This window comes from Ovis canadensis, chromosome 10 (genome assembly GCF_042477335.2).
Source record: "Ovis canadensis isolate MfBH-ARS-UI-01 breed Bighorn chromosome 10, ARS-UI_OviCan_v2, whole genome shotgun sequence".
Classification (NCBI taxonomy): domain Eukaryota; kingdom Metazoa; phylum Chordata; class Mammalia; order Artiodactyla; family Bovidae; genus Ovis; species Ovis canadensis.
In genome coordinates, this window is record NC_091254.1 from 1887772 (window position 1) to 1957885 (window position 70114).

The 70114-nt window shown below is 54.0% G+C and overlaps 2 long non-coding RNA genes across 4 annotated transcripts in view; both read right to left on the minus strand.

The window, feature by feature from the left end:
- The window catches only part of LOC138446830 (uncharacterized), a 14502-nt gene extending 7318 nt beyond the window's left edge, over nucleotides 1-7184 (minus strand). The window contains exons 1-3 of the long non-coding RNA XR_011259565.1: nucleotides 7024-7184; nucleotides 3582-3715; nucleotides 1416-1536 (exon numbers count right to left, since the gene is read on the minus strand). This is a non-coding gene — a long non-coding RNA (uncharacterized lncRNA). The remainder of the gene's footprint in view (nucleotides 1-1415; nucleotides 1537-3581; nucleotides 3716-7023) is intronic.
- Nucleotides 7185-19186: 12002 nt separating this feature from the next.
- On the minus strand, nucleotides 19187-33613 carry LOC138446831 (uncharacterized). Of its 3 annotated transcripts, none has more exons than XR_011259568.1 (5): nucleotides 33443-33602; nucleotides 31831-31937; nucleotides 30076-30209; nucleotides 27919-28036; nucleotides 19187-21927 (listed from the first exon to the last, which is right to left on the minus strand). It is a non-coding gene; the product is annotated as an uncharacterized lncRNA (long non-coding RNA). The 3 variants fall into 3 exon arrangements; XR_011259566.1 differs by having other exon boundaries at nucleotides 27919-28039; XR_011259567.1 differs by lacking the exon at nucleotides 31831-31937 and having other exon boundaries at nucleotides 27919-28039; nucleotides 33443-33613.
- Between the last annotated feature and the right edge of the window lie 36501 nt (nucleotides 33614-70114).

The following is a 70114-nucleotide window of genomic DNA, read 5'->3' on the forward strand; positions in this document are numbered from 1 at the left end:
CTGGATTTTTCCACAGCTAAACAAAGCTCACCTGTGACCTGAATACTATATGGCTAGCACTTACTAAACAGCTTTGAAAACGTCCAGACAAAAAGTATCACATGATTATATACAACAGCTCTACTTGTAATAACTAAAAACTTTCAAATATCAGGATGTCTTCAGTAGATGACAGTGTAAACAAATGGGGATACATCCAAAGTGAAGGGGAGCAAATGCTACCACAAAATATACCACCTCAGCATGAGAATTAGTGGGACCCAATTAACTTTTTTTTTTAGAGGACACATGATCATCTCTGAAACCCAAGTTCAAGACAGCTCTTCTGTGAGTCACATTTACCAGAGAAATCTCATTTCAAAGGAATCCTCTCTATATGCCAGATAGAAGGATGAGACACAGTCTTTTGAAACTCTTTTTTCTTTTCTATCGATAGGGAAAGCTAAGCCGTAAATCTGCACAACAACCATACCCTTCCTTTCCTTTGGTTGTATCTGTAAAATATTTGTTTCTTTTTTAATTTGGCTGCGCCAGGTCAACCTTCATTGAGGTAAGCCAGATATTTAGCTACAACATGCAAATTCTCCTTGGTGGCATGGGAGATCTAGCTCTTGGATCAGGGAATGAACCTGGGCCTCCTTCTTTGGGAGTGTCCAGTCTCAGCCACTGGACCACCAGAAAGTGCCTGTTTTGTTTTCAGATGAAGATGGAATCTAAGGTGATATCTTGGGCCATTTCAGTCACTGACTCAGTTTCCTGAGTTTCTCCAAAGCACGCACAAGGTGCACATTATTAAACTGGTTTGCAAAACAAGAAAAGGTTGTCTGCTACAACACTGTATGCTTACAAATATCTAAATGGTAAATGGCATATTATTTATTTTTAATTACTATGGGGGGGGGGGGAAAGAATGCAGGATTCATACATGTTACCACATGAATAAATATTAAAACCATCTTCAGTGAAAAAGAAATCCACATCGAAAAGGCCACCCAGAACCCTTATTCACCATGTCTGCTTTCAATCCATCAAGTTTGTCCAAATAACTGAAAATCTCAGTAACACTCTAAATAAAGAAAAAAGGATGAAGATGGAAACAAAAGATATATTCATACACTTGAACAATTGCTAAAAGTGGAAGTGGGGCAGTGGATTACATTATAATGTAGGTACCATATGATTTCCTGATTTTGGAGATTATGTGCTGGTTCTGCAGAAGGTACCCATTTTGGATAAAACACATAGAGTATTTTAGATGATGTGGCAAATGCTAGCACTTGTTCCCATTGCTAGGCATTTTCTGTACATTTTAAATGACTGGAAAGTATACTAGGTTTCAAAACAACCATGTCAATACCACAAAAGAAATTTAGAGCAGACAGGCAGGAAACTTTCTGATACAGGCCAAGACTTACCCAGATGAAGTTCAAGGGAAGCTGCGATGCTCACTGCCCGTGAAGGAGTCCACGTGGAATGAAGAAGTAGTGTGGGAAGTCTATTAGTAACCACCATGTCTTGGGTCCTCCGGATGACCTACTGCAGGAGAAACAGATCTTACAGATAAAATGTTCCACATCACTTCACAAAAAGTTGTTAGACTACATTCAGTAAAGCTGAATCATTTTGGATTAATTTACAATCATAAAATACTACCCTTTACAGTCCAAAAATCACTTGCATTTCTATACACTAATAACAATCAGGAAAAAAATATTAAGAAAATTCCACTTAAATAAAACATCTAGCAACAAACTTAATCAAGAACATAAAAAACCAGTAGTCAGAAAACTAGAAGGCACTGATAAAGAAACCAAAGAAAATACAAACACACAGAAAATTATTCCACGCTCATGCACTGGAACAATGAGGAATTAAAAGGTCCATTCCAACCAAAGTCATCAACAAATACACGGACTGCAATCACAAAATAATATTCAATGGCATTTTTCACAGAAATAGAAATATTCCTAATATTAGGCTGCTACTGTTGAACAGGACCTTAAACGGCCAAAAAGACTCTGAGAAAGAGGAACACAGCTGGAGGCATCTTCCTATCCCTCTTCAAACTACATCACGGAGCTGTAGTGACCACCACAGTGAGGAACTGGCAGGAACACAGACACATGGACTCCAGGAGAGAATAGAGAGCCCAGAAACGAACCCACCTGTACATGGTCAGTTCCTGAAAATCAAACCAGGAACGAGCGAAGAGGAAAGGACAGTCTTCTCAAGAAACAGTGACAGGAAAATGGCCACCTACACGGAAGAACATCAGTGTTCATCCTCTACATCATCTAACGCAAATCTAACTGAAAACCCACCGCTTTGCACACGGAGCTCTTTCCCCCTGAGTCCTCTGAGATGGACCTCCAGTCAGCCCTCAGCTGGACACAGGAAACGTCTACTCCATCCTCATTTTTCGCTCTTGCAGCGCCTCCCTGCTGGTGGGCACTGAGGCAACCCTGCTCCTCTCAGCCTGGATGCAGCCCTGTTATCCAGAAGCCTGAGCCCTGATGGTCCTGAGGAGACAAAGCTCCCGCCAGCTGCTCACGGAGCAGAGTCTAAAGGCAAAGCGTCCTGCGCCCGCGGGTCAGAGGGGCCTTTGGCGCCCCCTGCGGGCCACAAGAGAAGAGCGGGCAGCCCGGTGCTCACAGACCTCAGAGGGCTCACCCAGAAGCAGCTCTGCTGTGAGCACTCAGACTGGAAGCCCAAACTGAAATGGAGCAGAATAGCTCCATGACCCTCCGCAAAACATGGCTAAGGAACAATCAGAGCCTGCATGGAATGCAGCCATAAAAAGGAACACATTTGAGTTTGTTCTAATAAAGGGGAGGGAAGTCAGTCAAAGAGAGAAAAACATGGAATCTAGAAGGATGGTACTGACGAGTCTGTTCACAGAGCAGCAATGGAGGTGCAGACATAGAGAACAGACTTACAGACGAGGGTGGGGAACAAGAGGGAGAGGGTGAGATGAATGGAGAGAGCAGCATGGATGCAGGTACACCTACATTTGTAAATAGACAACCAATGGGAATTTGCTGTATGATTCAGGGAACTCAAACTGGGGCTCAGTAGTAACCTGGAGAGGTGGGAATGCGTGCGAGGTGGGAGGGAGATTCAAGAGCAAGAGGACATAGGTACACCTATGGTTAATTCATGTGGATGTATGACAAATCAAACCAGTATTGTAAAGCAATGATCAATCAACTAAAAGAAATAACTTTAAAAAAATATGAACATAAACACAAACTTTGCAACAAGGTAACTCCATTTAAAAAACTATAGAATTTTAGAAAACTGCAAAAGTTCTACATGACCGTTGGTCTGGTGATCAGGTCTAACATACACAAAACAAGCCAACTTACCAAATTATGAATATAAATTATTTAAAACATTGCCTTTTATCATTTCATACATTTACCCTGTGGAGGACCTTACTCGAGAGAACCAAAAACAAACTGTTAAATGAACCACGGACCACCCACCCTGGCCAGGCAACAGAGAAAAGAAAACACTTGCAGGAATCATCTTACAACAGGAGGTCCTGGGAAGGAACAAGGAACGAACAAGCTACCACCAACCAGAATTCTGGAGAGGTCAGGAGATGGGAGGCTCCAGTTCAGAGGTCCTACCAACCTCCCAGGATCCACTTCGCTGGAATCCATCTCAGCTGAGTGATGCGTGTGCCCCCAAGAAGGATCCCAATTCAGAATGCCTGGCAAGAGACAAACCAGAAATGAGCCCGATGACCATAAAACCTGAGACTGTGAGCCACGTGACAGAGTGGTTCTCTCCGTTTCCCTCACCCTCCTGCCCTCCACCCTGGCAGCCCTTCCCAATAAAGCCTCTCGCTTGGACAGCACTCCTCTCCTCAGACAACTCATTGCCCAGTGTCAGACAAGAACTCACTCTCAAGCCCTGAAAGGGATCCCCCTTCCTTCATCAAAAGCAATATCCAGGAGAAAATATCTTCAAAACGCTATCTTGCAGAGAAGGAAATCAGAGAAGGCAATGGCAGCCCACTCCAGTACCATTGCCTGGAGAATCCCACGGACAGAGGAGCCTGGTAGGCTGCAACCCCGGGGTCACTAAGAGACGGACACGACTTCACTGAGTGGCTTCACTTTCACTTTTCACTTTCATGCACTGGAGAAGGACATGGCAACCCACTCCAGTGTTCTTGCCTGGAGAATCCCAGGGACAGAGGAGCCTGGTAGGCTGCTGTCTATGGGGTCGCGCAGAGTCAGGCACGACTGAAGCGACGCAGCAGCAGCAGCAGCAGCAGCAGCAGCAGCAGCAGCAGCAGCAGCAGAGAAGGAAATGGCACCACCTGCAGTACTCTGGTCTCAGAAATCCCAGGGACAGAGGAGCTTGGTGGGCTACAGTCCAAAAGCAGGGCATTTCTGATGGGAGGAAACAGTCCCAGGGAAGCTGAGCTGCTCACCAAAGGCCCCAGAGCTTTGGATAGCACACCAGAGCTGGGGCTGAGGATTCCCAGCTGCCATGCCTCTTGATCCTGGCCTCTTTCACTAGATACATGTGTGGAAAACTAGTCTAAAATATGCCCTGGTGGTTCCATAGTAAAGAATCCACCCCCCGGTGCTGGAGATGCATGTGCGATCCCTAGGATGGGAAGATCCCACATCCTATGGAGCCCGTGTGCCACAACAGCCGAGCGAGCCTGTGCTCTAGATCCTGGAAGCCACGATGCCGAGTTCACATGCTGCAGCCACTGAAGCCCGTGAGCCTGTGCCCCTCAACAAGAGGAGACACTGCAGTGAGAAGCCTGCAAACCACTAGTTATGGCCCATGCTCACCAAAACTAGAGAAAAGCCCACACACAAAGAGGCAACACAGCCAACAATCAATAAAACTGTTTTCCTAAAACAATGCATATCTGACAAAGAAACTGTATTCGAATTGTCCAAGAACACTAGAGCAAACAAGCCCATTCATAATTGGTAGCGACTGAAATAGACACCTGGCCACTGAGGGTATACTGATAGTAAACTATCATACAAAAACATACTCAAGATACTGGTGCAATGCATGCAGAGCCCCCTTTGAAAGACAATCTGACAGTTTTTTTTTCAGTAACCACGTGGGACAAGCACTGAATTCTGTGTATGACAAGCGGTGGAAGCCAGGTATCTTACCATTGGAATGCAAAGTTACAGATAAACAAAAGGAAACGTTACAATGTCCATGTCGTGGTGGATCAGGTTGGAGACATCACAAATTACCTTTAACTGAATATGTTCAAAGGTGAGCTGGAATACATGGATATATATATATATATCCATGTATTGTCAGCTGAGCATATTGAGCTCCTACATGTATGTTTTAAATATCATTCTCTAATAAAAGGGAACAGGAAACATCTCCAATGGCCCGGTGGTAAAGAATCTGCCTACCGATGCAGGGAACACGGGTTCAATTCCTGTGTAGGAGATTCCACACGCCCAGGGGCAACGAAGCCCTTGAACAGCTCTTGAAGTTTGCATGCTCCAGAGCCCAAGTTCTGCAAACAGAGAAAGCACTGCAATGAGAAGCCATGGCACAGCAACTAGAGGGTAGCCTCTGCTCACTACAACTAGACAAACGAGCAATAAAGACCCAGCACAGTCAAAAATAATGTAATGTTTAAAAAAAGGACAGTTCTTTGAAGAAATGACTGAGACTAGGGGTGAGACTGTAAATATATGAGACAGGGTCATCTTAAATTATGAGAAATTAAAGAAACTAAAGACAACTATCAAGCTGTCCAAACTGATACAAATGAATGATGACACAGTGTTATCTGTATACACCAGCAAATAACAATCTGAAAAGGAATTTAAACAAACGATTCCCTTTCAGTCATGTCAACATTAATAAAAGACTTTGCTATGGACAGAATGAGGATAACAAGACTGGCACACTGGAAATGATACATGATTGCTGAAAAATACCCTAAAGACATGGACAGATATGCCATAGCGATGAAAAGGCTTCAGTTGGCAATACCATGGAATGCATCTTCAATCTGAAATGAAGATTCAATATGAATTTCAAAAGGCTGAAAGGTGGTTGCTAAACCACAAAAGATGCCAGCATTCTTGGACTCCAGAGGAGAATTCAATCCAGGGCAAGTGACGAAGCTTGATGGCTCAGAGGTTTTCTGTTAAAAAGTTTTATTAAAATATAAAAGAGATCGAGAGAGCTGCTGACGTAGACAGTAAAAGGGGGAAGAGTACCCCCTGCTAGTCTTTAGCCAGATGTTATAGAGCCACTAGCAGTCTGCTAATGAAAGAAAGACAATGTGTCAGAGAATGGCACCAGGCCCCTCACCCACAGCATGCATTGAGATAACATTGGCAGCAGATGAGTCATCCCAGGCCATAAAATGATGGACATGAATCTTGAAGAAAGGCAGATTTCCAAGCAAATATATAGTTTCATTCACATAGATTAAGAGAACAAGGTATGAGTAAAACATACTGGTTTGTCAAGTTTTTTCTGAGCCTTTAGGGGAAACTGACCTGAAGACAGAGCCTTGGGTAAATACATAGTACATTAGCATACCTTAAGACAAACATTTCCATAAGAAAAATGCATTGCTTAGTTCAAGGTTTGAGGAAAGTTAAATTCAGGTGGAGCCAGGAGTGGTCATGGCAACACAGAAATTTCTGAGAAACCTTTTAAATTTGTATCAAGATGGAGAAAAAAAAATGCAGCACTCTTTTGTCTCCTCCGGCCTCTTAAGAGAGAGAAAAAAACGTCTGACACTTGCAGTCTATTTTCTCTGTCTGGAGACCCCTGGCCTTCCTGCCTGTTATCCTCTCCAGGCCTGTAGGAAGCAATACACTAGGCTGCTTGGGAAAACCGCGCGGGTCTGAGCTTTATGCAAAGGGGTAAAGCAGTAAAACCCTTGGCCCCAAAGGCGAGGCTTTTCTGCGACCGCCATTTTAGTCGGCTCCGAGACTGCAAACAAAGAGGGCAGAATACATGGTTCCCTGCTCCGCCCAGTCCGAGTTCCCTTACCTGTGGCCCACAGCCCTGCGCTCTGCTCGCTGGATGCCAATCGACGGGGACCCAGGAGCCCACGAAACGAGCATTCCCAGCTGCAATGGCGAGCCCTGAGAGCCCTGGCCCCCGACGCGCCGCCATGTTCATCCCGCCCCAGACCCGCTCACGTGAGCCGCGCTCCTGACCAGCCGCCCAGGCTCGCCCCGCCCCCGACGCGCTCACGGTGCGCCCCACCCCCACGCCCCCTTCCAGGACAGGCCCGCGGGACCGCGACTGCCTCCAGGTGAAACACAAGGACAAGCAAATCCACCCCACCGAGACAATCCAAGCTTTTTCTCAGCTGATCTGTCTATGATTTAGGGATAAAACTATGACTATAGAAAGCAAAGATGACCTAGGACAGCCATGATAGTCTATAGAGCCAGACCCTGGCGGGCAGAGGCTTGAAGAGGGTCCGGGAGCTCTGTCAGAACAGCAAGCCTCTGTAGCGTAGCGGTTAGGTGCGCTGGTGAGCAGGCAGACGATGGTCTGTAAGTCAGGAGTTCAAGTCTGCAGCTTAACTCTTTTGCTCTTAGGGGGCGGGGGACAGCAACAGGCGGGACTTAGACCAGAAACGTTTATTTTTATTTTAGAGGTTTATTGTTTAGCTTAGGGTTAGGGTTCGGGCAACCCCCCAACTTGTTCAGGTTCGGGTTCAGGGTTAGGGTTAGAATTTGGGGATCCCCCCTCTTCTAAGAGTTCGGGTTTGGGTTAGGGTTCATGTCAGGGTCAGGGTTCGGGTTACGGTTAGGGTTAGCATTAGTGTTGGGGTTACAGCTTAAAGTGAGCCCTAATAGGGCCCATAGTTCTTTATTAGCCTGCCCTGGTGGGCCGAGGCTTGAAGAGGGTTCGGGAGCCCTGCTGGAAGCAGCAAGCCTCTGTAGCATAGGGGTTAGGTGGGCCACTAGGCAGGTAGGCTATGGCCTGTAAATCAGGAGTTCAAGTCTCCAGTCTGACCTTTTCGCTTTTCAGGGGCAGGGGACTGCAAGAGCCAGGGCTTAGACCAGAAAATTTTTTTATTTTAGAGGTTTATTGTTAAGCTTAGGGTTAGGGTTCGGGCAACCCCCCCCCACTTGTTAGGGTTCGGGTTCAGGTTAGAATTCGGGGACCCCCCTCTTCTTAGAGTTCGGGTTTGGGTTAGGGTTCATGTCAGGGTCAGGGTTCGGGTTACGGTTAGGGTTGGCATTAACTCTAGGGTTACAGCTAAAGTGAGCGCTAATAGGGTCCATAGTTCTTTATTAGCCTGCAGTGGCGGGGTGAGGCTTGAAGAGCGCCTGGGAGCAAAACAAAACCCAGTAATCCTCTCTAGCGGAGCGGTTAGGCTGACAACCAGTTAAACATCCAACTTGGCTCTGTAGGTCAGGCATTCAAGTCCCAGTTTTGCCTCGTTTGCTTTTAGGGGGTGAGGGACAGCAAGGGGCGGGGCTTAGGCCAGAAAAGTTTATGTTTATGTTAGAGTTTTATTGTTAGGGTTAGGTTTAGGGTTCTGGCATCCCCCCAACTTGTTAGGGTTCAGGTTCAGAGTTCGGGTGCGGGGAATCCCCTCTCTACTTAGGGTTCGGGTTCAGGGTTCGTGTTTGTGGTTTGGGGTTCAGCGTTTGGGGTTAGGGGTTCGCGGTTCTAGTTTGAAGTTTGGGGTTCCGATTAGGGGTTCAAGGTTCAGCTTAGGGGTTTGGGGTTTGGGGTTCGGGTTAGGGGTTCGCGGTTTGGGTTTGGGGTTTGGGGTTCGGGTTAGGGGTTCGCGTTTCAGATTTGGGGATCAGGTTATGGGTTCTCAGTTCAGGTTCGGGGTTCGCAGTTCGGGTTTGGGGTTTGAGGTTCAGGTAAAGGGTTTGGGGTTCGCGGTTTGGGTTTGTGGTTTGAGGTTTGGGTTTGGGGTTTGGGGATCAGGTTAGGGGCTCTCGGATTGGGTTAGGGGTTCACAGTTCGGGTTTGGGTTTGAGGTTAGGGTGAAGGGTTTGGGGTTTGGGGTTCGCGGTTTGGGTTGGAGGTTTGGGATTCGGGTTAGGGGTTTTGGGTTTGGGATTCGGGTTATGGGTTTGGGTTTTGGGGTTCGCGGTTTGGGTTTGGGTTTGGGGTTCTGGTTAGGGGTTCGGGGTTCGGGTTTGGGGTTTGGAGTTCGAGGTTTGGGGTTCGCGTTTCAGGTTAGGGGTTGAGGGTTGGGGTTTGGGGTTCGCGGTTTGGGATAGGGGTTCGCGGATTTGGTTAGGGGTTAGGGATTTGGGGTTTGGAGTCTGGGATTTGGGTCAGGGGTTCGTGGTTTGGGGTTCCAGTTATGGGTTTGGGTTCAGGGTTGTGGGTTGGGGGTTTGGGGTTCGGTTTTTGGGTTTGCAGTTTGGGTTACGGATTAGGGGTTTGGGGTTTGGGTTTGGGGTTCGGGAATTGGGATTCGAGGATTGGGGTTGGGGGTTCCGATTAGAGGTTCAGTAAGTGAGATTTGTGGATCGGGGGTCAAGATTTGAGGTTTGGGGTTTGGGCTTCAGGGGTTTGGGTTCAGGGTTTGGGGATGGGGGTGTGAGGTGCAGTTTCGAGTTTTGCTGTTCAGGTTAGGAGTTAGGGGTTGGGAGTTCGGGGTTCGGCTTAGGGGTTTGGGGTGTGCGGTTTGGGGTTTGAGGTTTGGGGTTCCGGCTAGGGGTTTGGGGTTTGGGGTTCGGATCAGGGGTTTGGAGTTTGGGTTTGAGGGTTGGGTTTTGGGGTTTGGGTTTCGGGGTTTAGAATTCGGGTTAGGTGTTCGCAGTTTGGGTTAGGGGTTTGGGGTTTGGGTTGGGGGTGTGGGGTGTGGGGTACGGGTTAGGGGTTTGGGTTCAGGGTTTGGGGTTCACTTTATGGGTTTGCGTTTCCGGTAAGGCATTAGGGGTGTGCGGTCTGGGTGTGGGGTTCGTGTTAGCGGTTTGGGGTTGGGGGTTCGGGTTCCAGATTTGGGGTTCGGGGTTTGAGTTATGGATTCGGGGTTTGGGCTACATGGTTCGGGGTTTGTGGTATGGGGTTTGGGGGTCGGGGTTTGGGTTTGGGGCTCGGGTTAGGGGTTCGGGTACGAGTTAGGGGTTCACGGATCGGGTTAGGGGTTTGGGGTTCGGCCTTTGAGGTTCGGTTAAGGGGTTCGCTGTTCTGGTTAGGGGTTAGTGACAGGGGCTTCTGTTTTAGGGTAGGGGGTCGCAGTTCAGGTTATGGGTTAGGGGTTTGGTGTTTCGTTTTCGGGTTATGGTAAAGGGTTCAGGTAGGGGATTGGGTTAGGGGATTCGGGTTCAGGTTGGGAGTTCGGTGCTTGGGGTTAGAGATTTGGATTCGGGAAATGGGTTGGGGTTCATGGTATGGTGTTCGAGTTAGGGGTTTGGGGTTCGGAGTTTGGGGGTTCTTGTTCTGATTAGGGGCTTGGGGTTTGGGGTTCGGCTTCGGGGTTAGAGGTTTGCGGTTTGGGGTTGCGGTTTGGAGATTGGAGTTTGGGTTTGGGATTAAGGGGTAGGTGTTTTGGTTTGAGGTCGGGTTAGGGTTAAGGTATCAGGTTTCAGGTTCATTGTTTGGGGATTCGAGCTAGGCATTCAGTTTACAGGTTTGGGATATAGGGTTTTGAGGTCAGGGTGGAGTTCCGGGATTGGAGTCGCGATTAGGGGCTACTGAGTGCCGCAGAGGCAAGGGCTCCAGCAGTAAAAGCAGGCTGCGAGAAGCTGGGAGACGCTACGGGCGCCTTTCTGGCCTTAGCTCCACTCCTGCCTTGCCTTTGCACCTAGGCCCCAGGCGTCCTTGGGAAGGGCTTAAGGGCCGGTGGCTTGCACACTGTCAAGGGCTCCAGCAGGGAGAGCTCTGTGAGAGGGAAGGGAAGGGCAAGTGCAGGGCTCCTCCAGCAGTTGCTTGGCCGCCCAGACTCAGCGCCGCACGGAGTGCACCAGGCTCCCAGGGCCCCTGGCTGGGGTCTGCAGCCCCGCACACCTGGAGGCTGATTCCCTGGGCGCCTAGCAGCTGCCTTACACACTTGGCTTCCCTAGCGCTCTCCTCCCCAGCAGAGACGTGTGCAGCTGGTTGGGGGAATGCCCCTGCGTGCCTGGGCTCCGGCCCACAGCCCCAGCTCAGGGCAAGCAGCCACTGAGCCAAGACCTGCAAGAGGCGAAGAGCGCCCCCACCTGGAAGCCGAGTGAAGAGCTGGCGGGGAGGCGAGCCTCCTCGAGGGAAGAAGAGGCAGCCCAGCCTCGTTTGGCTCAAGCCCTACTTGGCTGGAGCCGAGTGCGCCTCCAGAACGGCAGAGCTCCAGCTCTGCTCAGAGGCCCGATCTGGCAGAGATGCTGGCGCGAGGCTGCTCTGCCCTGGGCGAGCCTTGCCCAGACTTGCCTGGCTGCTAGGCTTCCTGCCCAGGAAGGAGCAGGCTGCGCGAGGCTGGGAGACGCCACTGGCGCCTTCCTGGCCTCAGCTCCGCTCCTGCCTCACCTTTGGACCTAGGCCCCAGGCGTCCTTTGGGAGGGCTTAGGGGCCGGTGGCTTGCACATGCCAAGGGCTCCAGCAGGAAGAGCTCTGTGCGAGGGAAGGGAAGGGTTAGTGCTGGGCTCCTCCAGCGGTTGCTTGGCCGCCCAGACTCAGTGCCGCACGGAGTGCACCAGGCTCCCTGGGCCGCTGGCTGGGGTCTTCAGCCCCGCACACCCGGAGGCTGACTCCCTGGGCGCCCAGCAGCTGCCTCACACACGAAGATTCCCTAGCGCTCTGCTCCCCAGCAGAGACGTGTGCAGCTGGTTGGGGCCTGCCCCTGCGTGCCTGGGCTCCCGCCCACAGCCCCAGCTCAGGGCAAGCAGCCCCTGAGCCAAGTCCTGCACGAGTCGCTGAGCCCCCCCACCTGGAAGCCTAGTGAACAGCTGGCGGGGAGGCGAGCCCCCTCGAGGGAAGAAGAGGCAGCCCAGCCTCGTTTGGCTCAAGCCCTACTTGGCTGGAGCCGAGTGTGCCTCCAGGACGGCAGAGCTCCAGCTCCGCTCAGAGGCCCAATCTGGCAGAGTTGCTCGCGCGAGGCTGCTCTGCCCTCGGCGAGCCTTGCCCAGACTTGCCCGGCTGCTAGGCTTCCTGCCCGGAAGAAGCAGGCTGTGCGAGGCTGGGAGACGCCATTTGCCCCTTCCTGGCCTCAGCTCTGGTCCTGCCTTGCCTTTGCACCTAGGCCCCAGGTGTCCTTAGGGAGGGCTTAGGGACCGGTGGCTTGCACACTGCCAAGGGTTCCAGCAGGGAGAGCTCTGTGAGAGGGAAAGAAAGGCAAGTGTAGGGCACCTCCAGCGGTTGCTTGGCCGCACAGACTCAGTGCCGAACGGAGTGTACCAGCCTCCCAGGGCCCGTGGCTTTTGTCTGCAGCCCCGCACACCCGGAGGCTGACTCCCTGGGCGCCCAGAAGCTGCCTCACACACGTAGCTTCCCTAGCGCTCTCCTCCCCAGCAGAGACGTGTGCAGCTGGTTGGGGCCTGCCCCAGCGTCCCTGGGCTCACGCCGACAGCCCCAGCTCAGGGAAAGTAGCCCCTGAGCCAAGACCTGCAGGACGCGCAGAGCGCCCCCACCTGGAAGCCGAGTGAACAGCTGGCGGGGAGGTGAGCCTCCTTGAGGGAAGAAGAGGCAGCCCAGCCTCGTTTGGCTCAAGCCCTGCTTGGCTGGAGCCGAGTGCGCCTCCAGGACGGCAGAGCTCCAGCTCTGCTCAGAGGCCCGATCTGGCAGAGTTGCTGGCGCGAGGCTGCTCTTCCCAAGGCGAGCCTTGCCCAGACTTGCCTCGCTGCTAGGCTTCCTGCCCAGGAAGGAGCCGGCTGCACGAGGCTGGGAGACGCCACTGGCGCCTTCCTGGCCTCAGCTCCGCTCCTGCCTTGCCTTTGCACCTAGGCCCCAGGCGTCCTTTGGGAGGGCTTAGGGCCCGGTGGCTTGCACACTGCCAAGGGCTCCAGCAGGAAGAACTCTGTGCGAAGGAAAGGAAGGGCTAGTGCCGGGCTCCTCCAGCGGTTACTTGGCCGCCCAGACTCAGCGCCGCACGGAGTGCACCAGGCTCGCAGGGCCCCTGGCTGGGGTCTGCAGCCCCGCACACCCGGAGGCTGACTCCCTGGGAGCCCAGCAGCTGCCTCACACACGTAGCTTCCCTAGCGCTCTCCTCCCCAGCAGAAACGTGTGCAGCTGGTTGGGGCCTGCCCCTGCGTGCCTGGGCTCCCGCCCACAGCCCCAGCCCAGGACAAGCAGCCCCTGAGCCAAGACCTGCAGGAGGCGCAGAGCGCCCCCACCTGGAAGCCGAGTGAACAGCTGGCGGGGAGGCGAGCCCCCTCGAAGGAAGAAGAGGCAGCCCAGCCTCTTTTGGCTCAAGCCCTACTTGGCTGGAGCCGAGTGCGCCTCCAGGACGGCAGAGCTCCAGCTCTGCTCAGAGGCCCGATCTGGCAGAGTTGCTGGCGTGAGGCTGCTCTGCCCTGGGCGAGCCTTGCCCAGACTTGCCTCGCTGCTAGGCTTCCTGCCCAGGAAAGAGCCGGCTGCGCGAGGCTGGGAGACGCCACTGGCGCCTTCCTGGCCTCAGCTCCGCTCTTGCCTTGCCCTTGCACCTAGGCCCCAGGCGTCCATTGGGAGGGCTTAGGGGCCAGTGGCTTGCACACTGCCTAGGGCTCAAGCCGGAAGAGCTCTGTGCGAGGGAAGAGAAGGGCTAGTGCAGGGCTCCTCCAGCGGCTGCTTGGCCGCCCAGACTCAGCGCCGCACGGAGTGCACCAGGCTCCCAGGGCCCCTGGCTGGGGTCTGCAGCCCCGCCCACATGGAGGCTGACTCCCTGGGCGCCCAGCAGCTGACTCACACACGTAGCTTCCCTAGCGCTCTCCTCCCCAGCAGAGACGTGTGCAGCTGGTTGGGGCCTGCCCCTGCGTGCCTGGGCTCCCGCCCACAGCCCCAGCTCAGGGCAAGCAGCCCCTGAGCCAAGACCTGCAGGAGGCGCAGAGCGCCCCCACCTGGAAGCCGAGTGAACAGCTGGCGGGGAGGCGAGCCTCCTCGAGGGAAGAAGAGGCAGCCCAGCCTCGTTTGGCTCAAGCCCTACTTGGCTGGAGCCGAGTGCGCTTCCAGGACGGCAGAGCTCCAGCTCTGCTCAGAGGCCCGATCTGGCAGAGTTGCTGGCGCGAGGCTGCGCTTCCCATGGGGAGCCTTGCCCAGACTTGCCTCGCTGCTAGGCTTCCTGCCCAGGAAGGAGCCGGCTGCGCGAGGCCTGGAGACGCCACTGGCGTCTTCCTGGCCTCAGCTCCCCTCCTTCCTTGCCTTTGCACCTAGGCCCCAGGCGTCCTTTGGGAGGGCTTAGGGGCCGGTGGCTTGCACACTGCCAAGGGCTCCAGCAGGAAGAACTCTGTGCGAAGGAAAGGAAGGGCTAGTGCCGGGCTCCTCCAGCGGTTACTTGGCCGCCCAGACTCAGCGCCACACGGAGTGCACCAGGCTCCCAGGGCCCCTGGCTGGGGTCTGCAGCCCCGCACACCCGGACGCTGACTCCCTGGGCGCCAGCAGCTGCCTCACACACGTAGCTTCCCTAGCGCTCTGCTCCCCAGCAGAGACGTGTGCAGCTGGTTGGGGCCTGCACCTGCGTGCCTGGGCACCCGCCCACAGCCCCAGCTTAGGGCAAGCAGCCCCTGAGCCAAGACCTGCAGGAGGCGCAGAGCGCCCCCACCTGGAAGCCGAGTGAACAGCTGGCGGGGAGGCGAGCCTCCTCGAGGGAAGAAGAGGCAGCCCAGCCTCGTTTGGCTCAATCACTACTTGGCTGGAGCCGAGTGCGCCTCCAGGACGGCAGAGCTCCAGCTCTGCTCAGAGGCCCGATCTGGCAGAGTTGCTGGCGCGAGGCTGCTCTGCCCTGGGCGAGCCTTGCCCAGACTTGCCTCGCTGCTAGGCTTCCTGCCCAGGAAGGAGCCGGCTGCTCGAGGCTGGGAGACGCCACTGGCGCCTTCCTGGCCTCCTAGGCCCCAGGCGTCCTTTGGGAGCGCTTAGGGGCCGGTGGCTTGCACACCGCCAAGGGCTCCAGTAGGAAGAGCTCTGTGCGAGGGAAGGGAAGGGCTAGTGCAGGGCTCATCCAGCGGTTGCTGGGCTGCCCAGACTCTTCGCCGCACGGAGTGCAAAAGGCTCCCAAGGTCCCTGGCAGGGGTCTGCAGCCCCGCACACCCGGAGGCTGACTCCGTGGGCACCCAGCAGCTGACTCACACACGTAGCTTCCCTAGCGCTCTCCTCCCCAGCAGAGACGTGTGCAGCTGGTTGGGGCCTGCCCCTCCGTGCCTGGGCTCCCGCCCACAGCCCCAGTTCAGGGCAAGCAGCCCCTGAGCCAAGACTTGCACGAGTCGCTGAGCGCCCCCACCTGGAAGCCGAGTGAACAGCTGGCGGGGAGGCGAGCGCCCTCGAGGGAAGAAGAGGCAGCCCAGCGTCGTTTGTCTCAAGCCCTACTTGGCTGGAGCCGAGTGCGCCTCCAGGACGGCAAAGCTCGAGCTCTGCTGAGAGCACCGATCTGGCAGAGTTGCTGGCGCGAGGCTGCTCTACCCTGGGCAAGCCTTGCCCAGACTTGCCTCGCTGCTAGGCTTCCTGCCCAGGAAGGAGCCGGCTGAGCGAGGCTGGGAGACGGCACTGGCTCCTTCCTGGCCTCAGCTCCGCTCCTGCCTTGCCTTTGCACCTAGGCCCCAGGCTTCCTTGGGGAAGGCTTAGGGGCCGGTGGCTTGCACACTGCCAAGGGCTCCAGCAGGAAGAGCTCTGTGCCAGGGAAAGGAAGGGCTAGTGCAGGGCTCCTCCAGCGGTTGCTTGGCCGCCCAGACTCAGCGCCGCACGGAGTGCACCAGGCTCCCAGGGCCCCTGGCTGGGGTCTGCAGCCCCGCACACCCGGAGGCTGACTCCCTGGGCACCCAGCAGCTGACTCACACACGTAGCTTCCCTAGCGCTCTCCTCCCCAGCAGAGACGTGTGCAGCTGGTTGGGGCCTGCCCCTGCGTGCCTGGGCTCCCGCCCACAGCCCCAGCTCAGGGCAAGCAGCCCCTGAGCCAAGACCTGCAGGAGGCGCAGAGCGCCCCCACCTGGAAGCCGAGTGAACAGCTGGCGGGGAGGCGAGCCTCCTCGAGGGAAGAAGAGGCAGCCCAGCCTCGTTTGGCTCAAGCCCTACTTGGCTGGAGCCGATTGCGCCTCCAGGACGGCAGAGCTCCAGCTCTGCTCAGAGGCCCGATCTGGCAGAGTTGCTGGCGCGAGGCTGCTCTGCCCTGGGCGAGCCTTGCCCAGACTTGCCTCGCTGCTAGGCTTCCTGCCCAGGAAGGAGCCGGCTGCGCGAGGCTGGGAGACGCCACTGGCGCCTTTCTGGCCTCAGCTCCGCTCCTGCCTTGCCTTTGCACCTAGGCCCCAGGCGTCCATTGGGAGGGCTTAGGGGCCGGTGGCTTGCACACTGCCAAGGGCTCCAGCAGGAAGAGCTCTGTGCGAAGGAAGGGAAGGGCTAGTGCAGGGCTCCTCCAGCGGTTGCTGGGCTGCCCAGACTCAGCGCCGCACGGAGTGCACCAGGCTCCCAGGGTCCCTGGCTGGGGTCTGCTGCCCCGCACACCCCGAGGCTGACTCCCTGGCCCCCAGCAGCTGCCTCACACACGTAGCTTCCCTAGCGCTCTCCTCCCCAGGCGAGACGTGTGCAGCTGGTTGGGGCCTGCCCCTGCGTGCCTGGGCTCCCGCCCACAGCCCCAGCTCAGGGCAAGCAGCCCCTGAGCCAAGAGCTGCAGGAGGCTCAGAGCGCCGCCACCTGGTAGCTGAGTGAAGAGCTGGCTTGGAGGCGAGCCTCCTCGAGGGAAGAAGAGGCCGTCCAGCCTCCTTTGATTCAAGCCCTACTTGGCTGGAGCCGAGTGTGCCTCCAGGACGGCAGGGCTCCAGCTCTGCTCAGAGGCCCGATCTGGCAGAGTTGCTGGCGCGAGGCTGCTCTGCCCTGGGCGAGCCTTGCCCAGACTTACCTCACTGCTAGGCTTCCTGCCCAGGAAGGAGCAGGCTGCGTGAGCCTGGGAGACGCCACTGGCGCCTTCCTGACCTCAGCTCCGCATCTGCCTTGCCTTTGAACCTAGACCCCAGGCGTCCGTGGGTAATGCTTAGGGGCCGGTGGCTTGCATACTGCCAAGAGCTCAGGCAGGGCGAGCTCTGTGAGAGGGAAGGGAAGGGCAAGTGCAGGGATCCTCCAGCGGTTGCTTGGTCGCCGAGACTCAGCGCCGCACGAAGAAACGCACCTCCCAGGGCCACTGGCTGGGGTCTCCATCCCGGCATACCTGGAGGCTGACTCCGTGGGTGCCGATCAGCTGCCTCTCACATGTCGTTCCCTTGCGCTCTCTTCCCCAGCAGAGAAGTGTGCAGCAGTTTGGGGTATGCCCCTGCGTGTCTTGACTCCCGCCCACAGCCCCAGCTCAGGGCAAGCAGCCCCTGAGCCAAGACCTGCAGGAGGCACAGAGCTTCCGCGCCTGGAAGCCGAAGGAAGAGCATTCAAGGTGGCAAGCCTCCTCGAGGTAAGAAGAGGCAGCCCAGCCACGTGCGGCTCAAGCCCTGCTTGGCTGGATCTGAGCGCGCCTCCAGTATGGCAGATCTCCAGCTCTGCTCAGAGGCCCGATCTGGCAGAGTTCCTGGTCTGAGGCTGCTCTGCCCTGGCCGAGCCTTGCCCTGACTTGCCTGGCTGCTAGGCTTCCTGCCATGGAAGGAGCAGGCTCCTTGAGCCTGGGAGATGCCACTGTCGCCTTCCTGGCCTCAGCTCTGCTCCTGCCTTGCCTTTGCACCAGGCGTCCTTGGGGATGGCTTAGGGGCCGGTGGGTTGCACACTGCCAAGGGCTCCAGCAGGGAGAGCTCTGTCAGAGGCAAGGGAAGGGCAAGTGCAGGTCTCCTCCAGCGGTTGCTTGACAGCCCAGACTCAGCGCCGCACGGTGAGCACCAGGCTCCTTGGACCCCTGGCGGGGCTCTGGAGCCCCGCACACCTCGAGTCTGACTCCGTGGGCGCCCAGTAGCTGCCTCACACACGTAGGTTCCCTAGCGCTCTCCTCTCCAGCAGAGACGTGTGCAGGTGGTTGGGTCCTGCACCTGTGTGTCTGGGCTCCTGCCCACAGCCCCAGCTCAGGGGAAGCAGCCCCTGATCCTAGACCGTAAGGAGGGGCAGGGAGCCGGCGCCTGGAAGCCGAGTGAACAGCATGCGGGAATCGAGCTTCCTAGGGGGAAGACGAAGCAGCCCAGCCGCCTTAGGCTGCAAGCCCTGCTTGGGCGGAGTCGAGTGCGCCTCCAGGATGGCAGAGCTCCAGCTCTGCTCAGAGGCCCGATCTGGCAGAGTTCCTGGTGCGAGGCTGCTCTGCCCTGGGCGAACCTTGCCCAGACTTGCCTCGCTGCTAGGCTTCCTACCCAGGAAGGAGCAGCCTTTGCAAAGTTGGGAGACGCCACTGGCGCCTTCCTGGCCTCAGCTCCACTCCTGTATTGCCTTTGCACCTAGGCCCCAGGCGTCCTTTGGGAGGCCTTAGGGGCCGGTGGGTTCCACACTGCCAAGGGCTCCCATAGTGAGAGGTCTGTTCAAGGGAAGGGATGGGTATATTTGGAGTACAATCCTGTATCAGATGTGAGGCCCACACCTTCACCCTGAACGCTCACTCTGAACCCTCACCCCGAACCCTTACCCTCACCCACGCCCTCACCCTGAACCCTCACCCTCACCCTCTCCCTGAACCCTCACCCTCACCCTCTCCCTGAACCCTCACCCTCACCCTCTCCCTGAATCCTCACCCTCATCCTGAATCCTAACCCTCACCCTGAATCCTTACCCTCACCCTCATCCTGAACCCTCACACCTCACCCCTCACCCTAACAAGTTTGGAGGGCTGTTCCACGAACTCTAACCTTTACCCTACCCTAACCGGACCCCCATCCACATCCTAACCCTAACCCACATCATAGTCACGCCCTCAGCCCTATACTTACCCTTGAAGTACCTACCCGCATCTTCTTCATTTTTGACACTTCCCATGCATAACAAAAGACGAGGTTGTAAGGTTTCAAACATGGATCCAAGACCCATTATCCACATAAAAGGGATATAAATACTATGATCACATCATTTAAATCTCTTGCATCACCAAAATACCTCTCCACCACTTATCCAGTCGCCATTGATGGATCACATCTATCTCATACATTTTATAACTTAGCAATCAAATACGCACCAGGACTCTGGGTAATTATAGAGACAAGATTTATTTATACCATAAATATTTCAACAAATTCCACTTTCTACGATGAGTTCAATCTTCACAAAAGTAGGATGAACAGCACCTGTTTCCACTAGGATCCATAGAGCGTGAAAATCTTAATGATGACCACCAGAAAGGTCAGCACGGTTGATATCACAGATTTTTCAGTGTTCCAATACAAGTTCTACCCAAATCCATAAAGAAAGACATACGCATAGGAAACTACAAATTGAAAGCAAGTCTATTGAGATAAATATTGGACATCAATTGTATGAATCTTTAAGGCATAACTGCAGACATTCTTCAGACATTCTTCAAATTCATAGAATGACAACAAAGTATGGCTACGTACAATCCATTCGGTTTTATGAACCACTCATGAATAACCTCACAAGCCATTTGAAACCAGATGACAATTTCAAATAGCTTTGATCTACAAACAAGGCTGTGAGACAGAAAGTTAAAATCGAAATACATGAAGTAAATCCTCAATAGATATGAAAACATCCCATGGTAGTGAAGTCAATTAGCATTAGTTATTAGGGCTTTCATGCACAGACTCATCTCTGATCGATGTGATCCCAATTCATATTTGGCAAAAAATACGAAAGCTGATCTTAACAGTCATATTATTTTTCTTTGTACCCCTAAAAAGAAAAATGAACATGAAAAACTAAATTAAGCTTGGAGGCTCACATTTCCCAATCGGTATACAAAGCAACAGCATGTCAAACTTTCTAATTCACATATGCATTTAAATGAAATTGGATGAAATACCCCTAAATAAACACATACTTCTATGCCCAATGTTTCACAAGGCAGAAAACGCTCAATGAATGAAACTGAGAGGGTAACAGCCAGGAAGGCCAGGGGTCTCCAAAGGGAGGAAATGGGGTGCAAGTGTCAGACAGTTGTTATCTGTCACTTCCGAGGCAGGAGGAAACAAGCTGTTATCTTTTTTCCCCTTCTTGATACAAATTTAAACAGAGATTTTCTCTTACAATTCTGTGTTGCTATAATGACACCTGGTTCCGCCTGAACTTCACTTTTCTCATACTTTGAGCTGACCAAGGCATTTTTCTCATGGAAAGGTTTGCCTTAAGCTATGTGAATGTACTATGTATTTACCCTAGACTCTATCTTCAAGTAGGTTCTGCCTAAAGGCTCAGAACTGACTTGACAAACCAATATGCTTTACTCATACATGGCTCTCCTGATCTATGTGAATGAAGCTATCCATTTGCTCATATCAATCGTTTTATGGCCCAGGATGACTCACCTGGTGCCACGGTCATCTCCATATATCTTGTGGGTGAGGGGTCTGCTGCCATTCCTTTCTCTAATGAGTAGACTGCTAGTAGCTAGATAACATCCAGCCAAAGATGAGTAGGGGGGCACTCTTTCTGCCCCCTTCTGATGTCTATGTCAGAAGCTTTCTCTCTTTTATACTTTAATAAAACGTTGGGACACAAAAGCTCTGACTGATCAACCCTCATCACTGGCCCCGGGTTGAATTCTTCCTCTAAGGAGCCCAAGAATTCAAGCATCTTTCATGGTTAGACAACAACCTTTCCAAACAATGGTCTTTTCAAAAAAAAAAAATGATGATAAGTGATGAGTATGCATATGTCTACGAATGAAATGGGACCTATATGTCAAACCACATAAAAATATATCTTCCCTCAACATACATATAACACAACCAGGCCTTCACATGCATCGATTCTCCAACTATCAAGTCATACAAATATGGATGTAAAATATCACAATACATTCCAAAGTTTAAAAGTGATGGATATTGACTTTCGCCCGCTGGTGCTTCTTTTTATGTCATCTCCATTATATTAGCTATGACAACGAATCATGTGCTGTGCGAAGTCACTTACATTGTGTCCAACTCCTTGGGATCATATGGACTAGGCCCCACCAGGCTCCTCTCTCCATGAGATTCTCTAGGCAAAGATACTGGAGGGGGTTGCCATGCTCTCCCTCAGGAGATCTTCCTGCCCCAGGGATGGAATCCATACCTCCCATGTCTCCTGCATGGGTATGTTCTGCATGTTCTTTACCACTAGAACCACCTGGGAAGCCCCAAGACACATGAACATCAGTGGATTTGGGGATCCACGGGGCATATACAGAACCATTCCTCCAACAAAACTGAAGAATGACTTTAAAATCTCAAACAAAACATGAGTATATGTGTTCACAAACTTCATGGAGCAAGGGTTTCTTTGATCTGAAAACTGGCATCGATGAAGGACTGTGTGAAGAATACTTCAAAGTCTATTTGGCAAACACAGCCTACGTTGGCTATATTTAGTCCTCAGTTGAATGGAATGTCATGAGTACTGGTCATTTCAAATAAGTAGCCTATGACGCTGTTTACACTTATTGGGACGCGTGGTATACCACATTCACACATTTCAGTAGCATTGGTGCAAAAACGATACATTTCTCAGGGGAAGCTTCTACATGGACTCCTGGGATCAGAGCTCTAACTCATACACACATACTTTTCCTTTTAAAATGATCCTGCATGATAAGCAAACAAAACACTGGATGAACACCTAGACGGTGAGCTCTGTACTAAATGATTTTAAAGCCAGTAGATGGAATGAGCTGATGAGGAAGACTACAAACGAGTCATCTTCTTCAACTTGGTCAAACCGCTCATAGTCATACAAGTGAATGAAAAGTTGAGCCTGTTGTCATTAAATCTGTTTAAAAGAAATAGAATAATAAAACAAATTAGTAACTCTTATTTTCTTAATAAACATTGTATTATTTCTGCACAGCTTTGTTACTGGCATGAATAGAATATCTACAATAATAACTTGTCACAGTGAAATGGATTCACATTCGATATCGATTCACATCTATAATTGATGCCATAGCTGTTTGATACTATTGCTTGAATGAATGCAACTTATGTGACTTCACAAACTACAAACACGACTAACATAATAGGTATTAAAAAACCTTGAGTGACATGAGCGTGAAGACTTAGTAGAGTTGCTCTCAAGAATAATGATACTATTATTCGCTCTAGCCATAGTACTGGAATCTGTACATTAACACCCCTGCAAAACAAAAGGAAAGGATAGAATAATAATAAAGGAACTTCATAACTATATTCCTACTGTAAACATTCAACACTATGTTTTCTTTTAAACTGACTTTCATATTTGGTCTACTGTAACCTCTTCTGTGTTCATTTTATGCTAAACTTATTGCTAACAGTAAAATTACCATACGAGCTCTAATTAATTTTTTTTTTTACTTGCAAAGCTACTGATAGAACCAAAGGCCAATATCTACATCAAACAGGAGAAACGGAATGGAAACTGTAAACAATTTTATGGAAGAACATTTCCGTGCTCCTATTCAGTCAAATGGGCATTCAAAAGGATGTGATTTTTCTGAAAGTTTATTTCAGAAACTTGGAATTGGATGACTGCAAACAATAAAACTAACAATATATTGATACATAATATTAATAATATACAGTGGGTCATTCTTTTTTTATTCTGCCACAGCTAACAGACAGAAAGTCAGTTGTCATAACTACTACTAACATAAGACCCTCACCGATAAGTGAAGATATATAGGAAAATCCATAATAGCTCTAAAAACCATCAAAGATAAAATGGTAATTAAAAAATACACTGACAGTTTAGCTGGTATAAGAAACAGGATGATTATGAAAGCAAAGCCAACAATCATGGATAGGCCATGGAAGCCCGTGGCTGTCACCAGTGTTGACTTATATCCTTCATCTGAGGTTGTTAAAAGCGCTTGGTAAAATCCAGAGGTTTGCAGCAGTGGTAACCTCCTGAACAGACTGAAATAAAAAGGGTTTCCAGAATATCCTGATGATTTCCATCTACTAGGCTGTGATGAGCTCAAGCAATGCATACTCCAGAGGACAGAAGACAGACAGGTTGGGAACACGTCTACTGCACTTACGGAGAAAGGGAATGTTGCTGCTCAGCCTAGTACAAGTGTAGAAGCAACACCTTGGTGATTCGACCTTTAAAGACTCGATACATATGAGAACGACTGGTATGAATAAACCTTCAGAAGTGCTTTCTCAGACCTCCTCCCATCATAAGCACAAGCATAATGAAAACACTGAGTTTTCATGGTCTCACCCAAAATAAGACTCACTTATGGCTTTGCTTTGAGAATAGTTGAACTACTCATTGTTCAAGAGAAATGATCCTTTCTTCTCTGAAGATTTGTGAATCATTCACAGGGTGTGGTGAATAAACTACTTAAGGGTCTAATACATAAAAATGCAATAGGCTAAGCACAGAGATGTTTTTCTCCCTTTCTCAAAGGATGGAATGGAACATTTTGTATTTGCACTGATTTTATGTCTTGACTTCATGTACAATTATATACTGATTTTTTTAGTTGACATACAATAGGACTAAAAATATTGATATAATACTGATAACTCATGTTGGTATGTGTGGTTGTCACATAGGATTCACAGGAGATTTAAATTCACAGTTGTCAACGTAAAGGATGAATGCTATTTAGCTTCTTCGTGAATCTAGACCACGAATGAAGAGTTTTCCTCAACATATTTCACTGAGAGAAATACAAGGATGATAGGCATAATACTATGCTTCGACTCATGGATATCTAAGCATTGCTCACAATACAGATCTGATTTTCAACATCAGGGTTCTTTCAGTGTCCTTGAACAGCATTTGTTTTTCTGTATACAGAAGAAAAAACTCATGAGTATCAAACTGGTTCACATAAAACATGTGTATGAATTGTTATCTTCCTGAACCAGGGATCAAACCCACATCACTTCCCCCTCCTGCACTGGTAGGCAGATTTTTTATTTATCAACTGTGCCACCTAGGAATCGACATACATTTCAAGGACCACTGCCATCAGCTTCTACTGTTCATGACCAAAGTAGGAGAAACAACATTGGAAGAAGTACTCATAAGGGTACTCATAGGAAGTACTCATAAGTCAAGGAACTGTTATACTGGGTACTCTCGTTGTTACTGGGACAAGTCAGTTCCTCCGATGATGATGGGTATAACTGAAAAATTATTACAAATGCATGGGCTGCGATGTCTACGTGATAAATGTGTTCCTCTTATACTATTGCTTCAGGGATGCCTACTTCAGCATGAAGGAATGCACTTCAAGGGATGCCCGCTATTCCAGCTCAAGCAACAGATAGTGAAGTGCAGATCATTGTCCTTTGTTGAAAATAATCAGCACTTTGTCAACATAGGGAACATGCCAGAGGAACCCTTGGGATGGAACTCTAAAAACAGGTTGGGCCCTCTTTTTGCCAAGCCCTGCGATAAAATACAAATCAGAAAAAGAAAAATAGCATCGGTTTTGTCAGGACTTCCTCATCTTTTCTTTCTTGGTAGCAGGAAGCAGACATTGAGGCCAGAGGACTGCAGGATTTCATTGTGAACTAACGTTGGGTGGGGTGGAAGCTCATCACTCTAGTAAGAATGTGGTTCAAAAAAATGGAATTTCATTCACTTCATGGACATAGAGTTCTATAATCCTTCATTAAGGAATTCAATAAGCTATATTTCCTTACACCTTCACAATCTCTTGGTTTACGAGAACATCAATTGCTAGTCCAGCACTTATACAATGAGTGTTACAGGTAGTATGAATGTATAAATGATGATGAGCAATGACAGGAAGTTTATTTAATCTCTGTTTGAATTCTTGATTTTTTATATAATTTTTTATAATATCCTTACAGATGTGAATATTTTACTGACATGTATAAATACACGTTGAGTAGTGCTATGATAACTCATAGTGTTGGCACAATAAATATCATGGTTACTATGTGCTTTTCATATATTCCTTTTGAGATTCTCTTCCATTATACATTATCATAAGATATTTAATAGTTTCCTAAACTGTACAGTAGGTCCTTGTGGCTTCTTTTATATATAGTAATGTACTTGTTAATAATTCAAACAAAAACTGGTACACAAATACTCATAGTGACATTCACAATAGCTCAAAGGTAGAACTCATTCAAGTGTCCGTTGGTGGGAGACTGAATATGCAACACAAGGTATATTCAGAAGCTTGAACGGTATTCCACCATACGAAAAAGTACATTAAATGGTGCTGCCACTCTGCAAGACATTACAGAAATGGCTCCAAAACAAACACATGGAATAAATACATAGTTCGATTCCAATTCAAGCTATGTACCCAAAAGGATTGGGAAAGGGGGCTGAAAAAATGGATACTTCTTCCGTCATACTCACAACAGCATGATTCACACTGGCAAACAAACAGAAGTGATCTAAGTGTCCATGGCAGCCAATTCCATAAACAAACTGTGGTATACACACAATGGAATCTGATTCGGCCCTTCAAAGTCAGTAATTCTGACAATGCGACAATGTGGACAAACCTTATGGTCATTAGATCATGTGAAATAAACCAGACCAAGAAAAGACAAACGTTCTGTGATTCCACTCATATGAGATATCCAAACAAGTCAAATCTGTCAGAAATAGCAGAGAGTGATTCCGACCGATCGAAAAGAGTTCATGTTTCATGGACCTCAGTTTCCCTTGGAAAAACTGACTTCCCGTGATATCTCCAAAACCAATTAGACAAATAATTGGAAGCTATATCCAGTCAAATGAATGTAGACATAATGTTATATACAGTGTACACCAAACTCACTCAAACTTCTTAACAGACAAAAGGCAAAACTGTATCTATGGTACCTCAGCTTAGCTTAAAACTGTATCTACAGTACCTCACTTCTGCTTATAAAATTTAACAACAACAACAACAACACACTAAAGTCTATCCAAAAAAGGATATAAAACATATATAACATTAACTTTAAAGAATTAGACATTTAAACTGTGAAAAACCTTATTCACAAAACTTAAACACAAGCCACAGGAAAATATATTTATAAAATACATATCTGATAAAGGATTGTACTCCAAATATACCAAAAAATCTAGAACAATCTCATAAAAAATGTATACACCTAAACACCTGTCCTACAAAAATATAAAGATAGTAAATAAGCCTATCAAAAAGACTCAAAATCACATATCATTAGGAAATTACAAACTAAAATAACAGTGAGGTAGCACTGCACACCTATTAGATCCAGTAAACTCAAAAAAAAAAACGGGGGTAGGGCACAACTTCTCCGGTGGCTCAGTGGTAAAGAATCTGCCTGACAATGCAAGACACTCTAGTTTGATCCCTTACCCCAGAAGATCCCACATGCCACAGAGAAACATAGCTGGATTTTTCCACAGCTAAACAAAGCTCACCTGTGACCTGAATACTATATGGCTAGCACTTACTAAACAGCTTTGAAAACGTCCAGACAAAAAGTATCACATGATTATATACAACAGCTCTACTTGTAATAACTAAAAACTTTCAAATATCAGGATGTCTTCAGTAGATGACAGTGTAAACAAATGGGGATACATCCAAAGTGAAGGGGAGCAAATGCTACCACAAAATATACCACCTCAGCATGAGAATTAGTGGGACCCAATTAACTTTTTTTTTTAGAGGACACATGATCATCTCTGAAACCCAAGTTCAAGACAGCTCTTCTGTGAGTCACATTTACCAGAGAAATCTCATTTCAAAGGAATCCTCTCTATATGCCAGATAGAAGGATGAGACACAGTCTTTTGAAACTCTTTTTTCTTTTCTATCGATAGGGAAAGCTAAGCCGTAAATCTGCACAACAACCATACCCTTCCTTTCCTTTGGTTGTATCTGTAAAATATTTGTTTCTTTTTTAATTTGGCTGCGCCAGGTCAACCTTCATTGAGGTAAGCCAGATATTTAGCTACAACATGCAAATTCTCCTTGGTGGCATGGGAGATCTAGCTCTTGGATCAGGGAATGAACCTGGGCCTCCTTCTTTGGGAGTGTCCAGTCTCAGCCACTGGACCACCAGAAAGTGCCTGTTTTGTTTTCAGATGAAGATGGAATCTAAGGTGATATCTTGGGCCATTTCAGTCACTGACTCAGTTTCCTGAGTTTCTCCAAAGCACGCACAAGGTGCACATTATTAAACTGGTTTGCAAAACAAGAAAAGGTTGTCTGCTACAACACTGTATGCTTACAAATATCTAAATGGTAAATGGCATATTATTTATTTTTAATTACTATGGGGGGGGGAGAAAGAATGCAGGATTCATACATGTTACCACATGAATAAATATTAAAACCATCTTCAGTGAAAAAGAAATCCACATCGAAAAGGCCACCCAGAACCCTTATTCACCATGTCTGCTTTCAATCCATCAAGTTTGTCCAAATAACTGAAAATCTCAGTAACACTCTAAATAAAGAAAAAAGGATGAAGATGGAAACAAAAGATATATTCATACACTTGAACAATTGCTAAAAGTGGAAGTGGGGCAGTGGATTACATTATAATGTAGGTACCATATGATTTCCTGATTTTGGAGATTATGTGCTGGTTCTGCAGAAGGTACCCATTTTGGATAAAACACATAGAGTATTTTAGATGATGTGGCAAATGCTAGCACTTGTTCCCATTGCTAGGCATTTTCTGTACATTTTAAATGACTGGAAAGTATACTAGGTTTCAAAACAACCATGTCAATACCACAAAAGAAATTTAGAGCAGACAGGCAGGAAACTTTCTGATACAGGCCAAGACTTACCCAGATGAAGTTCAAGGGAAGCTGCGATGCTCACTGCCCGTGAAGGAGTCCACGTGGAATGAAGAAGTAGTGTGGGAAGTCTATTAGTAACCACCATGTCTTGGGTCCTCTGGATGACCTACTGCAGGAGAAACAGATCTTACAGATAAAATGTTCCACATCACTTCACAAAAAGTTGTTAGACTACATTCAGTAAAGCTGAATCATTTTGGATTAATTTACAATCATAAAATACTACCCTTTACAGTCCAAAAATCACTTGCATTTCTATACACTAATAACAATCAGGAAAAAAATATTAAGAAAATCCCACTTAAATAAAACATCTAGCAACAAACTTAATCAAGAACATAAAAAACCAGTAGTCAGAAAACTAGAAGGCACTGATAAAGAAACCAAAGAAAATACAAACACACAGAAAATTATTCCACGCTCATGCACTGGAACAATGAGGAATTAAAAGGTCCATTCCAACCAAAGTCATCAACAAATACACGGACTGCAATCACAAAATAATATTCAATGGCATTTTTCACAGAAATAGAAATATTCCTAATATTAGGCTGCTACTGTTGAACAGGACCTTAAACGGCCAAAAAGACTCTGAGAAAGAGGAACACAGCTGGAGGCATCTTCCTATCCCTCTTCAAACTACATCACGGAGCTGTAGTGACCACCACAGTGAGGAACTGGCAGGAACACAGACACATGGACTCCAGGAGAGAATAGAGAGCCCAGAAACGAACCCACCTGTACATGGTCAGTTCCTGAAAATCAAACCAGGAACGAGCGAAGAGGAAAGGACAGTCTTCTCAAGAAACAGTGACAGGAAAATGGCCACCTACACGGAAGAACATCAGTGTTCATCCTCTACATCATCTAACGCAAATCTAACTGAAAACCCACCGCTTTGCACACGGAGCTCTTTCCCCCTGAGTCCTCTGAGATGGACCTCCAGTCAGCCCTCAGCTGGACACAGGAAACGTCTACTCCATCCTCATTTTTCGCTCTTGCAGCGCCTCCCTGCTGGTGGGCACTGAGGCAACCCTGCTCCTCTCAGCCTGGATGCAGCCCTGTTATCCAGAAGCCTGAGCCCTGATGGTCCTGAGGAGACAAAGCTCCCGCCAGCTGCTCACGGAGCAGAGTCTAAAGGCAAAGCGTCCTGCGCCCGCGGGTCAGAGGGGCCTTTGGCGCCCCCTGCGGGCCACAAGAGAAGAGCGGGCAGCCCGGTGCTCACAGACCTCAGAGGGCTCACCCAGAAGCAGCTCTGCTGTGAGCACTCAGACTGGAAGCCCAAACTGAAATGGAGCAGAATAGCTCCATGACCCTCCGCAAAACATGGCTAAGGAACAATCAGAGCCTGCATGGAATGCAGCCATAAAAAGGAACACATTTGAGTTTGTTCTAATAAAGGGGAGGGAAGTCAGTCAAAGAGAGAAAAACATGGAATCTAGAAGGATGGTACTGACGAGTCTGTTCACAGAGCAGCAATGGAGGTGCAGACATAGAGAACAGACTTACAGACGAGGGTGGGGAACAAGAGGGAGAGGGTGAGATGAATGGAGAGAGCAGCATGGATGCAGGTACACCTACATTTGTAAATAGACAACCAATGGGAATTTGCTGTATGATTCAGGGAACTCAAACTGGGGCTCAGTAGTAACCTGGAGAGGTGGGAATGCGTGCGAGGTGGGAGGGAGATTCAAGAGCAAGAGGACATAGGTACACCTAATGTGGATGTATGACAAATCAAACCAATATTGTAAAGCAATGATCAATCAACTAAAAAGAAATAACTTTTAAAAAATCTGAACATAAACACAAACTTTGCAACAAGGTAACTCCATTTTAAAAACTATAGAATTTTAGAAAACTACTAAAGTTCTACATGACCTTTGGTCTGGTAATCAGGTCTAACATACACAAAACAAGCCAACTTACCAAATTATGAATATAAATTAGTTAAAACATTGCCTTTTATCATTTCATACATTTACCCCGTGGAGGACCTTACTCAAGAGAACCAAAAACAAACTGTTAAATGAACCACGGACCACCCACCCTGGCCAGGCAACAGAGAAAAGAAAACACTTGCAGGAGTCATCTTACAACAGGAGGCCCTGGGAAGGAACAAGGAACGAACAAGCTACCACCAACCAGAATTCTGGAGAGGTCAGGTGATGGGAGGCTCCAGTTCAGAGGTCCTACCAACCTCCCAGGATCCACATTGCTGGAATCCATCTCAGCTGAGTGATGCGTGTGCCCCCAAGAGAGATCCCAATTCAGAATGCCTGGCAAGAGACAAACCAGAAATTAACCCAATGACCATAAAACCTGAGACTGTGAGCCACGTGACAGAGTGGTTCTCTCCGTTTCCCTCACCCTCCTGCCCTCCACCCCGGCAGCCCTTCCCAATAAAGCCTCTCGCTTGGACAGCACTCCTCTCCTCAGACAACTCATTGCCCAGTGTCAGACAAGAACTCACTCTCAAGCCCTGGGAAGGGATCCCCCTTCCTTCATCAAAAGCAATATCCAGGAGAAAATATCTTCAAAACGTTATCTTGTAGAGAAGGAAATGGCAATGGCAGCCCGCTCCAGTACCATTGCCTGGAGAATCCCATGGACAGAGAAGCCTGGTAGGCTGCAACCCCGGGGTCACTAAGAGACGGACACGACTTCACTGAGTGACTTCACTTTCACTTTTCACTTTCATGCACTGGAGAAGGACATGGCAACCCACTCCAGTGTTCTTGCCTGGAGAATCCCAGGGACAGAGGAGCCTGGTAGGCTGCTGTCTATGGGGTAGCGCAGAGTCAGGCACGACTGAAGCGACGCAGCCGCAGCAGCAGCAGCAGCAGCAGCAGAGAAGGAAATGGCACCACCTGCAGTACTCTGGTCTCAGAAATCCCAGGGATAGAGGAGCTTGGTGGGCTACAGTCCAAAAGCAGGGCATTTCTGATGGGAGGAAACAGTCCCAGGGAAGCTGAGCTGCTCACCAAAGGCCCCAGAGCTTTGGATAGCACACCAGAGCTGGGGCTGAGGATTCCCAGCTGCCATGCCTCTTGATCCTGGCCTCTTTCACTAGATACATGTGTGGAAAACTAGAATCTAAAATATGCCCTGGTGGTTCCATAGTAAAGAATCCACCTGCCAGTGCTGGAGATGCATGTGCGATCCCTAGGATGGGAAGATTCCACATCCTATGGAGTCTGTGTGCCACAACAGCCGAACCTGTGCTCTAGATCCTGGAAGCCACGATGCCGAGTTCACATGCTGCAGCCACTGAAGCCCATGAGCCTGTGCCCCTCAACAAGAGGAGACACTGCAGTGAGAAGCCTGCAAACCACTAGTTATGGCCCATGCTCACCAAAACTAGAGAAAAGCCCACACACAAAGATGCAACACAGCCAACAATCAATAAAACTGTTTTCCTAAAAAAATGCATATCTGACAAAGAAACTGTACTCAAATTGTCCAAGAACACTAGAGCAAACAAGCCCATTCATAATTGGTAGTGACTGAAATAGGCCACTGAGGGTATACTGATAGTAAACTATCATAGAAAAACATACTCAAGATACTGGTGCAATGCATGCAGAGCCCCCTTTGAAAGACAATCTGACAGGTTTTTTTTTTTCAGTAACCACATGGGACAAGCACTGAATTCTGTGTATGACAAGCGGTGGAAGCCAGGTATCTTACCATTGGAAGGCAAAGTTACAGATAAACAAAAGGAAACGTTACAATGTCCATGTCGTGGTGGATCAGGTTGGAGACATCACAAATTACCTTTAACTGAATATGTTCAAAGGTGAGCATATTGAGCTCCTACATGTATGTTTTAAATATCATTCTCTAATAAAAGGGAACAGGAAACATCTCTGATGGCCCAGTGGTAAAGAATCTGCCTACCGATGCAGGGAACACGGGTTCAATCCCTGTGTAGAAGATTCCACACACCCAGGGACAACGAAGCCCTTGAACAACTCTTGAAGTTTGCATGCTCCAGAGCCCAAGTTCTGCAAACAGAGAAAGCACTGCAATGAGAAGCCATGGCACAGCAACTAGAGGGTAGCCTCTGCTCACTACAACTAGACAAACGAGCAATAAAGACCCAGCACAGTCAAAAATAATGTAATGCTAATAAAGGGACAGTTCTTTGAAGAAATGACTGAGACTAGGGGTGAGACTGTAAATATATGAGCCAGGGTCATCTTAAATTATGAGAAATTAAAGAAACTAAAGACAACTATCAAGCTGTCCAAACTGATACAAATGAATGATGACACAGTGTTATCTGTATACACCAGCAAATAACAATCTGAAAGGGAATTTAAACAAACAATTCCCTTTCAATCATATCAACAGTAATAAAAGACTTTGCTATGGACAGAATGAGGATGACAAGACTGGCACACTGGAAATGATACATGATTGCTGAAAAATACCCTAAAGACATGGACAGATACTCCATAGTGATGAAAAGGCTTCAGTTGGCAATACCGTGGAAGGCATCTTCAATCTGAAATGAAGATTCAATATGAATTACAAAAGGCTGAAACGTGGCTGCTAAACCACAAAAGATGCCAGCATTCTCGGCCTCCAGAGAATTCAATCCAGGGCAAGTGAAGAAGCTTGATGGCTCAGAGGTTTTCTGTTTAAAAGTTTTATTAAAGTATAAAAGAGATCGAGAGAGCTGCTGACATAGACATTAAAAGGGGGAAGAAAGAGTACCCCCTGCTAGTCTTTAGCCAGATGTTATAGAGCCACTAGCAGTCTGCTAATGAAAGAAAGACAATGTCTCAGAGAGTGGCACCAGGCCCCTCACCCACAGCAAGCATTGAGATAACATTGGCAGCAGATGAGTCATCCCAGGCCATAAAATGATGGACATGAATCTTGAAGAAAGGCAGATTTCCAAGCAAATATATAGTTTCATTCACATAGATTAAGAGAACAAGGTATGAGTAAAACATACTGGTTTGTCAAGTCGTTTCTGAGCCTTTAGGGGGAAGTGACCTGAAGACAGAGCCTTGGGTAAATACATAGCACATTAGCATACCTTAAGACAAACATTTCCATAAGAAAAATGCATTGCTTAGTTCAAGGTTTGAGAAAAGTTAAATTCAGGTGGAGCCAGGAGTGGTCATGGCAACACAGAATTTTCAGAGAAACCTCCTTTTAAATTTGTATCAAGATGGAGAAAAAAAAATGCAGCACTCTTTTGTCTCCTCCTGCCTCTTAAGACAGAGAAAAAAACGTCTGACACTTGCAGTCTATTTTCTCTGGCTGGAGACCCCTGGCCTTCCTGCCTGTTATCCTCTCCAGGCCTGTAGGAAGCAACACACTAGGCTGCTTGGGAAAACCGCGCGGGTCTGAGCTTTATGCAAAGGGGTAAAGCGGCAAAACCCTTGGCCCCAAAGGCGAGGCTTTTCTGCGACCGCCATTTTAGTCGGCTCCGAGACTGCAAACAAAGAGGGCAGAATACATGGTTCCCTGCTCCACCCAGTCCGAGTTCCCTTACCTGTGGCCCACAGCCCTGCGCTCTACTCGCTGGATGCCAATCGACGGGGACCCAGGAGCCCACGAAACGAGCATTCCCAGCTGCAATGGCGAGCCCTGAGAGCACAACTGGGAAGCCTGGCCCCCGACGCGCCGCCATGTTCATCCCGCCCCAGACCCGCTCACGTGAGCCGCGCTCCTGACCAGCCGCCCAGGCTCGCCCCGCCCCCGACGCGCTCACGGTGCGCCCCACCCCCACGCCCCCTTCCAGGACAGGCCCGCGGGACCGCGACTGCCTCCAGGTGAAACACAAGGACAAGCAAATCCACCCCACCGAGACAATCCAAGCTTTTTCTCAGCTGATCTGTCTATGATTTAGGGATAAAACTATGACTATAGAAAGCAAAGATGACCTAGGACAGCCATGATAGTCTATAGAGCCAGACCCTGGCGGGCAGAGGCTTGAAGAGGGTCCGGGAGCTCTGTCAGAACAGCAAGCCTCTGTAGCGTAGCGGTTAGGTGCGCTGGTGAGCAGGCAGACGATGGTCTGTAAGTCAGGAGTTCAAGTCTGCAGCTTAACTCTCTTGCTCTTAGGGGGCGGGGGACAGCAACAGGCGGGACTTAGACCAGAAACGTTTATTTTTATTTTAGAGGTTTATTGTTTAGCTTAGGGTTAGGGTTCGGGCAACCCCCCAACTTGTTCAGGTTCGGGTTCAGGGTTAGGGTTAGAATTTGGGGATCCCCCCTCTTCTAAGAGTTCGGGTTTGGGTTAGGGTTCATGTCAGGGTCAGGGTTCGGGTTACGGTTAGGGTTAGCATTAGTGTTGGGGTTACAGCTTAAAGTGAGCCCTAATAGGGCCCATAGTTCTTTATTAGCCTGCCCTGGCGGGCCGAGGCTTGAAGAGGGTTCGGGAGCCCTGCTGAAAGCAGTAAGCCTCTGTATCATAGGGGTTAGGCGGGCCACTAGGCAGGCAGACTACGGCCTCTAAATCAGGAGTTCAAGTCTCTAGTCTGACCTTTTCGCTTTTAAGGGGCAGGGGACTGCAAGAGCCAGGGCTTAGAGCAGAAAATTTTTTTATTTTAGAGGTTTATTGTTAAGCTTAGGGTTAGGGTTCGGGCAACCCCCCCCACTTGTTAGGGTTCGGGTTCAGGTTAGAATTCGGGGACCCCCCTCTTCTTAGAGTTCGGGGCGTTACCATTAGGGTTATAGGTTAAAGTGAGGGCTAAGAGGGTCCATAGTTCTTTATTAGCCTGCCCTGGTGGGCTGAGGCTTGAAGAATGCCTTGGAGGCTGACTCGTGGGCGCCCAGCAGCTGCCTCACACACGTAGCTTCCCTAGCCCTCTGCTCCCCAGCAGGGGGGTGTGCAGCTGGTTGGGGCCTGCCCCTGCCTGTCTGGGCTCCCGCCCACAGCCCCAGCTCAGGGGGAGCAGCCCCTGAGCCAAGACCTGCAGCAGGAACAGAGCGTGCCCCCCCCCTCCCCCCGGAAGCCAAGTGAACAGCATGCGGGGAAAAGAGCCTACTCCAGGGAAGAAAGGCAGCCCAGCCGCGTGAGGAAGCCCAGCCGCGAGCAGCTGCAAGCCCTGCTTGGGCGGAGCCCAGTGCGACTTCAGTACCACAGAGATTCAGCTCTCGTTAGGGGCCCGATCTAGCAGAGTTACTGGCGGGAGGTTGCTCTGCCCTGGGCAAGCCTTGCCCAGACTTGCATCGCTGCTAGGCTTCCTGCCCAGGAAGGAGCACGCTGCGCGAGGCTGGGAGACGCCACTGGCGCCTTCCTGGCCTCAGTTCCTCTTCTGCCTTGCCTTTGCACCAAAGCCCCAGGCCTCCTTGGGGAGGGCTTAGATGCCAGTGGGTTGCACACTGCCAAGGGCTCCAGCAGTGTGAGCTCTGTCAGACGGAAGGGAAGGGCAGGTGCAGGGCTCCTCCAGCGGTTGCTTGGCCGCCCAGGCTCAGCGCCTAACGGAGAGCACCAGGCTCCCAGGGCCCCTGGCTGGGGTCTGCAGCCCCGCACACCCGGAGGCTGACTCCGTGGGCGCCCAGCAAGTGCATGACAGACGTAGGTTCCCTAGCACTCTCCTCCCCAGCAGAGACATCTGCAAGTGGTTGGGGTCTGATCCTGCCTGTCTGGGTTCCCACCCACAGCACCAACTCAGGGGAAGCAGCCCCTGAGGCAAGACCTGCTGGAGGAGCCCTGCGCCCCCGCCTGATCGGCGAGTGCACAGCCAAGAGGGAAGCGAGCCACCTCGGGGAAAGAGGAGGCAGCCCAGCCCCGTCAAGCTGAAATCCCTGCTTGCCCAGGCCAAGTGTGCCTCCAGTACAGCAGAGTTCCAGCTCTGATCAGAGGCCCGATCTGGCAGAGTTCCTGGCGCGAGGCTTCTCTGCCATGGGCGAGCCTTGCCCAGACTTGCCTTGCTTTTACGCTACCTCCCCAGGAAGGAGCATGCTGCGCAAGGCTGGGAGAAGCCACTGGAGCCTTCCTGGGCTCAGCTCCGCTCCTCCCTTGCCTTTGAACCTAGGCCCCAGGGGTCCTTGGGGATTGCTTAGGGCCTGGTGGATTGCACACTGCCAAGGGCTCCAGCAGTGAGAGCTCTGTGAGAGGGAAGGGAAAGGTAAGTGCAGGAATCCTCGAGCGGTTGCTTGGCAGCCAAGACTCAGCGGCTCACGAAGAGCACCAGGCTCCCAGGGCCCCTGGCTGGGGTCTGCAGCCCCGCACACCTGGAGGCTGACTCCGTGGGCGCCCAGCAAGTGCATGACAGACGTAGATTCCCTAGCACTCTCCTCCCCAGCACAGACATGTGCCGGTGGTTCGGGCCTGATCCTGCAAGTCTGGGTCCCGCCCACAGCCCCAACTCAGGGAAGCAGCCCCTGAGGCAAGACCTGCTGGAGGAGCCCAGCTACCTCGCCTGATTGGCGAGTGCACAGCCAGCAGGGAAGCGAGCCTCCTCGGGGGAAGAGGAGGCTGCCCAGCCCCTTCAGGCTGAAAGCCCTGCTTGCCCGAGCGAAGTGTGCCTCTGCCTGGGCTCCCGCCCCCAGCCCCAGCTCAGGGCAAGCAGCCCCTGAGCCAAGACCTGCAGGAGGGGCAGAGCGCCCCCGCCTGGAAGCCGAGTGAACAGCAGGGGGAGGCGAGCCTCCTCCAGGGAAGAAGAGGCAGCCCAGCCGCGTGTGGCTCTAGCCCTACTTGGCTGGGCCCCAGTGCGCCTCCAGTACGGCAGAGCTCCAGCTCTGCTCAGCGGCCCGATCTGGCATAGTTGCTGGCACGAGGATGCTCTGCTCTGGGCGAGCCTTGCCCAGACTTGGCTCGCTGATAGGCTTCCTGCCCAGGAAGGAGCAGGCTGCACGAGGCTGGGAGATGCCGCTGGCGCCTTCCTGGTGTCAGCACCGCTCCTGCCTTGCCTTTGCACCTTGGCCCCAGGAGTCCTTGGCAAGGGCTTAGGGGCCGGTGGCTTGCACACTGCCAAGGGCTCCAGCAGTGAGAGCTCTGTGAGAGGGAAGGGAAGGGCAAGTGCAGCGCTCCTCCAGCGGTTCCTTGGCCGACCAGACTCAGCGCCTCACGGAGACAACCAGGCTCCCAGGGCCCCTGGCTGGGGTCTGCAGCCCCTCACACCCGGAGGCTGATTCCGTGGGCGCCCAGCAAGTGCATGACAGACGTAGGTTCCCTAGCACTCTCCTCCCCAGCACAGACATGTGCCGGTGGTTCGGGCCTGATCCTGCGTGTCTGGGTTCCCGCCCACAGCCCCAACTCAGGGGAAGCAGCCCCTGAGGCAAGACCTGCTGGAGGAGCCCTGCTCCCCCGTCTGATTGGCGAGTGCACAGCCAGCAGGGAAGCGAGCCTCCTTGGGGGAAGAGGAGGCAGCCCAGCCCCGTCAAGCTGAAAGCCGTGCTCGCCGGACCAAGTGGGCATCCAGAACAGCAGAGCTCCAGCTCTGCTCAGAGGCCCGATCTGGCAGAGTTCCTGGCGCAAGGCTTCTCTGCCATGGGCGAGCCTTGCCCAGACTTCCCTTGCTTTTAGGCACCCTCCCCAGGAAGGAGCAGGCTGCGCGAGGCTGGGAGATGCCACTGGCGCATTCCTGGCCTCAGATCCACTCCTGCCTTGCCTTTGCACCTAGGCCCCAGGCTTCCTTGGGGAGTGCTTAGGGGCTTGTGGGTTGCACACTGCCAAGGGCTCCAGCAGTGAGAGCTCTGTCAGACGGAAGTGAAGGAAACCTGCAGGGCTCCTCCAGCGGTTGTTGGCCGCCCAGACTCAGCGCCTCACGAAGAGCACCAGGCTCCCAGGGCCCCTGGCTGGAGTCTGCAGCCGCGCACACCCGGAGGCTGACTCCGTGGGCGCCCAGCAAGTGCATGACAGACGTAGGTTCCCTAGCACTTTCCTCCCCAGCAGAGACATGTGCAGGTGGTTCGGGCTTGTTCCTGCATGTCTGGGTACCCGCCCACAACCCCAACTCAGTGGAAACAGCCCCTGAGTCAAAACCTGCTGGAGGAGCCCTGTGCCCCCGCCTGAACAGCGAGTGTACAGCCAGCAGGGAAGTGAGGCTCCTCGGGGAAGAGGAGGCAGCACAGCTCCATCAAGCTGAAAGCTCTGCTTGCCAGGGTCTACGTGAGCCTCCAGTACAGCAGAGCTCTAGGTCTTCTCAGAAGCCCCATCTGGCAGAGTTCCTGTCGCGAGGCTGCTCTGCCATGGGCGAGACTTGCCCAGACTTGCCTTGCTTTTAGGCACCCTCCCCAGGAAGGAGCAGGCTGCGCGAGGCTGGGAGACGCCACTGGCGCCTTAATGTCCTCAGCTCTGCTCCTGCCTTGCCTTTGCACCTAGGCCCCAGGCGTCCTTGCGGAGGACTTAGGGGCCGGTGACATGCACACTGCCAGGGCTCCAGCAGGGAGAGCTCTGTGAGAGGGAAGGGAAGGGCAAGTGCAGGGATCCTCGAGCGGTTGCTGGGCCGCCCAGACTCATCGCCACACGGAGAGCTCAGGCTCCCAGGGCCCCTGGCTGGGGTCTGCAGCCCCGCACACCTGGAGGCTGACTCCGTGGGCGCCCAGCAAGTGCATGACAGACGTAGGTTCCCTAGCACTCTCCTCCCCAGCACAGACATGTGAGGGTGGTTGGGGCCTGATCCTGCAAGTCTGGGTCGCACCCACAGCCCCAACTCAGGGAAGCAGCCCCTGAGGCAAGACCTGCTGGAGGAGCCCTGCTCCCCCGTCTGATTGGCGAGTGCAGAGCCAGCAGGGAAGCGAGCCTCCTCAGGGGAAGCAGAGGCCTCCCAGACCCTTCAAGCTGAAAGCCCTGCTTGCCAGAGCCAAGGTGCCTCCAGTAGAGCAGGCTCCAGCTCTGCTCAGAGGCCCGATCTGGCAGAGTTCCTGGTGCGAGGCTGCTCTGCCCTGGGCGAGACTTGCCCATACTTGCCTTGCTTTTAGGCACCCTACCCAGGAAGGGGCATGCTGGGCGAGGCTGGGAGATGCCACTGGCGGCTTCCTGGCCTCAGCTCCGCTCCTGCATTGCCTTTGCACCTAGGCCCCAGGCGTCCTAGGGGAGGGCTTAGGGGCTGGTGGGTTGCACACTGCCACGGGCGCAGGCAGTGAGAGCTCTGTCAGAGGGAAGGGAAGGGCACCTGCAGGGCTCCTCCAGCGGGTGCTTGGCCGCCCAGACTCAGGGCCTCACGAAGAGCACCAGGTTCCCAGGGCCCCTGGCTGGGGTCTGCAGCCCCGCACACCTGGAGGCTGACTCCCTCGGCGCCCAGCAAGTGCATGACAGACGTAGGTTCCCTAGCACTCTCCTCCCCAGCACAGACATGTGCCGGTGGTTCGGGCCTGATCCTGCGTGTCTGGGTTCCCGCCCACAGCCCCAACTCAGGGGAAGCAGCCCCTGAGGCAAGACCTGCTGGAGGAGCCCTGCTCCCCCGTCTGATTGGCGAGTGCACAGCCAGCATGGAAGCGAGCCTCCTCGGGGGAAGAGGAGGCAGCCCAGCCCCGTCAAGCTGAAAGCCGTGCTTGCCGGAGCCAAGTGTGCCTCCAGTACAGCAGAGCTCCAGCTCTGCTCAGAGGCCCGATCTGGCAGAGTTCCTGACGCGAGGCTTCTCTGCCATGGGGGAGCCTTGCCCAGACTTGCCTTGCTTTTATGCTCCCTCCTCAGGAAGGAGCCGGCTGCGCGAGGCTGGGAGATGCCACTGGCGCCTTCCTGGCCTCAGCTCCGCTCCTGCCTTGCCTTTGCACCTAGGCCCCAGGCGTCCTAGGGGAGGGCGTAGGGGCTTGTGGGTTGCACACTGCCAAGGGCGCCGGCAGTGAGAGCTCTGTCAGAGGGAAGGGAAGGGCACCTGCAAGGCTCCTCCAGCGGTTGCTTGGCCGCCCAGACTCAGGGGCCCACGGAGAGCACCAAGCTGCCAGGGCCCCTGGCTGGGGTCTGCAGCCCCGCACACCCGGAGGCTGACTCCGTGGGCGCCCAGCAAGTGCATGACAGACGTAGGTTCCCTAGCACTCTCCTCCCCAGCACAGACATGTGCCGGTGGTTCGGGCCTGATCCTGCGTGTCTGGGTTCCCGCCCACAGCCCCAACTCTGGGAACTCAGCCCCTGAGTCAAAACCTGCTGGAGGAGCCCTGCTCCCCCGTCTGATTGGCGAGTGCACAGCCAGCAGGGAACCGAGCCCCCTCGGGGGAAGAGGAGGCAGCCCAGCCCCGTCAAGCGGAAAGCCCTGCTTGCCCGGAGCCAAGTGAGCCGCCTGTAAGGCAGAGCTCTAGCTCTGCTAAGAGGCCCGATCTGGCAGAGTTCCTGTCGCGAGGCTGCTCTGCCCTGGGCGAGACTTGCCCAGACTTGCCTTGCTTTTAGGCACCCTCCCCAGGAAGGAGCAGGCTGCGCGAGGCTGGGAGATGCCACTGGCGCCTTCCTGGCCTCAGCTCCGCTCCTGCCTTGCCTTTGCACCTAGGCCCCAGGGGTCCTAGGGCAGGGCTTAGGGGTTGGTGGGTTGCACACTGCCAAGGGCGCCGGCAGTGAGAGCTCTGTCAGAGGGAAGGGAAGGGCACCTGCATGGCTCCTCCAGTGGTTGCTTGGCAGCCAAGACTCAGCGCCTCACGAAGAGCACCAGGCTCCCAGGGCCCCTGGCTGGGGTCTGCAGCCCCGCACACCTGGAGGCTGACTCCGTGGGCGCCCAGCAAGTGCATGACAGACGTAGGTTCCCTAGCACTCTCCTCCCCAGCACAGACATGTGCCAGTGGTTGGGGCCTGATCCTGCAAGTCTGGGTCCCGCCCACAGCCCCAACTCAGGGGAAGCAGCCCCTGAGGCAAGACCTGCTGGAGGAGCCCTGCTCGCCCGTCTGATTGGCGAGTGCACAGCCAGCAGGGAAGCGAGCCTCCTCGGGGGAAGAGGAGGCAGCCCAGCCCCGTCAAGCTGAAAGCCGTGCTCGCCAGAGCCAAGTGGGCCTCCAGAACAGCAGAGCTCGAGCTCTGCTCAGAGGCCCGATCTGGCAGAGTTCCTGGCGCAAGGCTTCTCTGCCATGGGCGAGCCTTGCCCAGACTTCCCTTGCTTTTAGGCACCCTCCCCAGGAAGGAGCAGGCTGCGCGAGGCTGGGAGATGCCACTGGCGCATTCCTGGCCTCAGCTCCGCTCCTGCCTTGCCTTTGCACCTAGGCCCCAGGCTTCCTTGGGGAGTGCTTAGGGGCTTGTGGGTTGCACACTGCCAAGGGCTCCAGCAGTGAGAGCTCTGTCAGACGGAAGTGAAGGAAACCTGCAGGGCTCCTCCAGCGGTTGTTGGCCGCCCAGACTCAGCGCCTCACGAAGAGCACCAGGCTCCCAGGGCCCCTGGCTGGGGTCTGCAGCCGCGCACACCCGGAGGCTGACTCCGTGGGCGCCCAGCAAGTGCATGACAGACGTAGGTTCCCTAGCACTTTCCTCCCCAGCAGAGACATGTGCAGGTGGTTCGGGCTTGTTCCTGCATGTCTGGGTACCCGCCCACAACCCCAACTCAGTGGAAACAGCCCCTGAGTCAAAACCTGCTGGAGGAGCCCTGTGCCCCCGCCTGAACAGCGAGTGTACAGCCAGCAGGGAAGTGAGGCTCCTCGGGGAAGAGGAGGCAGCACAGCTCCATCAAGCTGAAAGCTCTGCTTGCCAGGGTCTACGTGAGCCTCCAGTACAGCAGAGCTCTAGGTCTTCTCAGAAGCCCCATCTGGCAGAGTTCCTGTCGCGAGGCTGCTCTGCCATGGGCGAGACTTGCCCAGACTTGCCTTGCTTTTAGGCACCCTCCCCAGGAAGGAGCAGGCTGCGCGAGGCTGGGAGACGCCACTGGCGCCTTAATGTCCTCAGCTCTGCTCCTGCCTTGCCTTTGCACCTAGGCCCCAGGCGTCCTTGCAGAGGACTTAGGGGCCGGTGACATGCACACTGCCAGGGCTCCAGCAGGGAGAGCTCTGTGAGAGGGAAGGGAAAGGCAAGTGCAGGGATCCTCGAGCGGTTGCTGGGCTGCCCAGACTCATCGCCACACGGAGAGCTCAGGCTGCCAGGGCCCCTGGCTGGGGTCTGCAGCCCCGCACACCCGGAGGCTGACTCCGTGGGCGCCCAGCAAGTGCATGACAGACGTAGGTTCCCTAGCACTCTCCTCCCCAGCACAGACATGTGAGGGTGGTTGGGGCCTGATCCTGCAAGTCTGGGTCGCGCCCACAGCCCCAACTCAGGGAAGCAGCCCCTGAGGCAAGACCTGCTGGAGGAGCCCTGCTACCCCGCCTGATTGGCGAGTGCAGAGCCAGCAGGGAAGCGAGCCTCCTCAGGGGAAGCGGAGGCCTCCCAGACCCTTCAAGCTGAAAGCCCTGCTTGCCCCAGCCAAGTGTGCCTCCAGTAGAGCAGGCTCCAGCTCTGCTCAGAGGCCCGATCTGGCAGAGTTCCTGGTGCGAGGCTGCTCTGCCCTGGGCGAGACTTGCCCATACTTGCCTTGCTTTTAGGCACCCTACCCAGGAAGGGGCATGCTGGGCAAGGCTGGGAGATTCCACTGGCGGCTTCCTGGCCTCAGCTCCGCTCCTGCATTGCCTTTGCACCTAGGCCCCAGGCGTCCTAGGGGAGGGCTTAGGGGCTGGTGGGTTGCACACTGCCACGGGCGCAGGCAGTGAGAGCTCTGTCAGAGGGAAGGGAAGGGCACCTGCAGGGCTCCTCCAGCGGGTGCTTGGCCGCCCAGACTCAGGGCCTCACGAAGAGCACCAGGTTCCCAGGGCCCCTGGCTGGGGTCTGCAGCCCCGCACACCTGGAGGCTGACTCCCTCGGCGCCCAGCAAGTGCATGACAGACGTAGGTTCCCTAGCACTCTCCTCCCCAGCACAGACATGTGCCGGTGGTTCGGGCCTGATCCTGCGTGTCTGGGTTCCCGCCCACAGCCCCAACTCAGGGGAAGCAGCCCCTGAGGCAAGACCTGCTGGAGGAGCCCTGCTCCCCCGTCTGATTGGCGAGTGCACAGCCAGCATGGAAGCGAGCCTCCTCGGGGGAAGAGGAGGCAGCCCAGCCCCGTCAAGCTGAAAGCCGTGCTTGCCGGAGCCAAGTGTGCCTCCAGTACAGCAGAGCTCCAGCTCTGCTCAGAGGCCCGATCTGGCAGAGTTCCTGACGCGAGGCTTCTCTGCCATGGGGGAGCCTTGCCCAGACTTGCCTTGCTTTTATGCTCCCTCCTCAGGAAGGAGCCGGCTGCGCGAGGCTGGGAGATGCCACTGGCGCCTTCCTGGCCTCAGCTCCGCTCCTGCCTTGCCTTTGCACCTAGGCCCCAGGCGTCCTAGGGGAGGACTTAGGGGCTTGTGGGTTGCACACTGCCAAGGGCGCCGGCAGTGAGAGCTCTGTCAGAGGGAAGGGAAGGGCACCTGCAAGGCTCCTCCAGCGGTTGCTTGGCCGCCCAGACTCAGGGCCCCACGGAGAGCACCAGGCTGCCAGGGCCCCTGGCTGGGGTCTGCAGCCCCGCACACCCGGAGGCTGACTCCGTGGGCGCCCAGCAAGTGCATGACAGACGTAGGTTCCCTAGCACTCTCCTGCCCAGCAGAGACATGTGCTGGTGGTTCGGGCCTGATCCTGCGTGTCTGGGGTCCTGCCCACAGCCCCAACTCTGGGAACTCAGCCCCTGAGTCAAAACCTGCTGGAGGAGCCCTGCTCCCCCGTCTGATTGGCGAGTGCACAGCCAGCAGGGAACCGAGCCCCCTCGGGGGAAGAGGAGGCAGCCCAGCCCCGTCAAGCGGAAAGCCCTGCTTGCCCGGAGCCAAGTGAGCCGCCTGTAAGGCAGAGCTCTAGCTCTGCTAAGAGGCCCGATCTGGCAGAGTTCCTGTCGCGAGGCTGCTCTGCCCTGGGCGAGACTTGCCCAGACTTGCCTTGCTTTTAGGCACCCTCCCCAGGAAGGAGCAGGCTGCGCGAGGCTGGGAGATGCCACTGGCGCCTTCCTGGCCTCAGCTCCGCTCCTGCCTTGCCTTTGCACCTAGGCCCCAGGGGTCCTAGGGCAGGGCTTAGGGGTTGGTGGGTTGCACACTGCCAAGGGCGCCGGCAGTGAGAGCTCTGTCAGAGGGAAGGGAAGGGCACCTGCATGGCTCCTCCAGTGGTTGCTTGGCAGCCAAGACTCAGCGCCTCACGAAGAGCACCAGGCTCCCAGGGCCCCTGGCTGGGGTCTGCAGCCCCGCACACCTGGAGGCTGACTCCCTCGGCGCCCAGCAAGTGCATGACAGACGTAGGTTCCCTAGCACTCTCCTCCCCAGCACAGACATGTGCCAGTGGTTGGGGCCTGATCCTGCAAGTCTGGGTCCCGCCCACAGCCCCAACTCAGGGAAGCAGCCCCTGAGGCAAGACCTGCTGGAGGAGCCCTGCTACCCCGCCTGATTGGCGAGTGCACAGCCAGCAGGGAAGCGAGCCTCCTTGGGGGAAGAGGAGGCCGCCCAGCCCCTTCAAGCTGAAAGCCCTGCTTGCCCGAGCCAAGTGTGCCTCCAGTAGAGCAGGCTCCAGCTCTGCTCAGAGGCCCGATCTGGCAGAGTTCCTGGCGCGAGGCTGCTCTGCCCTGGGCGAGCCTTGCCCAGACTTGCCTTGCTTTTAGGCACCCTACCCAGGAAGGAGCCGGCTGCGCGAGGCTGGGAGATGCCACTGGCGCCTTCCTGGCCTCAGCTCCGCTCCTGCTTTTCCTTTGCACCTAGGCCCCAGGCGTCCTGGGCAGGGCTTAGGGGCTGGTGGGTTGCACACTGCCAATGGCCCCGGCAGTGAGAGCTCTGTCAGAGGGTAGGGAAGAGCAAGTGCAGGGCTCCTCCAGCGGTTCCTTTGCCGCCAAGGCTCAGCGCCGCATGGACAGAACCAGGATCCCAGGGCCCCTGGCTGGGGTCTGCAGCCCCGCACACCAGGAGGCTGACTCCCTGGGCGCCCAGCAAGTGCATGACAGACGTAGGTTCCCTAGCACTCTCCTCCCCAGCACAGACATGTGCCGGTGGTTCGGGCCTGATCCTGCGTGTCTGGGTTCCAGCCCATAGCCCCAACTCAGTGGAAACAGCCCCCGAGGGAAGACCTGCTGGAGGAGCCCTGTGCCCCCGTCTGATTGGCGAGTGCACAGCCAGCAGGGAAGCGAGCCTCCTCGGGGGAAGAGGAGGCAGCCCAGCCCCTTCAAGCTGAAAGTCCTCTTGCCCTAGCCAAGTGTGCCTCCAGTACAGCAGAGCTCGAGCTCTGCTCAGAGGCCCGATCTGGCAGAGTTCCTGGCGCAAGGCTTCTCTGCCATGGGCGAGCCTTGCCCAGAATTGCCTCTCTGCTAGGCTTCTTGCGCAGGAAGGAGCAGGCTGCGCGAGGCTGGGAGACACCCCTGGCGCCTTCCTAGCCTCAGCTCCGCTCCTTCCTTGCCTTTGCACCTAGGCCCAAGGCGTCCTTGGGGAGGGCTTAGGGGCCGGGGACATGCACACTGCCAGGGCTCCAGCAGGGAGAGCTCTGTGAGAGGGAATGGAAGGGCAAGTGCAGGGATCCTTCAGCGGTTCCTTTGCCGCCAAGGCTCAGCGCAGCATGGACAGAACCAGGATCCCAGGGCCCCTGGCTGGGGTCTGCAGCCCCGCACACCCGGAGGCTGACTCCCTGGGCGCCCAGCAAGTGCATGACAGACGTAGGTTCCCTAGCACTCTCCTCCCCAGCACAGACATGTGCCGGTGGTTCGGGCCTGATCCTGCGTGTCTGGGTTCCCGCCCACAGCCCCAACTCAGGGGAAGCAGCCCCTGAGGCAAGACCTGCTGGAGGAGCCCTGCTCCCCCGTCTGATTGGCGAGTGCACAGCCAGCAGGGAAGCGAGCCTCCTAGGGGGAAGAGGAGGCAGCCCAGCCCCGTCAAGCTGAAAGCCCTGCTTGCTGGAGCCTAGTGTGCCTCCAGTACAGCAGAGCTCCAGCTCTGCTCAGAGGCCCTATCTGGCAGAGTTCCTTGCGCGAGGCTTCTCTGCCATGGGCGAGCCTTGCCCAGACTTGCCTTGCTTTTATGCTCCCTCCTCAGGAAGGAGCCGGCTGCGCAAGGCTGGGAGATGCCACTGGCGCCTTCCTGGCCTCAGCTCCGCTCCTGCCTTGCCTTTGGACCTAGGCCCCAGGCTTCCTTGGGGAGTGCTTAGGGGCTTGTGGGTTGCACACTGCCAAGGGCTCCAGCAGTGAGAGCTCTGTCAGAAGGAAGTGAAGGAAACCTGCAGGGCTCCTCCAGCGGTTGCTTGGCCGCCCAGACTCATCGCCACACGGAGAGCACCAGGCTCCCAGGGCCCCTGGCTGGGGTCTGCAGACTCCCACACCGGAGGCTGACTCCGTGGGCGCCCAGCAAGTGCATGACAGACGTAGCTTCCCTAGCACTCTCCTCCCCAGCAGAGACATGTGCAGTTGGTTGGGGACTGATACTGCGTGTCTGGGTTCCCGCCCACAGCCCCAACTCAGGGGAAGCTGCCCATGAGGCAAGACCTGCTGGAGGAGCCCTGCGCTCCCACCTGATCGGCGAGTGCACAGCAAGCAGGGAAGCGAGCCCCTCGGGGGAAGAATAGGCAGCCCAGCCCCGTCAAGCTGAAAGCCCTGCTTGCCTGGAGCTAAGTGAGCCTCCAGTACAGCAGAGCTCGAGCTCTGCTCAGAGGCCCGATCTGGCAGAGTTCCTGGCGCAAGGCTTCTCTGCCATGGGCGAGCCTTGCACAGAATTGCCTCGCTGCTAGGCTTCCTGCCCAGGAAGGAGCAGGCTGCGCGAGGCTGGGAGACGCCACTGGCGCCTTAATGTCCTCAGCTCCGCTCCTGCCTTGCCTTTGCACCTAGGCCCCAGGCGTCCTTGGGGAGGGCTTAGGGGCCGGTGACATGCACACTGCCAGGGCTCCAGCAGGGAGAGCTCTGTGAGAGGGAAGGGAAAGGCAAGTGCAGGGATCCTCGAGCGGTTGCTGGGCCGCCCAGATTCAGCGCCGCACGGAGTGCACAAGGCTCCTAGGGCCCCTGGCTGGGGTCTGCAGCCCCGCACACCCGGAGGCTGACTCTCTGGGCGCCCAGCAGCTGCCTCACACACGTAGATTCCCTAGCGCTCTCCTCCCCAGCAGAGACGTGTGCAGCTGGTTGGGGCCTGCACCTGCGTGCCTGGGCTCCCGCCCCCAGCCCCAGCTCAGGGCAAGCAGCCCCTGAGCCAAGACCTGCAGGAGGCGCAGAGCGCCCCCGCCTGGAAGCCGACTGAACAGCAGGCGGGAGGCGAGCCTCCTTGAGGGAAGAAGAGGCAGCCCAGCCGCGTGAGGCTCTAGCCCTACTTAGCTGGGCCCGAGTGCGCCTCCAGGACGGCAGAGCTCCAGCTCTGCTCAGAGGCCCGATCTGGCATAGTTGCTGGCACGAGGCTGCTCTGCTCTGGGCGCGCCTTGCCCAGACTTGCCTCGCTGCTAGGCTTCCTGCCCAGGAAGGAGCAGGCTGCAGGAGGTTGGGAGATGCCACTGGCGCCTTTCTGGCGTCAGCTCCGCTCCTGCCTTGCCTTTGCACCTAGGCCCCAGGCGTCCTAGGGGAGGGCTTAGGGGCCGGTGCCTTGCACACTGCCAAGGGCTCCAGCAGTGAGAACTCTGTCAGACGGATGGGACGGGCACCTGCAGGGCTCCTCCAGCGTTTGCTTGGCCTGCCAGACTCAGCGCCGCACGGAGAGCACCAGGTTCCCAGGGACCCTGGCTGGGGTCTGCAGCCCCGCACACCCGGAGGCTGACTTCGTGGGCGCCAAGCAAGTGCATGACAGACGTAGGTTCCCTAGCACCCTCCTCCCCAGCAGAGACATGTGCAGTTGGTTGGGGACTGATACTGCCTGTCTGGGTTCCAGCCCATAGCCCCAACTCAGTGGAAACAGCCCCCGAGGGAAGACCTGCTGGAGGAGCCCTGTGCCCCAGCCTGATCGGCGAGTGCACAGCCAACAGGGAAGCGAGCCTCCTCGGGGAAGAGGAGGCAGCCCAGCCCCGTGAAGCTGAAAGCCTTGCTTGCCCGGAGCCAAGTGCGCCTCCAGTAAGGCAGAGCCCTAGCTCTGCTCAGAGGACCCATATGGCAGAGTTCCTGGCGCGAGGCTGCACTGTCGTGGGCGAAGCTTGCCCAGACTTGCCTTGACTTTAGACTCCCTCCCCAGGAAGGAGCCGCCTGTGCGAGGCTGGGAGATGCCACTGGCGCCTTCCTGGCCTCAGCTCCGCTCCTGCCTTGCCTTTGCACCTAGGCCCCAGGGGTCCTAGGGGAGGGAGTACGGGCTTGTGGGTTGCACACTGCCAAGGGCGCCGGCAGTGAAAGCTCTGTCAGAGGGAAGGGAAGGGCTAGTGCAGGGCTCCTCCAGCGGTTGCTTGGCCGCCCAGACTAGGTACCGCACGGAGTGCACCAGCCTCCCAGGGCCCCTGGCTGGGGTCTGAAGCCCCGCACACCCGGAGGCTGTCTCCCTGGGCGCCCAGCAGCTGCCTCAAACACGTAGTTTCCCTAGCGCTCTCCTCCCCAGCAGAGACGTGTGCAGCTGGTTGGGGCCTGCCCCTGCGTGCCTGGGCTTCCTCCCACAGCCCCAGCTCAGGTCAAGCAGCCCCTGAGCCAAGACCTGCAGGAGGCGCAGTGCGCCCCCGCCTGGAAGCCGAGTGAACAGCCGGCGGGGAGGCGAGCCTCCTCGAGGGAAGAAGAGGCAGTCGAGCCGCGTGTGGCTCAAGCCCTGCTTGGCTGGAACCGAGCGCGCATCCTGTATGGCAGAGCTCCAGCTCTGCTCAGAGGCTCCATGTGGCAGAGTTGCTGGCGCGAGGCTGCTCTGCCTTGAGCGAGCCTTGCCCAGACTTGCCTTGCTGCTAGGCTTCCTGCCCAGGAAGGAGCAGGGTGCGCGAGGCTGGGATTCGCCCCTGGCGCCTTCCAGGCATCAGCTCCGCTCCTGCCTTGCCTTTGCACCTAGGCCCCAGGCCTCCTTGTGAAGGGCTTAGGGGCCGGTGGCTTGCACACTGCCAAGGGCTCCAGCAGGGAGAGCTCTGTGAGAGGGAAGGGAAGGGCAAGTGCAGGGCTCCTCCAGCGGTTGCTTGGCCGCCCAGACTCAGTACCGCGCGGAGTGCACCAGGCCCCGTGGGCCCCTGGCTGGGGTCTGCAGCCCCGCACACCCGGAGGTTGTCTCCCTGGGTGCCCAGCAGCTGCCTCACACACGTTGCTTCTCTAGCGCTCTCCTCCCCAGCAGAGACGTGTTCAGGTTGTTGGGGCCTGCCCCTGTGTGCCTGGGCTTCCTCCCACAGCCCCAGCTCAGGGCAAGCAGCCCCTGAGACAAGACCTGCAGGAGGCGTAGTGCTCCCCCGCCTGGAAGCCGAGTGAACAGCCGGCGGGGAGGCGAGCCTCCTCAAGGGAAGAAGAGGCAGCCAAGCGGCGAATTCTTTTGGGGAGTTGGAAATTATTAGTATAGTGTGTTGGTTAAGAATTATATTGGTGAAGGGTTTTTCATTTGTTGTGTCAATAATTGCCACTAATTCCCTGCTCTGGGTGGGACAAGGCAAGCCCTACTTGGCTGGAGCCGAGTGCGCCTCCAGGACGGCAGAGCTCCAGCTCTTCTCACAGGCCCGATCTGGCAGAGTTGCAGGCGAGAGGCTGCTCTGCCCTGGGCAAGCCTTGCCCAGACTTGCCTCACTGCTAGGCTTCCTGCTCAGGAAGGAGCAGGGTGCTCGAGGCTGGGAGACGCCACTGGCGCCTTCCTGGCCTCAGCTCCGCTTCTTCCTTGCCTTTGCACCTAGGCCCCAGGCGTCCTTGGGGAGGCCTCAGGGGCCGGTGTCGTGCACACTGCCAAGGGTTCCAGCAGGGAGAGCCCTGTCAGAGGGAAGTGAAGTGCCGGGGGCCAGCCTGAGGAATTCCGCCCATGGCAAGTTCATGAGGAAGGAGGCTTGCATACGCAAAGGCGTGATCAATCCTCTGGAAACCCCGTGTTCCCGAGCATCTAACCCCAAAACCAGAGTCTGTTTTATGCTCTCTCCTACACCTCTGGCTTTACGGGGGGCTCTCCCCCATAACCGTTTCTCTCGGAGAAGGAGTAAACGTGCAGCTCCAAGGCAACAAAAATTCCTGGGCGTGATAAGAGTGTTTCAGCATACGGACTCCTCTGAAGGTTATCTAGCCCACCTGTATAGGTTTGTCCGGCTACATGTGATTGTCTGCAGCCTCCTAACCTGAGAGGCACGAGATGTTTTAGACTTATTAATGGCGAATTCTTTTGGGGAGTTGGAAATTATTAGTATAGTGTGTTGGTTAAGAATTATATTGGTGAAGGGTTTTTCATTTGTTGTGTCAATAATTGCCACTAATTCCCTGCTCTGGGTGGGACAAGGATGTCTCAGGTCAAACCTCTCTGCTGACAGACTAGCTTGTGTGAGAGGATTATCCATACTCCTGCCACATGATTGTTTACTACCTCTCAACCATAAACAGCAGAGTTTTGGAGTATTTTGAGAGTCTTAATTAGCATAGGACTTTTTCTTCTTGTTGAGTCAATGATTGCCGCCAGGCCTCCATATCCTTAGGCTCTTGGGAATATATTAATCAATGTATTTGGAGTATAGCAAAGGAAATATAGTAGTTTTTGATGTTAGCAATACTAGACTTTTTGAGTTAATGGATTTTCTCTTTAGTAATAGATCACTGTACTTTGTTATAAATCACTGTGTCCTTCCTATGTAAGAATGTAACTTTATCATATCTTAAGACTAAATAGATCTTAAGGGGAGCATTGGTGAAAGGATTTTCATTTGTTGGGCTGATGTTTGCTGCTAAATCTCCATGTTCCCTACTCTTATAATGAATATAACTAGCATATAGGAAGAAATAAGTATTAACCTTTAAGCATATAGGAGAAATAAGTATTAACCTTTAAGACTAATCTTGTTAACCTTGGGTTAAATAAACTCCTTTCTTGATTGTAACTCACGACACCCTCACCTTATAGGAATGCAACTTTATTTGGAGAGTGGTGCCTGGTTTAAGAAAAAACACCCTTGGAAAAAATAAGTTTTTTGGTTATCAGAAAGAAAGGATCATAAAATGTCAGCAGGTCTCACTCATGGCCAGAAGATGATGTAATATTCCTAAGACCTTTTTTTTTGTACATTTATGTGAAGCACCTGATTTTGATAAAGGTCAGGACTGCTGACCCCCGCGTGACTCTGTATTCATCCCTATGTTTAACAAAAGGTATATAAGCAAACCCAAAAATAAAGAAATCGGATCAGTTTCTGGAAAGACTGATTCCCCCATGTCGCATCTCTCTTGCTCCCGGTTTTATTGGCTGAATTCCCATCTGGAGCATGGATGCTATTCCACGTAATCCAAGTTATTCAGCTCCCTTTTCTCCATTAATCTTCCTACTAAAATATCCATTTCTAATCTCTCTATATCTGTGATTAAATATGTATTTTTACAAAGACGCCGACTCCTTCCCCCCACCTTCGAATCACCCTGGATCCACCGGGGCTGGACCCCGGAAGGGAAGGGCAAGTGCAGGGCTCTTTCAGCGGTTGCTTGGCCGCCCAGACTCAGCGCCGAACGGAGTGCACCAGGCTCCCAGGGCCCCTGGCTTGGGTCTGCAGCCCCGCACACCCAGAGGCTGATTCCCTGGGCGCCCAGCAGCTGACTCACACACGTAGCTTCCCTAGCGCTCTCCTCCCCAGCAGAGACGTGTGCAGCTGGTTGGGGCCTGCCCCTGCCTGTCTGGGCTCCCGCCCACAGCCCCAGCTCAGGGCAAGCAGCCCCTGAGCCAAGACCTGCAGGAGGCGCAGAGCGGCCCCGCCTGGAAGCCGAGTGAACAGCATGCGGGGAAGCGAGCCTCCTCGACGGAGGAAGAGGCAGCCGAGCCAAGTGGGGCTCAAGCCCTACTTGGCTGGAGCCCAGTGCGCCTCCGGGACAGCAGAGCTCCAGCTCTGCTCAGAGGCCCGATCTGGCAGAGTTGCTGGCGCGAGGCTGCTCTGCCCTGGGCGAGCCTTGCCCAGACTTGCCTCGCTGCTAGGCTTCCTGCCCAGGAAGGAGCAGGCTGCGCGAGGCTGGGAGACGCCACTGGCGCCTTCCTGGCCTCAGCTCCGCTCCTTCCTTGCCTTTGCACCTAGGCCCCAGGCGTCCTTGGAGACAGCTCAGGGGCCGGTGTCGTGCACACTGCCAAGGGCTCCAGCAGGGAGAGCTCTGTGAGAGGGAAGGGAAGGGCAAGTGCAGGGCTCCTCCAGCGGTTGCTTGGCCGCCCAGACTCAGCGCCGCACCGAGTGCACCAGGCTCCCAGGGCCCTTGGCTGGGGTCTGCAGCCCCGCACACCCGGAGGCTGACTCCGTGGGCGCCCAGCAGCTGCCTCACACACGTAGCGTCCCTAGCACTCTCCTCCCCAGCAGAGACGTGTGCAGCTGGTTGGGACCTGCCCCTGCGTGCCTGGGCTCCCGCCCACAGCCCCAGCTCAGGGCAAGTAGCCCCTGAGCCAAGACCTGCAGGAGGAGCAGAGCGCCCCCGCCAGGAAACCGAGTGAACAGCATGCGGGGAAGTAGAACCTCTGGGGAAGAAGAGGCCGCCCAGCCTCGTGCAGCTCAAGCCCTGCTTGGCTGGAGCCGAGTGTGCCTCCAGGACTCCAGAGCTCCAACTCTGCTCAGAGGCGCGATCTGGCAGAGTTGCTGGCGCGAGGTTGCTTTGCCATGGGAGAGTCTTGCCCAGACTTGCCTCGCTGCTAGGCTTCCTGCCCAGGAAGGAGCCGGCTGCGCGAGGCTGGCAGACGTCACTGGGGCCTTCCTGGACTCAGCTCCGCTCCTACCTTGCCTTTGCACCTAGGCTCAAGGCGTCCTTGGGGAGGGCTCAGGGGCCGGTCGCATGCACACTGCCAAGGGCTCCAGCAGGAAGAGCTCTGTCGGAGGGAAAGGAAGGGCAAGTGCAGGGCTCCTCCAGCGGTTGCTTGGCCGCCCAGAGTCAGCACCGCACGGAGTGCACCAGGCTCCCAGGGCCCCTAGCAGGGCTCTGTAGCCCCGCACACTAGGAGGCTGACTCTGTGGGCGCCCAGCAGCTGCCTCACACATGAAGCCTCCCTACCACTCTCCTCCCACGCAGAGACGTGTGCAGCTGGTTGGGGCCTGCCCCTGCGTGTCTCGGCTCCCGCCCACAGCCCCAGCTCAGGGCAAGCAGCCTGTGAGCCAAGACCTGCAGGAGGCACAGAGCGCCCCCTCCTAGAAGCCGACTGAACAGCATTCGCGGAAGCGAGCGTCCTCGGGGAAGAAGAGGCAGCCCAGCCGCGTGCGTGTAAAGCCCTGCTTGGCTGGACCCGTGTGCGCCTCCTGTACGGCAGAGCTCCAGCTCCGCTCAGAGGCCCGATGTGGCCGAGTTGCTGGCGTGAGGCTGCTCTGCCCTGGGCGAGCCTTGCCCAGACTTGCCTCGCTGCTAGGCTTCCTGCCCAGGAATGAGCAGGCTGCGCGAGCCTGGGAGACGCCACTGTCGCCTTCCTGGCCTCAGCTCTGCTCTTGCCTTGCCTTTGTACCTAGGCCCCAGGCGTCCTTGGGGAGGGCTTAGATGCCTGTTGTTTGCACACTGCCAAGGAGGGAGGTGAAACTGCAGGGCTCCTTCAGTTTTGTTTGGCCCCCCAAACTCACCTCTGCAGTAGGAGCACCAGGCTCCCTGGGGCTGTGGATGAGGCCTGCAGTCTCCCACACTCGGATGCTGACTCCGTAGGTGCCTGGCTTGTGTGCCTCTCAAACGTGGGTTCCTGAGTGCTGTCCTTCCATCAGAGAAGTGCACAGGTGGTTTGGGCCTAGCTCTGCGTCTCTGGGCTCCCGCCCACAGCCTCAGCTCAGGGGAAGCAGCGCCTGAGCCAAACCTGATGAAGCGGTTCATGAGAGATGAGGCCCTTTTACACTGAGGCACATCCTGGCAAAACGCACAATCCGTCTAAAACTTCGAAATGGTCCTTCACATTTTTGCTGCAACTCAGGAACTTCCCCAGCAATCCGGTCTCCACTCGAGAGGAAGAAAGAGGGTCCAGCAAACCACAAGAGGAGCCTCATTTCCACCTCTTAATTGGAGATGAGAGATCCTTTCCCTGCTTCGTCGGGAAAGGATTCCTGGCGTTCACGTCGCATCTCAAGAGGAGGCGGTCTAAATGAGAAAGTCGAGAGGAACTACAGGGTTCGTGCCCCATTGCAAAAGACCCCCAAATGTCTCAGTCCACTCTGAGGGAACTGATTTCCCTGCACTGCCTCGAATTTCACACCGAGTATCGAATCAAAAATGGTGTCACGTGTGACAGCCCTGTGGGAAAGCCTCGTGGGAAAGCCTCAAGGAAAAGTCACAGATCACGTTAGTAATGCGATGGGAATCCTGACACTGCTGATACAGCATGGGAGCAAAGCGGACGTGCATGTCCCCACTGGAGAGGAGGACTAAGTCCCCTGAAGAGATTCCAGAAGAACACCAAGATCCATGACAGCACTGGAGAGGAATCCTCAGGATCCAAGCCCGAGTCCACACAAGGTCTGAGGCCTCGGCATGGACTGGGGAGCAATTTGAGTGGCCACTAGCAACTCGAATGGAGACTGGCCTTACCTAAGGCCACCAGATCGAGTCCCTGAGGGCCTCGTGGTAACTCGAGAGGCACCTGTTGTAACTCTAGAAAATCCAGGAGGATCGCCCTTCCAGGTGAAATGAGGCCCATATCCGCTGAGGACTCTCGAGGCTAATCACACCTTCCCTCATGAACTTCAAAAGAGTCCTCCACACCCGTGTGGCAACTCAAAAAATTCCCCGAAGCCCCCGTCTTCACTCGAGAGGAAGCACGAGGGTCCCGCCAACATCCAGAGGAGCCCCCTTTCCGCCTCCTAGCTCGAGATGAGGGATCCATTCACTGCTTGGTCCGGAAAGAATTCCCGGCGTTCCCGTCGCATCTCAAGAGGAGGCGCTCTCCACAGGAAAGGCGAGAGGAACTCGAGGGTTGTGCCACCATTCCAAGAGTCCCCCAGATGTTTCAGTCCATTCCAGAGGAACCTGTTTTCCCTGCAATGCCTCGACTTTCATGCTGAGGATCGACTCACACCACGGGGACATGTGGGACAGCCCAGTGGGAAAGCCTCGTGGGAAAGCCTCGAGGGAAAGCCACAGATCCCTAGATCCACGCGGCATGAAGCGTGACACTGCTGCTACCCATCGGGAGGAAAGCGCACCTGCATGCCCGCATTCGAGACGAGGACTGACTCCCCTGGGGAGACTCCAGAAGTACCCCAAGATCCATGTCAGCACTGGAGAGGAATCCTCAGGTTCCGGCCCCGACTCCACACAAGGTCGTAGGCCCCGGCATCGACGCGAGAGGAATCCTGAGAGGCCCCCGAGGAACTCGCATGGGGACTGGCCTTTCCTGAGGCCACCAGAGCGGGTCCCTGAGGTCCCCGTCATAAGTCGAGAGCACCTGCCGCAACTGGAGAAAATCCAGGACGTTCTGCCCTCCAGGCGAGATGAGGCCCATTTCCACTGAGGCGTCTCGAGGCTAATCACACCTAACCACTGGAACTTCCAAAGGGTCCTTCACACCCTGGCTGCAACTCAAGAAGTTCCCTGACATACCCATCTCCACTCGAGAGGAAGCACGAGGGTCCCGCCCACATCCAGAGGAGCCCTGTTTCCGCCTGGTAGCTCGAGATGAGCGATCCTTTCCCTACTTGCTCCTGAAAGAATTCCTGGCGTTCCCGTCGCATCCCAAAAGGAGGCGCTCTCCACAGGAAAGGCGAGAGGAACTCCAGGGTCGTGCCACCATTCCAAGAGTCCCCCAGATGTGTCAGTCCATTCCAGAGGAACCTGTTTTCCCTGCACTGCCTCGACTTTCACACCGAGGATCGACACACACCACGGTTGCACGTGGGAGAGCCCTGTGGGAAAGCCTCGTGGGAAAGCCTCGAGGGAAAGCCACAGATCCCTTGATCGACGTGAAGGGAAGGTGACACTGCTGCTACAGCTGGGGAGGAAAGCGCACGTGCATGCCCCCGTTTGAAATGAGGACTGACTCCCATAGGGAGACTCCAGAAGTACCCCAAGATCCATGTCAGCACTGGAGAGGAATCCTCAGGTTCCGGCCTGGATTCTACACAAGGTGTTAGGCTCTGGTATCGAAGGGAGCGGAATCCTGAGAGGCCCCTGAGCAACTCGCATGGGGACTGGCCTTTCCTGAGGCCACCAGAGCGGGTCCCTGAGGTTCCCATCGTAAGTCGAGAGCACCTGCCGCAACTCGAGAAAATCCAGGAGGTTTTGCCCTCCAGGCGAGATGAGGCCCATTTCCGCTGAGGCTTCTCGAGGCTAATCACACCTAACCCCTGAACTTGGAAACGGTCCTTCACACTCTTGCTGCAACTCAAGCAGTTCCCTGACATACCCGTCTCCGCTGGAGAGGAAGCACGAAGGTCCCGCCCACATCCAGAGGAGCTCCGTTTCCGCCTCGTAGCTGGAAATGATTGATCCTTTCCCTGCGTCGTCGGGAAAGAATTCCCGGCATTCCGGTCGCATCTCAAGAGGAGGCGCTCTCCACAGGAAAGGCGAGGGTAACTCCAGGGTCGTTGCACCATTGCAAGAGTCCCCCAGATGTCTCAGTCCATTCCAGAGGAATCTGTTTTCCCTGCACTGCCTCGACTTTCACTTCGAGGATCGACAACCCCACGGTGGCACGTGGGACAGCCCTGTGGGAAACCCTCGTGTGAAAGCCTCGATCGAAAGCCACAGATCCCTTGATCCACGCGACGGGAAGTGTGACACTGCTGCTACCGCTCTGGAGGAAAGCGCACGTGCATGTCCCCACTCGAGACGAGGACTGGCTCCCCTGTGGAAACTCCAGAAGTACCCCAAAATCCATGTCAGCACTGGAGAGGAATCCTCAGCTTCCGGCCCCGACTCCACACAAGGTCTTAGGCCCCCGCATCGACGGGAGAGGAATCACGAGAGGCCCCCTAGCAACACGCATGATGACTGGGCATTCCTGAGGCCGCCAGAGCGGGTCCCTGAAGTCCCCGTCGTAACTCGAGAGCACCTGCTGATACTCGGGAATATCCAGGAGCCTCTCCATTCCAGGCGACATGAGGCCCATTCCCGCTGAGGCATGTCGAGACTAACCACACCTAACGTCTGGAACTTCGAAAGGGTCCTTCACACCTTTGCTGCAACTCAAGAAGTTCCCCGACATACCCGTTCCTCTTCCCATTCTGCCATAATGGTGGTGTCATCTGCATATCTAAGTTTATTGCTATTTCTTCCGGCAATCTTGATTCCAGCTCTTGTATCTTCCATCCCAGCATTTTTCATGATGTACTCTGCATATAAGTTAAATAAACATGGTGACAATATACAGCCTTGACATACTCCTTTTCCTTTTTGGAACCAGTCTGTTGTTCCATGTCCTGCTCTAACTGTTGCTTCCTGACCTTCATACAGATTTCTCAAGAGGCAGGTTAGGTGGTCTGGTATTCCCTTCCCTTTCAGAATTGTGGCTAAAACAACAATATAAGGACCTTTCCGATGTCAGGCCAAGGAATTGTGTTTCCAGTCATTGAGCCACACCTGATCACTGAGCACAAATTCATGAATCTGTTCCTCAAGGGGGAATGATATTCTTTTTCATACAAACTTAGTTACCTGATTTATTACTGTACCTAATTGTTCCAGCTGCTGTGAAATCCCACCTCCTTACTTGTGGCAAATCTGCTAACACCTGCCTCATTGTGGGGGGGGTCTCCCATAGAAAATTTCATAAGGACAACAACTATGGGAACGTGCGGTTACCCGTAATATGAGTAAGTCTGCCAGAAGCAAGCCCATCCATGTACAGTCAGTCTCTATGATCCATTTTGAAAGTGTCTCTTCAAGAGTTTGGTTGTTTCTTTGCACCATTCCAGAACACTGGGGCCTATATGCTGTATGTAATTTCCACTGATATTTTGAGCTTCACATACCTGTTAATTAACGCGGCTACATAGACAGGGCCATTGTCGGATTCTATGCTGGTTGGAAACCCAAGTCTGGGAATTATTTCTCAAATCAGCGAGCTACTTCATTTTCTTTTTCAGATCAGGTAGGGAAGGCCTCTGCCCAACTGGAGAAGGTACCTACTATTCTAGTAAGTAATGATAACAGGTGACTGCCTTTGCTTCCCCGAAGGGACACTCGCTTTCCCTGCATCCTGAGAACTCCACGTCTCAGCCAGTTGGAAAAGCGCTTCTTGGAGGTCATTATTCAGGGGCAATTTCCCCTGGAGCCCGGGGCCATAGGGAGCGGCTCCACACTCCCAGGGAAAGGCAGAGCCACAGCCACACATCTGTCCCATCCCCTTTCCCTCGCTGGGAAAGGCAGAGTCACATCCACAGTCTGTTCTATCCCTTTTGCCCTGTAGGAGAGCTCTAGTGAGCCTAGGTCTGTCAGGAAAATTCTTGGCTCCTATGGGGACACATCCTGTGTGTTAACCTGCATATCGGACCTAGGGGCCACAGGGCGCCTGCTCCTCTCGGGGGGGACCCTGAAGTGGTGCGGCCCAGCAACAGCCTGAACATCCATCTAATTGCTCTTTTCTTCCTTCTGATAGAGCTAGCTTTGCTTCTCGCTTTGGCATTTCGGAAGCCAGGGGGAGCCCCACCGCTGTTGTCCTGGGGTCTATTGGAGGTACCAGGTCTATTGGACCCCAGCATGGCACCCGACCCCCTCAGACACACTCCCTCAGCCTCCTTCCCCATGGGCAGGACTGTTCTGACCTAGGAATGTGTTCCCAAGGCTCAGAAAATGGAGGGAGACACACGGCCCTGACTCTGGAACTGAGGCCGTTGGAGCAGGCCTGGAGGTCTGACGTCTTGCTGCGAGATACAGGTGTCAAAACACACTCTCTGGGGCTGCCTTTCCTTCCTCCAAGGAAGATAGCTTTTCCAGTCTCCTCCGTGCTGAGTCATACAAGGCTGGAAAGGTCTGGCTTAGAGGGCATTTCTCAGCGGCAATGGCCCCTGAGGCCCTGTACCCAGGGAGGGATCCTACCCTCCCAGGGGAGGTCAAAGCAACCTCCAAACAGCTGTTCTATCATGTTTCCTCTGCAGGAGGGAGCTAGTGAGCCCAGGTCTGTCTGGAACGTTCTTGGATCCTGCGGGGAAATCATCCTGGGAGCCCACCTGGATACCAGTCGTAGGGGCTAACATCTGCATTTTTCTTCCTTGGAGCCCTAATGCAGTACAGCCTAGCAACTGCTTGAAAATCCATCCTGTTGCTGTTTTCTTCCCTCTGACAGAGCGAGCTTTGCTCCCCACTTTGGGATTTCAGAAGCAAGGTGGTGGCCTGCAACTCCTTGCCTGGGGTCCATTGGAGGTGCAAGGTGCCCTCGACCAGGTGACCCCAGCATGGCACCTGGCCCCCTCAGACACACTCCCGCAGCCTGCTTCCCCATGGGCAGGACTGCTCTCACCTAGGAATGTGTTTGCGAGGCCAGGAAACTGCAGGGAGACACAAGGCCCTGATTCTGGAATGGAGTCTGTTGGAGCAGGCCTGCAGGTCTTATGTCTAACAAGCCAAACACTTGCTGCAAGATACAGGCCTGAAAACACACTCTTGGGCTGCCTTTCCTTCCTCCAAGGAAGAGAGTTTTCTCAGCCTCCTGTGGGCTGAGAGTCACACAGGGCTGAAAAGCACTTACTGGGAGATTAGTTTTCATTGGCCATGGCCCCTGAGGCCCTGTGCTCAGGGAGGGCTCCCTCCCTCCCAGGGAAAGTCAAAGGAAGCTCCAAACGGCTGTTCAATCATGTTTCGGAGAGAGTCATTGCCAAGGCAGGTTTATAAGAAGTTCAAGGGTCCCCAAGGAGAGAGGGGTCTAGAATTCTCAAGGAGGAAGAAAGGGCACACTTTTTTTTCCCTCTACATTCCTTAGGATTATATAACAATCATGCATCCTTCTTGAGGATGGTCTCTGGAAAAGCCTTCTGGCTAATCCTGTTATCTTAAAATGTAAATGATGGGAGTAGGTCTAGTGAGTCTTTACAACCTCCAGACATTCTTTTGTTCGTTGTAATAACTTATTGGAGAGTATATAACTCCATTACTAACACTAGCAAGGGGGTACGCTTTCTGCCCCTTGTGATGTCTCTGTCAGAAGCTTTCTCTATCTCCTTTCTTCTTGAATAAAACTCGATTGCACAAAAGCTCTGAGCAATCAAGCCTCGTCTTGGGCCCTGGATTGAATTCTTCTCCTCCATAAGCCAAGAATCCCAGCATCTTTTCGTGGTTCAGCAACAATATTTCATTTCCTCTGCAGGAGAGAGCTAGTGAGCTTAGGTCTGTCTGGAACATTCTTGGGTCCTGTGGGGAAAATATCCTGTGCACACATCCGGATACTGGGCCTAGAGGCCAAAATTCGCATTTCTTTCCCGCGGAGCCCTCACGTGGTGTGACTTAGCAACTGCTTGAAAATCCATCCCATGGCTGTTTTCCTCCTTCTGACAGAGCTAGCTTTGTTCCCTGCTTTGGGATATCTCAGCCGAGGGGCCGGTCCATAGCTACTCGCCTGGGGCCCATTGGATGTGCAAGGTGCCCTCGACTAGGTGACCCTAGCATGGCACTCAGCCCGCTCAGACACACTCCCGAGGCTTCTTTCTCATGGGAAGCACTGCTCCAACCTAGGAATGTGTCTGCAATGCTTGGAAAGTGCAGTGAGACACACAGCCCTGACTCTGGAATTGAGGCCCTCAGAGCAAGCCTGCAGCTCTGATGTCTGAGAAGCAAAACACTTGCTGCAAAGAGAGGCCTGAAAACACACTCTCTGTGGATGACTTTCCTTCCTCTCAGGAAGACAGTTTTCCCAGTCTCCTGCTTCCTGCATGTCACACAGCTGGAATGCGCTTGCTTGGATGTCATGATTCAGTGGCAATGACCCCTGAGGCCCTTTGCCCAGGGAGGGCTCCCACACTCATAGGCAAATCAAAGCAACTTCCAAGTGAGTCAGCTCTTCACATCAAGTGGCCAAAGTATTGGAGTTTCAGGTTCAGTATTAGTCCTTCCAATGGATATTCAGACCTGATTTCCTTTAGGATGGAGTGGTTGCGTCTCCTTGTAGTCTAAGCGACCTACAAGCATCTTCTCCAACACCACAGTTCAAAAGCATCAAATTTTCAGCTGTCACTTTCTTTATAGTACATCTTTCATATCCATCCATGACATATGGAAAAACCATAGCCTTGACCGGATGGATCTTTGTTGGCAAAGCAACGTCTCGGCTTTTTAATATGCTGTCTAGTTTGGTCATCACTTTTCTTCCAAGTCATAAATATGTTTTAAGTTCATGGAGGCAGCCATCACCTGCAGTGATTTCCAAGCCCCCCAAAATAGTCTGCTGCTGTTTCCAATGTTTTCCCATCTATTTGCCATGAAGTGATGAGACTGGATGCAATGATTTTAGTTTTCTGAATGCTGAGCTTTAAGCTAACTTTTTCACTCTCCTCTTTCACTTTCATCAGGAGACTCTTTACCTCTTCTTCACTTTCTGCCATAAGGGTGGTGTCATCTGAATATCTGAGATTATTGATATTTCTCCCAGCAACCTTGATTCCAGCGTGTGCTTCCTCCAGCCCAGTGTTTCTCATGCTGTACGCTGCATATAAGTTAAATAAGCAGGGTGACAATATACAGCCTTGACATGTTCCTTTTCCTATTTAGAACCAGTCTGTTGTTCCATGTCCAGTTCGAACTGTTTCTTCCTGACCTGCATACAGGTTTCTCAGGAGACAGGTCAGGTGGTCTGGTATTCCCATCTCTTTCAGAATTTTTCCCAGTTTCTTGTGATCCACACAGTCAAAGGCTTTGGCATTGTCAATAAAGCAGAAATAGATGTTTCTTTTTTTCTGGAACTCTCTTGCTTTTTCAATGATCCAGTGGATGTTGGCAATTTGATCTCTGGTTTCTCTGCATTTTTAAAATCCCTCTTGAACATCTGGAAGTTCACAGTTCATGTGAACTTGGGGAATTTTGAGCATTACTTTACTAGTGTGTGAGATGAGTGCAATTGTGCAGCAGCTTGAATATTCTTTGTCATTGCCTTTCTTTGGGATTGGAATGAAAACTGACCTAATGACTAGATGTTTTCAATTGCATATGCTGAAAGAACTGGGTGTGCAGTTTTGAAGGAAAAAAATCATTTTAACCCATTTTCTCTGAAGTGCAAGGCATATCATGGCCATCCCTGAATCATAAAGTCACCTTTTCTTTATGTAGTCATAGTTTCATGCCTAAATTATAGGCCAACTCGTGCTCAACTTGACTCTGATGTCAGGGGCAGATCAACTGGTAAAAAGCTTGGATTGTCCCTCTGGAGGAAAGTGAGATCTTGGTCCCACGAGAAGAATCTGAAGGGTTACGGGAACTTGCAAGAGTGGGGAAAGCTTAGTCCATCCTACATGTACCAAAATCTTAAATAAGGCTTATTTACTTTACCGAAGTAAAAAAACAGATGATGAAAACAATTATAAATCAATGAAAGGTAGAGAAACTCATAGTCTGTGATCAAAAATTGAATTCTAAGAAAACTTTGTTCTCTTAACCTAGAGAGGAGACTAAATTCCATCTGGTACCAGCTTACCAGAAGACAAGCAAACAAACAAACAAATTATCAGTAAGCTTAAAAAAAGTATTTTCCATATATCTTGAAGTAGCAGTATTTCTGCAAAGGCATCAGTGTGAAACCATAGAGGACATGGTTAAAACCTGATGAAATAGAAATTGACAATGTCATCTGGTCACTGCTGCGACTTGAAATGCTTTAATATGATAACTAGAATGATAACTGACAGCATTTGACCAGGACATATCAGATTTTCACGGATGTCATATCATTAATAGGATATCTATATTAGGAACTGAAGGAATCTTTGAACCTAGGAAAGAAAACAACAGTCTCAAAGGCCCTTGCTGAGTCATCTAGCAGCAAGGAATGTCTTTGCAAGGATCGCAAAGTGAAGGGAAGATACACCGACCTGCCTCTGCAACTTCGGTCCTCTGAGCAGATCTGGAGGTCTCCCTTTGTATAAGCTAACCTGTTCCTTCCAAATAGAGGTTTGCAACACAAAACAAGTGGCCGCCTATTCTTCCCCGAAGGAGGCTCTCTTTCCCCACATCCTGCGAACTCCCTTTCCCAGCCTCCTGGAAAAGTGCTTCTTGCAGTTCCTTTCAGAAAATCCTATGGACAGAGAAGCCTGGTAGGCTGCAGTCCATGGGGTCGCTGAGGGTCGGACACGACTGAGCGACTGCACTTTCTTTTTCACTTTCATGCATTGGAGAAGGCAATGGCAACCCACTTACTGTTCTTGCCTGGAGAATCCCAGGGACGGGGGAGCCTAGTGGGCTACCGTCTATGGTGTCGCACAGAGTCGAACACGACTGAAGCAACTTAGCAGCAGCAGCAGCAGCAGCAGCAGCAGCAGCAGCAGCAGCAGCAGCAGCAGCAGCAGCAGCAGCAGCAGCAGCAGCAGTTCTTTCTTAGGGGCAGTTATCCCTGAGATTGGGACCTGGAAAGGCAGAGCCACCTCCACACACACATCTTTTCTGTCCCCTTTCCTCTGGAGGAGAGCTCTAGTGAGCCTAGGTCTGTCAGGAAAATTCTTGGCTTTGACGGGATCACACCCGGTGTGTGAACCTGCATACCCGACCTAGGGGCCACAGGGCACCTGTTTTGCTCGAGTGGGTCCTGGAGGGGTGCAGCATAGCAAGAGCTTAAAAATCCATCCAATTTGTCTTTCTTTTACCTCGGAGAGAACGAGTTTGCTCCACCTCCACCCTTTGGCAGTGTGGAGGGAAGAGGGCACAACCCTCTCCCAAAGGGGACATAGGGCCTACCAGGAGAGAAAGGCCCCTTGAGGAGCTGAGCCCAGGTAGGCAGCCAGTGATGTCAAGCACACTCCCGCTGCTTGCTTCTTCATGGGCACTCCGACAATCTGCTAGGAATGTCTTGCCAAGGATCTCAAAGGGAAGGGGAGATACATGGCCCTGTCTCTGGAACTTCAGTCCTCTGAGCAGATCTGGAGGTCTTGAGTTGTATAAGCAAACGTGTTCCTTCCAAATAGAGGCTTGCGAACACACCCCCGGTGGTTGCCTCTTCTTCCCCGAAGAAGTCTTTCTTTCCCCACATGCTGCGAACTCCCTGTCCCAACCTCCAAGATTAGCGCTTCTTGCCATTCCTTTCTTAGAGGCAGTTATCCCTGAGCTTGGGGCCGTAGGGAGTAGCCCCACACTCACAGGGAAAGGCAAAGACTCCTCCATACATCTCCTCTATCCCCTTTGCTCTGGAGGAGAGCTTTAGTGAGCCTAGGTCTTTCAGGAAAATTGTTGCCTTGGACAGGATATCACCCTGTTTGTGAACCTGCATACCCAACCGGGGGCCACAGAGCACCTGTTTCAGTAAAGTGGGCCCTGAAAGGGTGCAGCCTAGCAAGAGCTTGAAAATCCATTCAATTGCTGTTTTTGTACCTCTGACAGAGCGAGCTTTGCTCCACCCTTTGGCAGTGTGGAGAAAAGAGGCATGACACCCTCCCCAAGGGGACATGGGGCCTACTTCGAGAGGAAAGGCCCCTTGTGGAGTTGAGGCACACAGTCGTGTCAAACACACTCCCACTGCTTGCTTCTTCATGGGCACTCCCGCTATCAGCTAGGAATGTCTTTGCAATGATCACAAAGGGAAGGGGAGATACACGGCCCTGCCTCTGGACCTCCGGTGCTCTGAGCAAATCTGGTCTCCCGTTGTTGGTCAAGTTCAAGTTCAAGGTGAAGGTCAAGTTCAAAGTCAAGGTCAAAGTCAAGGTCAAGTTCAAGTTCGAGTTCAAGTTCAAAGTCAAGTTCAAGTTCAAGGTCAAGGTCAAGGTCAAGTTCAAAGTCAAGTTCAAGGTCAAATTCAATCTCAAGGTCAAGTTCAAGTTCAAGGTCAAAGTCAAGGTCAAGTTTAACTTTAAGGGCAAGGACAAGGTAAGGGCAAGGACAAGGTAAGGCCAAGGACAAGGCCTAGGGAAGGCCAAGCCCAAGGCCAAGGGCAAGGGCAAGGGCAACGCCAAGGGTAAGGCCAAGGCCCAGGCCAGGGCCAAGGCCAAGGCCGCCAAAGCGAAGCCCAAACCTCGTAACGCCTGACAGAAGGCAGAAGGCACTTGGCCCCTGTGCAGAGGAAGCCACTGAAGGCGGCAAGGCCACAGAGCTCCCCGACTCCCGTTCCCACAGGAAGATGTGAGGATAAAGGGCCTCATCCCAGTACAGCACCCGCTCCCACCGGCCCCCGACCCCCGCAGCGCGCCCCCTAAAACAACACTGTCTTCCCAGAAAAGAGAACGGAGAAGCCATGTGTGTGCCAAAGGAGCAAGATGAACGAACGATGCCACGCCCTCCAACTTTGGGCACACCTGACGCCTGGGAACCCCGGGCCCAGCCGATGGGTCCCCGCCGTTCTCGGGCGGGAGGGGGGTCGACACGTGGGCCGAGAGCCCTTGCCCGGGCCACCCGCAAATCCCCTGAGACGTGATCCGACCCCAGGGACCGAGGGCAAACGTACCGCTTGAGGCGCTGGAGGAGCCGGACGAAGCCATGGTGGGAGAGGCACACGGGAGTGCTGCAGACTGCTGGCCGAGTGGGCGGGGACCCAGCAGCCCAGGACTCTGGAGAGCGGGAGGCGTCTCCGCCCCCATTGACGTCAATAGGGTTTGGGTGCGTAGATGGAGGGGGCCGCCCCTGGTCTCTTTCCAAGCAGAGACCCTGGACGGAGTCCCTTGGAGTGAGTGGGCTTTTCCCGGGCACAGCTGTGCCCCGGACCGCCAAGATCCCCGTCGGGGTGGGTGGGCAGTTCGGGGGCTTTGGTTTGTGGCCCTCCCTCGCAGCGGATGGTGGGATCAACCCCGGGTGGATCAATCAGGGGCCCTCAGCAGTGCCAAGGGAGCTCACTGCCCAGGAAACGCCCCCTAGGTCCCTTTGAATTGGCCGCCCACGCCCCCTTTCCCAGCCTGCCTTGTTCTGGGGTTTCCCACCTTTTCACATACCACAGGTCCCTGGGCCTGTACTGTCCCCCGCTGGCTCCTCCGAGGCATTCCGGGACAACGGACGCTCTCTCCAGCGCCTCCACCTAGATCCCACGCTGTCCTCGCCTCCATATGCCCCCTGCGCCTCCCCAACTCCTCCGTGGGCTCCTGGCGTCCTTTCCCTACAGCAGTCCCAGAGCGCCAGCCCCGAGGGCTTGGAGTTGCCTGGAGCCCAAGGCTCCGGCCAGAGACCTGAGGGGCCAGCGTCTGGACCGGCAGCTAATGCCATTAGGGGCTTTTCTCATGTGGAGCCTGAGGCCAACATCCGTGGGCAACCCCCAAGCGCGAATGCCCTGGAGATACACGCCCAAGGGGACAGTGTACCCCCTATGTGGGGAAGGAGATTCCTGTTTTCCCAGCACTGCATGGTGGCACGTGGAATAGCCCTGTGGGAAAGCCCCATGGAAAAGCCTCGAGGGAAAGACACAGGTCCCTTGATCCACGAGACGGGAAGCGAGACACTGCTGCTACTGCTCAGGAGGAAAGCACACATGAATGACCCCACTCGAGACGAGGACTGACGCCCCTTGGGAGACGCCAGAAGTACGCCAAAATCCATGTCAGCACGGGAGAGGAATCCTCAGGTTCTGGTCCGACTCCACACAAGGTCTTAGGCGCCGGCATTGACGGGCGAGGAATCCTGAGAGGCCACCGAGCAACTCGCATGGGGAATGACCTTTCCTGAGGCCAACAGAGGGGGTCCATGAGGTCCCCGTCGTTAGTCGAGAGCACAAGCCGCAACTCGAGAAAACCAGGAGGTTCCCCCCTCCAGGCGAGATGTGGCCCATATTGGCTGAGGCGTCTCGAGGCTAATCACATCTAACCTCTGGAACTTCCAAAGGGTCCTTGACACCCTTACTGCAACTCAAGAAGTTCCCCGACATACCCGTCTCCAGTTGAAAGAAAGCACGAGGTTCGGCCCACATCCAGAGCAGCCGGGTTTCCACCTCGTAGCTCGAGATGAGGGATCCTTTCCCTGCTTGGTCGGGAAAGAATTCACGGCGTTCCCGTCGCATCTCAAGAGCAGGCGCTCTCCACAGGAAAGGCGAGAGGAACTCCAGGGTCGTGCCACCATTCCCAGAGTCCCCCAGATGTCCCAGTCCATTCCAGAGGATCCTCTTTTCCCTGCACTGCCTCGACTTTCACGCCGAGGATCGACTCACACCACGGTGGCACGTGAGACAGCCCTGTGGGAAAGCCTCGTAGGAAAGCCTCTTGGAAAAGCCTCGAGGGAAAGCCACAGATCCCTTGATCCACTCGACAGGAAGCGTGACACTGCTGCTACAGCTCTGGAGGAAAGAGCAAGTGCATGCCCGCATTCGAGACGAGGACTGACTCCCCTGGGGAGACTCCAGAAGTACCCCAAGATCAATGTCAGCACTGGAGAGGAATCCTCAGGTTCCGGCCCCGACTCCACACAAGGTCTTAGGCCCCGGCATCGACGGGAGAGGAATCCCGAGAGGCCCCGAGGAACTCGCATGGGGACTGGCCTTTCTTGAGGCCACCAGAGCGGGTCCCTGAGGTCCCCGTCGTAAGTCGAGAGCACCTGCCGCAACTCGAGAAAATCCAGGAGGTTCTCCCCTCCAGGTGTGATGAGGCCCATTTCCGCTGAGACTTCTCGAGGCTAATCACATCTAGCGTCTGGAACTTCCAAAAGTCACTTCACACCCTTGCTACAACTCACGAAGTTCCCCGATATACCCGTCTCCCCTCAAGAGGAAGCACGAGGGTCCCGCCCACATCCAGAGGAGCCCCGTTTCCGCTCATAGCTCGTGATGAGGGATCCTTTCTCTGGTTGGTCGGGAAAGAATTCTGGGCGTTCCCGTCGCATCTCAAGAGGAGGCGCTCTCCACAGGAAAGGCGAGAGGTACGCCACCGTCGTGCCACCATTGCAAGAGTCCCCCAGATGTGTCAGTCCATTCCAGAGGAACCTGTTTTCCCTGCACTGCCTCGACTTTCACGCCGAGGATAGACTCACACCACGGTGCCACGTGGGACAGCCCTGTGGGAAAGCCTCGTGGGAAAGCCTCGTGGGAAAGCCTCCAGGGAAAGCCACAGATCCCTTGATCCAGGCGATGGGAAGCGAGACACTGCTGCTACCGCTCTGGAGAAAAGCGTACGTGCATGCCCCCATTCGAGACGAGGACTTACTCCCCTGGGGAGACTCCAGAAGTATCCCAAGATCAATGTGACCACTGGAGAGTAATCCTCAGGTTCCGAACCTGACTTCACACAATGTCTTAGGCCCCGGCATCGAAGGGAGAGGAAACCCGAGAAGCCCCCGAGCAACTCGTATGGGGACTGGCCTTTGTTGTGGACACCGGAGCGGGTCACTGAGGTCCCCGTCGTAAGTCGAGAGCATCTGCCGCAACTCGAGAAAATCCAGGAGGTTTTGCCCTCCAGGCGAGATGAGGCCCATTTCTGCTGAGGCTTCTCTAGGCTAATCACACCTAACCTCTGGAACTTCCAAAAGGTCCTTCAAACCCTTGCTGCAACTCAAGAAGTACCCCGACATACCCGTCTGCATTATAGAGGAAGCACGAGGGTCCGGCCCACATCCAGAGGAGCCCCGTTTCCGCCTCGAAGCTCGAGATGAGGGATCTTTTCCCTGCTTCGTCGGAAAAGAATGCCGGCCTTCCCGTCACATTTCAAGAGGAGGCGCTCTCCACAGGAAAGGCGAGAGGATCTCCAGCGTCGTGCCACCATTCCAAGAGTTCCCCAGATGTTTCAGTCCATTCCAGAGGAACCTGTTTTCCCTGCACTGCCTCGACTTTCACGCCGAGGATCTACTCCCACCACGGTGGCACGTGGGACAGAACAGTGGGAAAGCCTCGTGGGAAAGCCTCGAGGGAAAGCCACAGATCCCTTGATCCAAGCGACGGGAAGCGTAACATTGCTGCTACCGCTCTGGAGGAAAGCGCATGTGCATGCCCCATACGAGACGAGGACTTGGTCCCCTGGGGAGACTCGAGACGTACCCCAAGATCCATGTCAGCACTGGAGAGGAATCCTCAGGTTCCAGCCCCGACTCCACACAAGGTCTTAGGCCCCGTCATCGAAGATAGATGAATCCCGAGAGGCCCCCGAGCAACTCGAACGGGGACTGGCCTTTCCTGAGGCCACGAGAGCGGGTCCTTGCGGTCGCCGTCATAAGTCGAGAGCACCTGCCGCAACTCGAGAAAATCCAGGAGGTTTTGCCCTCCAGGCGAGATGAGGCCAATTTCCGCTGAGGCTTCTCGAAGCTCATCACACCTAACCTCTGGAACTTCCAAAACGTCCTTCACACCCTTGCTGCAACCCAAGAAGTTGCCTTGCATCCCCGTCTCCACTCTAGTGGAAGCACGAGAGTCGTGGCTACATCCAGAGGAGTGACGTTTCCCCCTCGTAGCACGAGATGAGGGATCCTTGTACTGCTTTGTCGGGAAAGAATTCTGGGCATTCCCGTCCCATCTCAAGAGGAGGCGCTCTCCACAGGAAAGGCGAGAGGAACTCCAGTGTCGGGCCACCATTCCAAGAGTCCCTCAGTTGTGTCAGTCCATTCCAGAGGAACCTGTTTTCCCTGCACTGCCTTGACGTTCAAGCCGAGGATCGACTCCCACCACGTGTGCACGTGGGACAGCCCTGTGGTAAAGCCTCGTGGGAAAGCCTCGTGGGAAAGACTCGAGGGAAAACCATAGATCCTTTGATCCACGCGGCAGACTGCGTGACACTGCTGCTACCGCTCTGGAGGAAAGCGCAAGGGCATTCCCGCATTCGAGACAAGGACTGACTCCCCTGGGGAGACTCCAGAAGTACCCCAAGATCCATGTCACCACTGGAGAGGAATCCTCAGGTTCCGGCCCCGACTCCACACAAGGTCTTAGGCCCCGGCATCGACGGGAGAGGAATCCCGAGAGGCCCCCGAGGAACTCGCATGGGGACTGGCCTTTCCTGAGGCCACCAGAGCGGGTCCCTGAGGTCCCCGTCGTAAGTCGAGAGCACCTGCCGCAACTCGAGAAAATCCAGGAGGTTTTGCCCTCCAGGCGAGATGAGGCCCATTTCCGCTGAGGCTTCTCGAGGCTAATCTCATCTAACCACTGGAACTTCCGAAGGGTCCTTCACACCCTTGCTGCAACTCAAGAAGTTCCCCGACATACCCGTCTCCACTCGAGAGGAAGCACGGGGGTCCCGCACACATCCAGAGAAGCCCCGTTTCTGCCTCCTAGCTCGAGATGAGGGATCCCTTCCCTGTTTCGTAGGGAAAGAATTCCCGGCG